The sequence below is a fragment of the Phocoena phocoena genome, chromosome 17, assembly GCF_963924675.1.
Source record: "Phocoena phocoena chromosome 17, mPhoPho1.1, whole genome shotgun sequence".
Taxonomy (NCBI): Eukaryota; Metazoa; Chordata; class Mammalia; order Artiodactyla; family Phocoenidae; genus Phocoena; species Phocoena phocoena.
In genome coordinates this window covers 52,145,086-52,217,174 of record NC_089235.1, presented here as the reverse complement: position 1 = coordinate 52,217,174, position 72,089 = coordinate 52,145,086, and the positions used below count along the sequence as shown (strand labels likewise).

At 36.5% G+C, this 72,089-nt stretch overlaps 1 protein-coding gene across 1 annotated transcript; it reads left to right on the top strand.

Moving 5' to 3' along the window:
• Positions 1-13,219: 13,219 nt before the first annotated feature.
• EIF3E (eukaryotic translation initiation factor 3 subunit E) lies at positions 13,220-63,851 on the top strand. Its single transcript, XM_065895075.1, has 13 exons — positions 13,220-13,399; positions 19,506-19,620; positions 21,228-21,345; positions 25,114-25,156; positions 26,215-26,319; positions 31,447-31,572; positions 32,248-32,372; positions 45,399-45,525; positions 46,354-46,455; positions 47,753-47,862; positions 62,065-62,167; positions 62,455-62,589; positions 63,670-63,851. Exons 1-13 carry the CDS (start codon positions 13,310-13,312, stop codon positions 63,706-63,708), a joined length of 1,338 nt encoding a protein of 445 aa, XP_065751147.1. The 5' UTR covers positions 13,220-13,309; the 3' UTR covers positions 63,709-63,851.
• The last annotated feature ends 8,238 nt before the right edge of the window (positions 63,852-72,089 follow it).

Sequence of the window (72,089 nt, the reverse complement as noted above, 5' to 3'; positions counted from 1 at the left end):
ACATCTTTTCCAGCATCTACAGACTGGGAGCTCTGCTTTTTACCTGTTGCTGCTTCACAGTCTTCCTGGGCATCTTTGTACGTGGGCCCCCTCAGCTCTTGTCACATGGCAAGTATAGAATACCTTTGTTAAATAAGTGGTTCTTAACTCCTGTGACAACTCCCTTATTCCCAATCTCCAGGACTCAGAGGAGTCTTCAAAGATAGGAATACCACTAACCCACTTCCCTTCCTCCACGGCACTGAGTTTATTTCCTATTGTCACTTAGGAGAATAAAAAAGGGGAGACCTCCCTTTCAGAGATCAAATACCAGGACTTAAGGCATTTTTCATGTTCTTTCCTTTTTCAATAGTTCTACTTCCCCCTGTGCCCACTGTATCCTGGTATGTAAGCAAGCTTTTCCTATCATGTAAGAAATTTTCAGAATACAAACATATTCATTTGGCCTAAATCAGACATATTAATTCATTCAAAACTTCATTCAGCAAATAGTTGTCAAGTAACAGATAGTTATTGGGCAGTAATGAACAAGACCAAAGATTAGGTTCCTGCCTTCATGGAATTACCATGAGCTGAGAAAGATGTAAACCAGTCAACATGTAAACAAGATCATTATAGGTTGTGATAAGCAATGGGAGGGAAATTAACAAAGTGAGGTAATGTTGGGGGAAGCTATTCTAAATAAGAAAGTCAGGGAAGATCGCTCTAACCACATCCTAGTCTTAAATCATCTGGTTAGTTGAATAATATTAAGATATTTAAGTGCTTTCATATGAATCCCAGTTGTTATTCCCCTTTGGGACGACCTACAGGCCTTCTTTCCCGTGACTTCATTTCCTCCAAAAGGTACATGGATATAGAGGTACATAAATATGCCTCATTCCTGACCTTGAGAACCTATAGTGTAGTAGAAGGAACAGACATGCAAACAGATAAGAAAATACAACATGGCAAAGGGGATGCCACAAGCACGAACAAGGTTACTGTTCTTCCTGGTTAACTCTTCTGTCTTGGGCCTCTGGCGTCCCTGGAAAACCCTGTTTACCTGTCTGGGTTTTAGGCTGAAAATTCTTCCTGGCTCCCTACATCATCTTAATATTTACTTTTAAGTTTTGGATTATATCAGAAGTAACTTGACTTGCATGCATTACTAGCTTAATTCCCTCATAGCCGGTAGATCCCAACATTGGCTTGAGATACATAACAAAGTACTGGGGAAAATATTTTTAAAAATTACTTTCTTAAAGAGCCCATATTGTTCATGTCAAATTTTTCAAATAAATGCTAAATAAGATGTCTGGCCAGATAATTGAAGCTGGCTGTTATCACACAAGAGAATGTATTCAAATGATAATTGTCATGATTAGAAGCCTGTACTGCATTTCAGCGTCACCGTTTTCCTGTCAGTAACCACGTTACTGGTAACCAGGCAGTGAACATTTATTTGGACTGCAGGAATTTTTAAAGACAGATAACACAGGCACAAAATATGCTATAAAAGACACACAGAATTAGAAGTATTTGAACAGATACATAGGTATTTTAATTATGTTCTGAAGTGGCTAGTGGTTTATTTAGCTTGTCAACTCTTAGATTCATCACAACTCTTTCAGATTCCTCTGAGATACTTCCAACCACTGGAAATTGCTATCTTCCCCCAAATAATGGGGTCGCCGCATTCCAGGTGCTAGCATCAGGGACAGATGAGAAAGAGCAGTGATGTTTCCCTTTGCCCGATATCCTTCACTTCACATATTACAACCTCTCCAAGTGAAGTAGATTTAGCTGTCAATCCTAGCCTTATATGAGGTGGTAAGTGAAGAAAGAAGGAGATTTAAGTCCTCCAAAGGCACCTTCTCTCTGTGTGATTCTTTAATGAGGATGACAGCAGGACTGAGGCTTCTGGAAATTCTCACACAGGAATTAGGTGGAATCAGTACATAAAGAGTTCCAATAAGGTCTCCCAGAGCAAGGGAATAAGGTCAGGAAAAAGTCAGCTTCTGAAGATACAGACTCCCAGAAGTAATAATTATTTTGGAAAAAAAGACAGAAAACACCTAGCTGTACGATGTGTCCATGCTTTCAATCTAATTAAAGCACTACATTAATATCCCATGCACACCTCTATCATTGCACTTACCACACTGAAATATGAATTGTTAGTTTAGGTATCTGTCCCTTCTGCCTAATCATGAGTTCCTTCGTGTAGGAAGAGCATTTTAGTTATTTTCTCACTCTCAGAATCTAGCACTGTGTCTGGCTAGAATAGGGACTGAATAAATGTGCGTTGAATAAATGAGTGGGAAATATAGTTAAAGAAGGCATACTGCAATAGGCATCTGCATGCGGTATGTAAAAAGGGTAATTGGATTAAATATAATATTATTTAGTGTTATTTAGAAATATCTAAGAGAGCTATTGAATCAGAAGGCATGAGCATTCTGAAAGTGTCCACTACAGTAGTGACAGGTATTCATTAGGCTATTCCAAGATATGGATGAGGGGCTTCCCTAGCAGTCCAGTAGTTAAGACTCCATGCTTCTACTGCAGGGGTCATGGGTTCGATCCCTGGTCAGGGAACTAATATCCCACATACTGCACGGTGCGGCCAAAAAGCAAAAACAAAATATGAAAGAATTTCTTTCAAGAACATGTAGGTCTGGATATTCCAGGCTCTATGCACATTTATTCATTTCCATAGCATTTGTTGAGTACTTGGTATATGTCAGGTACTGAGACAGGAACTAGGACTACAAAGACAGATATTCATAGTCCTTACATTCAAGATGTTTACAGCCTAATAGGGGGAAACAAACATTAAAAAATAATAAAAGGGGGCTTCCCTGGTGGCACAGTGGTTGAGAGTCCGCCTGCCGATGCAGGGCACGCGGGTTTGTGCCCCGGTCCGGGAAGGAAGATTCCACATGCCGTGGAGCGGCTGGGCCCGTGAGCCACGGCCGCTGGGCCTGCACATCCGGAACCTGTGCTCCGCAACGGGAGAGGCCACAACGGTGAGAGGCCTGCGTACCGCAAAAAAAAAAAAAAAAAAAAAAAAAAAAAAGGTGGGCTAAAATGTTATAGACTCTGTGATAAAAGTTTGTTACTGGTAGTGAGAGGCTGGAGGGATTACTTCACATATGCTCTGCTAATGGGAGACACAGAATAAAGAAGATGATGCTTAATCCAAGTCTTAAAAAGTGAAGAGGTTGGGACTTCCCTGGTGGCGCAGTGGTTACGAATTTGCCTGCCAATGCAGGAGACACGGGTTCTGAGCCCTGGCCTGGGAAAATCCCATATGCTGCGGAGCAGCTAAGCCCCTGCGCCACAACTGCTGAGCAACCCCCGCTAGCCATAACTAGAGAAAGCCCACACACAGCAACGAAGACCCAGTGCAGCCAAAAATAAATAAATAAAAATAAATTTATTTTAAAAAAAAAAGTGAAGAGGTGGTCAACAGGGTGGGAGAGGGCAGAAGGGCATTTTAGTCTGAAGGAGCTGCTAGAGAGCAAGCGAATAGACCATAAACTTGTGACTCCGTATAAATTTCAGAAGTGTTTTTTTCTACTTCTATAAAAAATAGAATTGGAATCTTCACAGGGATTGCACTGAATCTATAGATGCCTTTTGGTAGTATTATTGTCTTAACAATATTAATTCTTTCAATCCATAAACACAGGATGCTTTTACATTTATTTGTGTCTTCTTCAATTTCTTTCGTCAATGTCTTGTAGTTTCCAGAGTAGAGATCTTTCACATCTTCACTAAATTTATTCCTAAGTATTTTATTATCTTTGATGCTATTGTAAATGGGATCAATTTCTTTATTTCTTTTTCAGAAATTACATTATTGGTGTATAGAAACACTACTAATTTTTGTGTGTTAATTTTGTATCCTGCTACTTTACTGGACTCATTGATAAAATCTAACGGTCTTTTGATTGAGTCTTCAGGATTTTCTGTCTATAAAATCACTGTCATCTGCATATAGGGACAATTTTACTTCTTCCTTTCCAATTCTTATACCTTTTATTTCTTTTTCTTGCCCAATTGCTCTAGCTAGGACTTCCACTGCTATGTTGAATAGGCGTGGTAAAAGTGGGCACCCTTGTCTTATTCCTGATCTTAGAGGAAAAGCTTTCAACCTTTTGCCGTTGAGCTGTGGGCTTATCATACATGGCCTTTATTATGTTAAGATATGTTCTTTCTATGCCTAACTTGTTAAAAAGTGTTTATCATGGATGTTGAATTTGCCAAATGCTTTTCCTGCATCTATTTAGATGATCATATCATTCTTTCCTTTAATTCTATTAACATAATGTAACACGTTAATTGAGTTGCATATGCTGATCCATCCTTGCATCCCATGGATTAATCCCACTTGATCATGGTGAATGGCTCTTTTAATGTGTGGCTAAGTTTGGTTTGCTAGTATTTTATTGAGAATTTTTGCATCTACATTCATCAGGGATATTGGCCTGTGGTTTTCTTTTCTAGCAGTGTCCCTTGCAGTTTTGGTATCAGGATAATGCTGATCTCATAAAATGAGTTTGAGAGTGCCCTCCCCTTCATTTTTTGTTAGAGTTTGAGAAGGTTTGATGTTAATTCCTTATTAAATTTTTGTTAAAATTCACCAGTGAAGCCATCTGGTCCTGGGATTTTCTTCGTAGGAGATTTTTTAAAAAAATAAATTTATTTATTTATTTATTTTTGGCTGCGTTGGGTCTTTGTTGCTGTGCACGGGCTTTCTCTAGTTGTGGTGAGCGGGGGCTACTCTTCGTTGTGGTGTACAGGCTTCCCATTGCGGTGGCTTCTCTTGTTGTGGAGCACGGGCTTTAGGCACGTGGGCTTCAGTAGTTGTAGCTTGCGGGCTCTAGAGCGCAGGCTCAGTAGTTGTGGCGCACGGGCTTAGTTGCTCCACAGCATGTGGGATCTTCCTGCACCAGGACTCGAACCTGTGTCCCCTGCATTGGCAGGCGGATTCTTAACCCCTGTGCCACCAGGGAAGCCCCTGTGTGAGTTTTTTGATTATTGTTTTAATCTCTTTACTAGTAATTGGTCTATCAGATTTTCTATTTCTCCCTTGGTAAGTTGTATATTTATGAGAATTTTTCCATCTGTTCTAGGTTGTCCAATTTGTTGGCATATAGTCATTCATAGTAGCCTCTTATGATCCTTTGTATTTCTGTGGTATCAGCTGTAATGTCTCTTTCTTCAATTATAATTTTGTTGATATGGGGCTCCTCTTTTTCCCTTGGTTATTCTAGCTAAGTGTTTGTCAATTTTGTTTATCTTTTCAGAGAACCAACTCTCAGTTTGGTTAACCTTTTCTATTGTTTTTCTATTCTCTATTTATTTCTGCTCTAATCTTTATTATTTCCTTTCTTCTGCTAATTTTGAGCTCAGTTTCTAGTTCCTTAAGGTGTAGAATTAGGTTGCTTTTGGGGGCTATTTCTCACTTCTTAATGTAGAGAAGCAAAAAACTTGATGGCTTATTTGAGCAGAAGTTAGCATGGAAGGGGTGTACAGCTCTGGAGAGATAAAGTTCTAAAGAACATCCTACAGTGTGCTAAGGTGTTTTTATGTTATACTATATGAAATTAGAAGTGCAGAGTGTATTCGTTTGCTAGGGCTGCCAAAATAAAGTACCACAGATCAGGTGGCTTAAACAACAGAAATTTTTTGTCTCACAATTCTGGAGGCTAGAAGTTCAAGATCAATATGTTGGCAGGGTTGTTTCTTCTAAGGCTTCTCTCCTTGGCTTGTAGATGGCTATCTTTTCCCTGTGTCTTCACAAGGTCTTTCCTCTGTACATGTTTCTATCCTAATCTCTTCTTCTTATTAGGACACAGTCATATTGGATTAGGGCTCACCACAATGACCTCATTTTAACTTAATTACCTCTTTAAAGACCCTATTGACAAATACAGTTTCATTCTAAGGTACTGGAGGCTAGGACTTCAACATATGAATTTCAGGAGAGGGGGGCACGATTCAGTTCATAACAAGGTTAGATGTACATTTAGGTCACCAGGACAGCAGGGTGGAGGACAGGCTGGATGGGTGCAGGGCTAGGGACAGGGAGACCCTCTGGATGACTATTGCAATAGTCTGTCTGTGTGAGGGATGATCAGAGCCTGAACTAGAAAGACAGAGGAAGGTGTGTCAAAGACAGATGATAAAAGAGTTGTCAGGAGAAAGGGCCTGCAGGATAGAATCTAAACTCCTCAGCATAGTTACAGAGCCCTCGACAATTCAGCCCTGAGCCCTCAACTCAGACTCATGTCCTGCCACTTGCCATCACACACGCTACCCTCTAGGCATAAAGACCTTCTCAATGTCTCTGATCACACTATGCTTTTACTCAAGGTCAAGTCTGTGCCTGCTCTTCCCTCTGCCTAAACATTCTTCTCCTTTTTTTTTTTTTTTTTTTTTTTTTTGTGGTACGCGGACCTCTCACTGCTGTGGCCTCTCCCGTTGCGGAGCACAGGCTCCAGACACGCAGGCTCAGTGGCCATGGCTCACGGGCCCAGCCGCTCCGCGGCATGTGGGAACTTCCCAGACCGGGGCACAAACCCGTGTCCCCTGCATCGGCAGGCGGACTCTCAACCACTGCGCCACTAGGGAAGCCCCTTTTCCCTCTTCTTAGTCAGTTAAACATCTATTCAGGTAGAGGTAGTCCAGTGTTACCTTCCCCATGAAACTCCAGCTTCCTCTGGCAGCAAATCACTTCCTCCTCCCGACACTCTGTGCATAGACTCTCTCACATGGTGCTATGATTATTTTATATTTTACACGCTTGTCACCTCCACTAAACCGTAAGTTCCTTTTAGGCTGGGATTGGTTTCCTTTCTTTGTTTCCCCAGAGCCTGACATGGTGATCAGCAAACGAAAAGTGTTGCACCAATATCTGATGAATGTATGAGAAAGTCTTCACCTGATGCCACCTAGATCCTACCAGGTGAGGCCTTGCCTGTCTTTCTTCTGTAATATCTCTTTTTAACTAAAACACTAGGAAGAGACTAAAGCAAGAAAGTCAGATTTTCCATATTTGGGGCTAAATCTCTCTTATAAAAAGAAATAAGATATTTTCACAAAGCAGCAAGGAAAATTCCAGGGGAAAAGCCAGGCAAATCAGCAGAGTTTCCAATCTGTCACCACTTTAATCCTTCTTGTAAATCACTTCCAGTTTAATTGTAAAGGACAAAACACCACTGTCCTCATGTCTTTTTCTGTTTAAGAACTTAATGAGTGGCTCCCATTGCCTATCTGGTCAAATCCAAGTTTCCCAGTCTGGTTTTGAAGATCTTCCACAGCCTGTCTGCATTTCACCTAACCAATCCACCGTCCACACGACAGTCAGAACTACCTTCCTGAAACACTCAAGAATATTTTAAGGCTCCTTATGACTTCAGATGAATTTCAAATTCCTCACATAAGCTTTCGACTGTTTGGCCCTGGTCCTGTGTTTTCTGGCATATCCTCTTCTATAGTCTTCAATCTTCAGTCAACTTCCCAAGTTGTCTTTCCCAGATATTTCTTATATTCTTCTGTTTTTGTGTCTCTCTACTGTTCAAATCGTTCCTGAACCACCTGAAATGCTCTCTCCCACATCTGTTTTAAAAGTCAGCAGTTCCAATACAAAAGACATCCAATCCACCAAGCTTTCTCCATTTTCTCTCCCTCACGGAGAATCAGTCTCCATTTGGAGCCAGTTGCCTAGGACCACATGCTCTTCTCATCTTCCCTACAGCTTGTCATAATACTCTATCCTTCCATGATAGTTATTTACGTAAGTACTGTAGCATGTCTATCAGCATACACACATCTGTTAAAACACGCTCCCTAGACCCCACATCTATCGCTCCATTTTACTGCTTCCCTTTCTAGTAAAATTCCTCAAAAGATCTGTTTATATATGGTGTTTCACTTTCTCTCCTCCCATCTTTTGAGCTCACACCAAACAGACTTTCATCCGTCACTCAATGAAATTGCTTTTATCAAAGTCATCAATAACCTGCATATCTTAGAAAGTCAAAGAGCAACACAGTAAGTGCCCTACATATAAACCTTCAAGTTGCGAGCTTTCAAAGGTGTGAATGTGCATTCAAATGTCCAATCACATAAGTTAGTTCACATGTCTGGTGTACATCGTCACATGCATCCTCTACACGAGCTTGTGCTTTTGTGTACTTTACTGTACAGTACTATATAGGGTACAGTAGTACAGTATCTTTATTTCAAGCCCAGGATGTCTGGAAGCAAGCATAAAAGCGGCGGTGATGTAGCTGGTACTGCTAAGAAGCGCCAGGAATTGGAGGCCCAGAGAAAGGACAAAGAGAGACAAGAGGAAGAAGAAGTAACTGAAGAACTGAAGAAATTCATGACGCAGGAAGTGGCGAGGGGATTTTCTTTATTTGAGGAGGCACTATTAGTTTTTGAGGCACAGGACCGTGTAGAATGGTACACGAAGGAAGGTTGCAGCAGCTGTTCAGAGTGCCAGTGCTACCGTGTCCTCTATGATGAGCAAGAAAGAGCTATTACTCAGACGTCACTGGATCGCTTTTTTTAAGAGGGTAGATAGAATTGAATCCAGCAAGAAACCAGAACCTGTGCCGTCAACGTCAGGCATGAATGAAATTGCAGCTTGCCCTCCGTCTCCTATTGCTGAGGATCCTTCAGCTCTACCATCTCCCATCTCCTCTCCCTGCTCCAGTCGGTAACTCTTCTTGCCTGTTCACTCGGTGCCAGCCCCTGTATGCCAGCTGTTGTACTGCACTACTGTGCTTTTCAAGGTACTGTACTGTTAGATTAAAAATGGTTTCTTTATTGTTTGTGTCTGTTTGCTTTTTATGTATTATTTGTGTGAAAGCTATTAGAGTACAGTGCTATATAGCTGATTGTGTTAGGTGGGTACCTAGGCTAACTTTGTTGGACTTACAAACAAATTGGACTTATGAATGTGCTCTCGGAATGGAACTCATCCCTATGGAGGGGACTTACTGTATTCAGTTGTCATCTTGAACAAACCGTACCATTTGACACAGTTAATTGCTCCTTGGTGCTTGGACCAATCTCCTTCTTTGGTGCCTGGAACACCACTTTCTCTTGTTCCTCCACATTCCTCCTCCACTTCCTGGCCAGTCTTTCTCTGGTGTCTTTACTTGATCTGAATTATCCCAACCTCTACAAGTTGAAGTGCCTAAGATTTAGCCCTCCTCATCTCTTTTCCCAACATACTCACAGTCTGATCTCATCCAGTGCCATGGTTCTAAATTTCATCAGGAGGTTGACAAGATCTAGTCTTCTGTCTCCAGCTCTTACCTTTCTCCTGAATTCCAGATTCATATGTACCACTGCTTAATCAGTATTTCAACTTAGGTGTCTAATAGGCATCCCAAACATAATATGCCCAAAACTTAACTCTTGATTTCTCTCCTCTAAACGTGCATCTATCACACCCTTCCTCATCTAAGCAAAGGGCCTCTCATTTCTTCTAGACCTTAGAGTCATCTTGGACCCTTCTCCTTCTCATCGAATGCATCTTGGACCCTTCTCCTTCTCATCTAATGCATCTAATGCACAAATTTTGCTAGCTATGCATTCGGAATATATTCAGAATTTCACTACTGTCCATAACTCTTTCGATGCTACCTAAGCCACCAATGCTGATCTAAGCCACCATCATCTCTTGCTTGAGTTATTTCAGTAGTCCCTTAACTGGTCTCTCTGTGAATGAGCTTCTTCCCTCACCCCCTTCCAAACCCTCAAAGTGGCCTTTTTTAAAAGCATAAACACTGATTATATATGCCTTCTCTGCTCAAAACCCTCCAGTACCTGCCCACCTCCTTCAGAATGCAACCCAAAGTCTTTACTGTGGCCTACAAAGCATTATGTCATCTGTCCCACCACTCTCTCTCTGAACTCATCTTCTGCCACACTTCCCCTTGCTCAATCAGTTCCATACATTGATACTTAATGTTCCTTCACCTGGCTTTTTCTCCTCTAGGCAGCCACAGGCACCCTCACTTCCTTCATATCTCTTCTCAAATTCTACTTTATTAGAGACGCCTTCTCTGACCACTTTATATAAATTAGCAACTTTTTCCCATCGTTCTCACCCTGCCTATTGTTCTTCATAGCCCTTATCACCACTGGACAAATTATGTATTTGTTAGCATGTTTTCATCTGTCTCCCCCAACTTGAATATAAGCTTCTGTAGAGAAGGCAATTTGTTTTCTTTACTGCTGTATTCCCAGGACCTAGACCACTGCTTAGCATATTGCAGGTGTTCAATTTATATTGAATGAATGAGCAAATAATTGCTACCTATTAGATTGAAAGCTCCCGGGCCAGAGACTAGCTCTTACGGATTATATAGTCCCATTAACACCTAGCTTAGTACCTGGCATATTAAAAGTTCAAAATGTTGATCAAATTGAATTGCATCTTATTTCTCACTGCTTCTCAAAGATGCTCTCTGTCCCTTTTTGGCAAGTTTCCGTACTTCTACCTGCTTCCTTCCTTCCTCTGCTGCAGCTCACTTTTGCTGGAAGCCTCAGTTCCTGCTTTTTCTCTCTTTAACTTCCTCTTTTCCTGTCTATATTCTATTACAGCTTTGGTCTCTGGGCTTACAGGAAACTTCATATTACAGCTATCACCTCTTAGAGGCTACAAAGACTATCCCCTACAATACAGCAGCCTATACCACCACTTATTCTTTGCTTCATGGAAATTCAGCCTTGCTTTCCCAACAATACTGTAATGACACTATGGCAGAGATCATATCATACTCCCAAATCCTTGAAAATAGCTAGTACAAGGTTACACAGATGGTAAGTGATTAACAACTATATCAACTGATCCAGAATAGTATCTCCATTTTTTTTTTTTTTTTTTTTTTTTTTGCGGTACGCGGGCCTCTCACTGTTGTGGCCTCTCCCGTTGCGGAGCACAGGCTCCGGACGCGCAGGCTCAGTGGCCATGGCTCACGGACCTCGCCGCTCCATGGCATGTGGGATCTTCCCGGACCGGGGCACGAACCCGTGGCCCCTGCATCAGCAGGCGGACTCTCAACCACTGTGCCACCAGGGAAGCCCAGTATCTCCATTTGCATACTAGACAGCATCACTTGGGTAGCTAATAGGAATGTTATTCTGTCTGAAACAGAATTCCTGATTGTAGCACTCATACATATTCCTTTGCCATTCCCCCACCCACCTTGTACTGTCACCAGTAGGTATCTAGTTTTTTAAGCCCAAAGTCTAGGAGTCACTTTTTTTTTTAATTAGACTTTTATTCTGATTGTGGATTCACATGCAGTTGTAAGAAATAATACATGAAGATCCCGTGTACCCTTTACTCAGTTTCTTCCAGTGGTAACATCGTACAAACTTATAGTATACTCTGATGGTTCCTCAAAGAATTAAAAGTAGAGTTACCGTATAACACAGCAATTCCACCTCTGAAAATATATGTAATAGAACTGAAAACATATGTCCACATAAACATGTGTACACGAATGTTTATAGCAGCATTATTCATAGTAGCCAAAAAGTAGGAAAAAACCAAACGTCCATCAGTGGATGGATGGGTAAATAATATGTGGTATATCCATATAATGGAATATTAATCAGACCTAAAAAGGAATGAAGTACTGATACATGCTACAACTTGGGTGAACCTTGAAAACATTAAGTAAAGTGAAAAAAGTCAGACCCCAAAGGCCATATATCATGTTATTCCATTCATCTGAAAGTCCTGAATGGGAAAATCTACGGAGTGGTTCCTTAGGGCTGTGGTAGAATGAGCAAGAGGAGGAGATAGAGAAGATGAGGTAAGAGAGGTAATGGGTCCGGATGGTGCAGGGCTTTTTAGGCTACTTTGAGACATATGTTTTTCTCTGAGTGAGATTACAAGGCCTGGAGGGTTTTGAGCATAATCTGACTTTTAAAAGTCACTCTGGCTTATATATGGAGAATAAACCACAGGAGGAAAAGAGGGGAAGCAAGGTGATTCGTGAAGAGACTATTTCAAAAACCAAAGCAAGTGATAATGGTGTTTTGGAGTAGGGATTAACTTTGTAGGTGGTGTGAACTGATGGATCAGGACATGCTTTAAAGGTAGAACCAGAGGATTTGTTGGTGAAGTCAATGTAGAGTATGAGAGAAAGAGAAAAGTCAAGGACGACTCAAAGGTTTTGGGTCTGAACAACTGGACAGATGGAGTGGGCATTCACTGAGGTGGAGAAGAGTGTAAAAGGAGCAGGTTTTGACGAGCTACATGGGGAATTTGCTTTTGGACACGTTAATGTTGAGATGTTGGCTATAATAGTTTGTGCTGGGGCTCTAATTGGGGAGTTGTCAATGTGTGGATTGCATTTAAAGCCCTTAGGTTGAATGACATCACTTAGGGCATTGGCCTAGAGAGTGAAAAGGTCCAAGACACTCCAAAGGCACTCCAAAATGCAGAGGTCTGAAAGATGACAAGGAGACAAGAGTACTTAGAATAAAATACTCACATTCCCTACCTTAATGGAGACCTGGCCTTTCTCCATGTCTGTAACCTCACTCTCCAGTCTGGTAGGATACTCAGTTTTTGAAGGACACCAAGCCCTTTCCTGTCTCATGGACTTTGTCTTTGCTGTGCTTCCACCAGGCATGTTTCCACCCAGGCTCTAATTTTGGTCACCTGCTTCTCTTACCACAACCTCGACTAAATTGTAACCCTGAGTTTTATCTAAACACCCTAACTGAAAAGCCCCAAACTGGCACCGCGTCCCTCACCTCCCTGCCCCCCCGACACCAAGTTATGGCTTTTACTATAATCTGAAATTATTTCACTTGTTTTTTGTCTAGAAGACCATCCCATCTTAATTTAACAAATGCTTACAAAACGATTACTATACACCAAATAAAAGATCAGCTATTCCTCCTTGTACTTAATTTTCTGGAGAGCAGGGGCCTCATTATCTTGTCCTTTGCCGCATCTCCAATACAAATGACATTGCCTCAGCAATCAATTCTGAGTTTTCAGTATTTGTTAACGGAACGGATTGCGGGACACCAACAAACTTGCCAACAAAAGGAATTTTGCCCGCCCATACACCCCGTCCCGGAGTTGCCGGGAAGGAGGAAGGGAGGGAGGACCTCGCGCATGCGCCATTGTTCCCTGAGCGCTCGCGGCTGAACCCCGCCCCTTTCCTTTGGCTGGTTTAACCACTGCACATGCGCAATAAGGGTCGTGTCCGTTCGTTTGTCGACGCTATCAATAAAGTTTTAGCGAGTGCATACTTCTCTTTTCCTTGGCAAGATGGCGGAGTACGACTTGACTACTCGCATCGCGCACTTTTTGGATCGGCATCTAGTCTTTCCGTTGCTTGAGTTTCTCTCCGTAAAGGAGGTGAGTGGGTTTTTGAGCGCGAGGAAGGCGTGGGAGCGCGTGAGATGCGGGGCAAGGCCGAAAGGCGGTGGCGGTAGCCTTAGGCCTTACCCACGTGTGAGGCGGCCATGAGTTTGGTCCCGAGTCGGGCAATAAGGATCTGCTGGTAGTTAAGCGTCGTCCCTGTTGATTAGCACCGCGGAATTCGGCCGTGAGTAGGGGTGAGGTGACAATATGAAACTCAGGGGAGAAAGGGAGGGGTCTCTGCTTCACTTCTTGAGGTGCCAGTGCCGCTGGGACTTCCGCATCGTTCCTCTTGGAAGTTGACGATTGGCTGGCTTCCCTGTATTAATGCTTGAGCTTAACATAAAGCTGGCTTCGAGAAGCAAATTGGACTTTTAGAGATTAAAATTTTTCTTTTGGGCACAGTAGGAGGGGTGACCTTGGCTTTGTGTTTTTGCTTTCCGGATCGTTTGGAATGATTTTCTTACACTTAAATATCTAGCCCTTTGGTTTCCGTAAAGTTGTGAGTTCTTTGCGAGGAGTTTAACTGGTGTTTCGGTAAATAGCCACTTCCTAGAAGCGTAGCTTTTTTTTTTTTTGCGGTACGCGGGCCTCTCACTGCTGTGGCCTCTCCCGTTGCGGAGCACAGGCCCCGGACGCGCAGGCTCAGCAGCCATGGCTCACGGGCCCAGCCGCTCCGTGGCATGTGGGATTCTCCCGGACCGGAGCACGAACCCGTGTCCCCTGCATCGGCAGGCGGACTCTCAACCACTGCGCCACCGGGGAAGCCCAAGCGTAGCATATTTTGTCTAGTGGGGAGGGGAACCCAAAAAATAATCCGACAGTAATTTTATCTTAAGAGTTGTTTTTCAGTGTATAGATGTACAGACTTCTAGTGATTTGAATTGGTTGTTAATGTTCATTGAGCTATTCCGGATATCTTGAAAAAGTATTTGGTCCTAGTACCTCATTTAAAAATATCTCAGTCCTAAAAGTTTGGAGATATTAGGCTTAGTTATACCGTAGTTTATTGGGAAATTGATACATTTTAATAGTTACAATAAAGTAATATTACTGTGATGAAGGAATTAGAATATTGGTCAGAAAAATGCGTTCTATTTCTAGAAGCAGATTAAACCGCAAGTCTACTTAGGGCACTCTAGATTTGGGGAGTAGATTTTGTGTGTTCCAACAGCAATAAAACAAAAAAGCCCTACAAATAAACATCAAATTTTTCTGATAAGTTTTCAAATTTTCCCATGGTTCATTGGATAGGTATAACCCTCAAATTCATATGAACCTTTTCTAAACACCTACACACAACTCTAAAGTTAATGATATTAGGGAACAGCAAAGTTTATTTTCAATAAATATTCAAGAATGCCTCGCCATATAAAGCTTTATCTTGAAATGCTTTTGTCTTGATTTTTCTTTTATAGGTTGTACTTAACCTGTATTGTAGAACTTGCATAAAACAGCCCAGTCTGCCTTCTGTTTCTTTTTTGGATAATTTAGGATAATTTACCAAAGATCAAGGAATAGAAAAATATCCTCTATGCTTCTGAACTAGGCAAACTTCATATTTTTGTAATGTGTCTTTACACTTTTGTTTTTCAATGCAGACAGATGAAAGGGAGGAATACATAAGTGTAAATTAGTTTTTCATAGGGCAAGACCAAAACTGTGAACGGCAGCTGAGAATCAGTGGAAAATAACTGCTCAAAACCTGTTTCCTTGGAGAGAATGTTGGTAAGATGGCTGTGATACACCAAGGGGAAGACAGATGCTGGAGTATTTATTTATCAATTACTAAGTATAGGACTACCATGGAATTGTGAGAAATCCAAGATAAAATCCAGACATCTCATCACTAAAAAACTCATCCTTTCGTGGAGATAGAGGTCTGTAATTATAAGGCTAAGAGTAATAAATGTCAGAAGTAGTGGCAGAGTGCTATCAAAATTGAAGAGGTACAGAAAGGATTCTGAGGAAGAGAGGCTTGAAGTTGAGTTTTGAAGGCTAGATGGTTAGGATAGTCAATGATCATGACACATGAGGGTATCAATTGAATATATTTATAGTATCAATATATTGGAAAATATAAACTCCATTGGAGCAGGAGCTTTGTTTTATTTCCTTGCTGTGTTCTCAGCAGATAGAGTCTGGCATAAGGGCTTCTCATGATTATTTAATAAATGAGTGAATATATATTTGAGCCTTAGTGTTCTTTATTCTCAAGTGAAGTGGAAGGCCAAATAGTGTTTAGCAGCCTGGGTACTGAATTGGGACCTGAATAAGGATCCTGGCTCTGTCACTTAATACCTTTGTGCACTTGAGAACAGTTTCTTTCCCATCTTTTTTTTTTTTTTTGCGGTACGCGGGCCTCTCACTGCTGTGGCCTCTCCCGTTGCGGAGCACAGGCCCCGGACACGCAGGCTCAGCGGCCATGGCTCACGGGCCCAGCCGCTCCGTGGCATGTGGGATTCTCCCGGACCGGGGCACGAACCCGTGTCCCCTGCATCGGCAGGCGGACTCTCAACCACTGCGCCACCAGGGAAGCCCCTCTTTCCCATCTTAACTAAGCCTTTTCTCATGCATAAAATGTTGGTACTACCACCAGCCTCATAGGGTTGTTAGAAAAATTACATGAAATAGTACATATAAAGTATTTAGCCTTCTGGGACAGAGTAGGTACTCCTAAGTGTTTTCTATTAGGAGGCTAGGCCATCCTATATGAGAGGGAAGTGAGGCATTCAATTGGCTTTGTTTGTTTTTTTAAGTTTTGTTTGTTTTTGGCTGTATTGGGTCTTCGATGCTGTGTGCAGGCTTTTTCTCTAGTTGCGGTGAGCAAGGGCTACTTTTCTTTGCCATGCGTTGGCTTCTCATTGCGGTGATTTCTCTTGTTGCGGAGCACAGGCTCTAAGTGCGCGGGCTTCAGTAGTTTGCAGCACGCAGGCTCAGTAGTTGCGGCCCGTGGGCTCTGGAGCGCAGGCTCAGTAGTTGTGGTGCACAAGCCCAGTTGCTCCACGGCATGTGCGATCATCCCGGACCAGGGATCGAACCCATGTCCCCCGCATTGGCAGGCGGATTCTCAGCCACTGTGCCACCGGGGAAGTCCTCAATTGGGGTTTTGAGGAGGGAAATAAAGACTGGAAATGGTGACTGAGGAAACTGACCAAAGACAAATGCAAGGATTGGTAAGTTTGGAGGGCCCAACTGAGATTGGAAATCACACATTTATAAGTGGTCATTCTTGGAGTGAGAGAAACGGTAGTTTATTTGAGTAGTATAGAAATATGTGGAGGTAGGCTGGTGATAAATAAATGCCATCTAGAGATTGATGAAAAGGATTGCTGATTAGAGAAAAGCACAGATGTGATTGAATAACATTATTGCCTAGTTCTGAAACATTTTATAGGTGACCTTAGCCATAACATAGAAAAGAGGTAACTTTTTTCCAGTGCTAGAGATAGACATTGAGTGTATTTGGTTGGAGAAAATGAATGGAATAAATGTTAACCGCTAAAGAGAAGGGCTTTGAAATAGCCAAAAACAATATCCAAACTAATGTAGAAAGTGACAACCAAATAGGGTGATGTAAAAATTAGAAAGAACAGAGGGTATTTTGAGGGTGATGAACCATTTTAGAGGTAATAGTGGAAGAGGTGATGAATGTAAGTTAAAAGTCTTAGAGATGAGCTGATGAAAGTTGTTATGATTTGCGGGATAAAGGAATTTTAAGGCTTGAGGTTTTAAAGAATCATCAGTATGGATGTTGGATTTGTGGAGGATGATAGCAGGAGATGTCAAAAGAAGATTTTTAATCTATTAAAAAGTAGGAGTTGTTTTCAAGGGGTTGATAGACTGTGTTGGCAGACTATAACCTGTGAGCCAAATAGAACCCTCTCTGCCTGTTTTGTATAGTCTCAGCTAAAAAAAATTTTTAACAGGTGAAGATTTGCAACCTTTCTCAATTATAGAACAATAACTGTACACAGGTTAAGTGAAACGTTTCCTGCCCAAAAAGAATTCCATTCTTCTCATTAGTAGAACTGTATTACAGAAAATTTTATAACATATTATATTTTTTATTTCAAAAAGAAAATTGAAGCTTTTCTCTCTTATGGTACTTATATATAGTACCCTTGATTTTCGCTTTTTGGCTCACAAAATCTTACTGTCTCTTCTTTACAGAATAAATGTGCCTATGAGATAAAATTTAGAGAGGATGATATAAGCAGATATAGATTTAAGAAGAGCCCAGTGAGGTCTGATGGCAGAGGAGAAATGCTTTGGATCTGCAGTTGGGAGAAATATTACAAATTAAAAGCTATTGATGAAGTGGTGAGGAGAGGTGGCATGCCAGGAAGAGGATGTTTTCACCTAAGATTAGGATTTCTATGGGGCAAACTGAAAGAAAACTTCTTTTTTTTTTTTTAAGGTAAACTTTTTATCAAGTATAATATGTGAACAGAAAAGTGAGCTGGGCTTTCCTGGTGGCGCAGTGGTTGAGAGTCCGCCTGCCGATGCAGGGGACACGGGTTCGTGCCCCGGTCCGGAAGGATCCCACATGCTGCGGAGCGGCTGGGCCTGTGAGCCATGGCCGCTAAGCCTGCGCCTCCAGAGCCTGTGCTCCGCAACTGGAGAGGCCACGGCAGTGAGAGGCCCGCGTACCGCAAAAAAAAAAAAGAAAAGTGAGCAAATATAAATGCTTTTTTTCCCCAAAGGAAACACACTTATGTGTGACCACCATCCAGATCAATAAATAAAACGTTGCAAACATCCTAAATAACTGCAATTTATTTATCCAGTCTAACGTTGATAGGACTTGGCTGTTAGAAATAGTTCTGCTGGGAACATTCTTGGTAATGTCCTTTGAGTATACGTACCCATTTCTCTTGGGTACTTAGGAGTAGAATTGCTGGGTTAAAGAATATTTTAGCTTTAGAAGATAAAAACAGTTTTCCAAAGTGGTTGTAGTTCTACCAGCAGAGAAAGTGTTCAGTTACTCTGCAACTATACCAACACTGGTATTGTCCAGTTTTTTTAGTGTGATTTTAATTTACATTTCCTTTATGACTGATGCGGTTGAGGGCTTTTTCTGGTGTTTGTTGGCCATTTGGTTGTGCTCTTGTGGAGTGCCTATTAAAATCTTAGCCATGTTCAATTGGATTGTCTGTTTTTTCTTACTGTTTTGTAGGAGTTCGTTATGTAGTTTGGAAGGTTCAGGTTTGATCTCATGGCTATACCGTTTGACCACCTTTATCTTTTCTTTTCATGGGTAGTAAAATGTTGTATAATCTTCCTTCATTTTTCTTTGCTTGACAAAATTAGATTTAGTACAAAAATCTTTTCTTTTGCTGAAACCTTATCTTGACTATTTGATTAAAAATTGTTTTGAATTATGTTACTGTCTCTCTCCTTGAATGCTATTGTGTAGAATCCTTAACATATTGCTCAGTACACTTCATGTTTATGTGAGTTGGCTTATGTATCTATTTGGTTCCTGAACTGTGGGTTAAATTACGTTTCTTGAACTCTTTGCAGAAGCTAAAACCTGATATGACAAGGTTGACTGAAAGAATGGGTGCCAGTTTGTTTCAGGGGTGTGGATGGGAAGCATTATAAAGGATTTTAACTATTTAGTGGAAAAGTATGTGGGGGAAAAAGGAGAGGCCACCTCAACGAGAAATGGGTAGGCATCATGTGGATGTGAGAGAGACTAAGAAGGTAAAACATTTAAGGGTTGATTCTTAGTTACCTGAATGTGGAGAGGAGTCAACAATACTATGTGCTTATCAGTGGAGTTGGTGTGGTTTATTTACTCACAGCCTTGTTCTAGAAAGACTAAAAGATGACTTGTAGGGACACATTATAAAATGAAGTTGGTGGGAATGGCTTTGTGGTATGTAATTGCCTTTATTTTAAAGTTGCTAGGTAAACAAAATATTTTATGTCTCTGTAGGCTGATTGCTTGCCTTTCTTGTAGGAGGGTGAATTAACAGTATATATTTTATTAAAAAAATAGTTCAGGACATATGTTTCCAGGTACCCTATCTTAATATTAACCACTTTACTTGAGGGAACTTCAATTTATTCATTAGAAAGTAATTTTCTCTTGCAGATATATAATGAAAAAGAATTGTTACAAGGGAAATTGGATCTTCTTAGTGATACCAACATGGTAGACTTTGCTATGGATGTATACAAAAACCTTTATTCTGATGATATTCCTCACGGTAAGTTTTGTCATTACATCTGAAGCTTGACTTGTGAGCTGAGGCCATGTGTATTAAAAGTTTTGTGATTTATAAAAGTGCTTTAGCCAGAAGTCTTAATAATTATTTGAATGATTTAAAAGTTCTTTGGATGAAAGGTAATATGAAGGTTACAGGTCTTCTAAAGCAGTGGTCCCCACCCTTTTTGGCACCAGGGACCGGTTTTGTGGAGGACAGTTTTTCCCTTGCGGGTGGCAAGGGGATGGTTCAGGGGGCAGTGCAAGCGATGGGGAGCTGCAGATGAAGCTTTGCTCCCTTGCCCGCTGCTTCCCTCCTGCTGTGCGGCTGGATTCCTAACCAACTGGTCTGCAGCCCGGGGGTTGGGGACCCTGTAAAAGGTGTGAAACTACTTTAAAACATGGTCATCAAATGTCTGCAGTTCATAGTATGCAGCATCAAAGTTGTACTTATTAATCAGATTGCTTCTTTAGAATTATCTGGGAATTTTGCAGTTTTTTGACTTTTTCAGTTGGCATCTTGTGTGCCTTAGAGATTTCTTTTTTGTCTTGAAGCATCTGGGTTCTCAAAAGCATGGTCCCCAGAACCAGCATCCTCAGCTCACCTGGGAGAACTTGTTAGAAATGCAAGTTCGTGGGCCATACCCACAGATCTACTTAACCAGAAAATGTTGGCTGAAGACCAGCACTCAAATTAGGGAACTACTGTGGTATATTTCAAAATCCTTGTTTTCTGTAGTAATAGATGTTCTTAAAACAAGCAAACAGAAAAACCCACTATGCACATAGTATTTTAAAAGATTATAAGAACTCAGTAGAGAAATACAGTTTACTTTGTTTAAATTGACATTTCTCAAAATTTGATCACAGATCCCATCTGTGTTTGAGAAACACTCTCCTAGTATTAGTACTTTCTAGTATATAATGTAGAAATTATTACATAAAACATAATCACTATTTTGACTTCTATTATAGTTCCCTGCAAGAACAGTAGCTCTTTAAATTTTAGTTTGTGGTAAAAAAGTAAACTATTTCTTAGTGAAACTTTAAAACATGCTAACAGGGTAAATTATGTGCAAGTTTTCTCTGACTTCATGATGTGGTAAAAAGAAACTATAGAATTGGTTTTGAGAGATTACCGAACTAGATTTAAAGTGAAAAGAGAAATTATTGACTGGATTTAAATTCCATTCAACCTAGTTGAAAACCTGTAGTAATAATATGTAAACCCCTCTGAGCCTCTTCAGAAACTGTGGGATAATCTCCTGAAAGAATTCAATGAAAACAAATATAAAAACACTGAGGATGAAGTCTCTGAAATGTAGAGTTAGATAATTGTTTCCTCAACAGCTCCTTCTCCTAGGCTGTATCTGTATATTCCTTAGTTTCTTCTAAGAGTAAGAAGAGGATTCACTGTTCCTTTATGTGCCTTTGCAGTGCTAGAAAGAAGAAATTGGATCTGAGGAAGTTACTGAGTTGGTGGCACCTGGCATATGCATATATTGGGGATAAATAAATGCACAATTTAAATAGACTGAAAAACTTCCAGAGACATCCTCATAGTGAGCAATATAGTTTAACATTATAGTACTCCTTTGCATTTTTAATTAGCTTTGAGAGAAAAAAGAACCACCGTTGTTGCACAGCTGAAACAGCTTCAGGCAGAAACTGAACCTATTGTGAAGATGTTTGAAGATCCAGAAACTACAAGGCAAATGCAGTCAACCAGGTAACCTCTTTTTTTAAAATTATTTTATTGAAGTATAGTTGATTTAGAGTGTTGTATTAATTTCTGCTGTACAGCAAAGTGATTCAGTTATACATATATATACATATTATTTTTCGTATTCTTTTCCATATGGTTTATCACAGGATATTGAAAATAGTTCCTTGTGCTATACACTAGGTCCTTGTTGGTTATCCATTCTGTATATAATCGTTTGCATATGCTAATCCCAAACTCCCAATCCATCCCTCCACCACCCCCTCCCCCTTGGCAGCCTCAAGTCTGTTGTTCTCTGTGTCTGTGAGTCTGTTTCTGTTTTGTAGTTCATTTGTGTCATATTTTAGATTCCACATATAAGTGATATCATATGGTATTTGTCTTTCTCTTTCTGACTTACTTCACTTAGTATGATAATCTTTGGGTCTGTCTATGTTGCTGCAAATGGCATTATTTCTTTCTTTTTTATGGCTCAGCAGTATTCCATTGTTTATATGTACAACATCTTCTTTATTCATTCATCTGTCATTGGACATTTAGGTTGTTTCCATGTCTCGGCTATTGTGAATAGTGCTGCTATGAACATAGGGTTTCATGTGTCTTTTTGAATTATGGTTTTATCCAGGTATATGCCCAGGAGTGGGATTGCTGGATCATATGGTAACTCTATTTTTAGTTTTTTAAGGAACCTCCATACTGTTTTCTACAGTGGCTGTATCAATTTACATTCCCACCAACAGTGTAGGAGGGTTTCCTTTTCTCCACACCCTCTCCAGCATTTGTTTGTAGACATTAAATGATGGCCATTCTGACTGGTGTGAGGTGGTACCTCACTGTAGTTTTGATTTGCATTTCTCTAATGATTAGCAATGTTGAGCATCTTTTCATGTGCCTGTTGGCCATCTGTATGCCTTCTTTGGAGAAATGTTTATTTAGGTCTTCTGCCCATTTTTCGATTGGGTTGTTTTTTTGTTGTTGAGTTGTACGAGCTGTTTGTTGTGTTTTTGTTTGTTTGTTTTTGCCACAGCATGCGGGATTTTAGTTCCCTGATCAGGGATTGAGCCCTTGCCCTTGCAGTGGAAGCGCAGAGTCCTAACCACTGGATTGCCAGGGAATTCCCTGTATGAGCTGTTTGTGTATTTTGGAAATTAAGCCCTTGTTGGTTGCATCATTTGCAAATGCTTTCTCCCAGTCAGTAGGTTGTCTTTTCGTTTTGTTTATGGTTTCTTTTGCTGTACAAAAGCTTGTAATTTTGACTAGGTCCTATTTGTTTATTTTTGCTTTTATTTCTGTTGCCTTCAGGTAACCTCTCCTTAATTTGAATTCTAAAAATTCTGTTTTCTGGATTAATACAAATGTTAATTCATACTTTAGTAACCCAGTCTAAAAGTTCACAGTTTAAGAGATAGCTTTATCTGTTTTTTTCATTTATCTTTATTGTGTAGGGACGAGGAAGTCCTTAATTGTAAATGTTAATAGCTAAATTTTTTTTAGAACTTCTTTACCAGTTAATCCAAATCTGATTATGCTGAGCAGCTCCCCCCTCCTCCCCCCTTCCCAGGGGACATTTGGAATGCCTGGAGACATTTTTGGTTGTCACAGCTGGAGAGGTGCTACCAGCATCTAAAGAGGAGAGGGCAGGGATGCTGTTATACATCCCACAGTGCATCAGGCAGTACCCTCACTTCCCCCAAAAGAATTACCCAGCTCAAAATGTCATTAGTCCTGAGGTTGAGAAACTGTGCCTGGGCAATACCTAGAGTACATGGGTTGCTCAATGTATGGGAAAACTGAGCTCACTTTATCACTTTGCTACGTTGTCTCATGTCCTTCCATGCTCAGCCCAAGGAGGGTAGTATAGAGCTGATACGGTTATATTTTATTCCTGATTTCCTCTTAGCTAGAAATAGACTTATTGTTTAGTTTACAAAGAAAGCATGTTACCCTACTCTGGCTTCACTAATTGAAGCCCTTTGGGTCATTAAAAATGTTTAAAAATAGTCTTCTAAAATTGAATATTGCCATTGTGGTAAATCTTTTCTATCAATATAGTCACCTGAGGAATTGTTTAGGATTTTACCATGTTGCACCTTGAGTTCTTAGGATATGTCATCAAACCAAATTTTTAGAGCGATTGGCTCTTAAGTTTTCATTTGTGACTTGAGAAAGTGTTACCAGGTATGTTTTAGAAAAGCAGCAAATACTATACAATTACTATACCTTACTATAATGTGCCATGTTATATAGTATGTATATATATACAGAGATAACTATATCTTAACAAAGCTATTATATATATGTATTTTCATATATATGTATATAGCTATCTCCCTGTGTCTGTGTATACTAGTATACACTTAGAATATCATGAGTAATTGTAGCCCTTCAAGTCACATGTAAGTGCTCACAAAGGGACAGCTGAAATAATCCAGATGTTAGGGTACAACAAAATTTAGGATTTTAATTCTAAGTTTAGTGTAGTCACTTAAATACTGGGAAGTAATTGGATTAAGGTATGAATAAGATGAATATAGATTTGTTCACTAAATATTAGAAAAAGATAACTCCTTTTAGCTTAATAGGCAATAAATTGGAGATAAATGAAAGGATGGAAATGAGGTAAAAACTTGTAATCTAATTTATAACCTATTCATTTTCAAAGTAATAACCTCTCCCTGCCGATTCCCCATTTTAAAATTTCATTGAATATGTAGTTTTGTACTTCTCATACTTTCCCAGAAATATCGTATCAGCCAGAGGACAGTGATTATATACCTGAGGTGTAAGGCGTATAACACAAAGTTATTCACCATGACCTACAGCAAGTGTTAAGTGGTTTTTTTTGAGATCTCTTTATGTTAAAATTTCATGCATGTTTTTATTTAGTAGTATAATATGTTCATGTTAATTTTAGTGGTAACATATCCCCTCCCCATTAAACCTTCAAGTAAAATTATGCTCCCAAAAGACATGCCACGGTATTCATTCTTACAATGAGCGTAAGAAAATGGTTTCATTTTTGCAAATGCCCAGAAGGCGGGCAACTCTGCCACCTGTCACTTGTTCCTTGGTGTCTTTGTCATCAATTTGTCTTTTACAAGGCTGCCAACATCTCAAGTTATGCAAAGCTAATTTAAAAAATGTTACATTGGGTTATTTGACACTTTGGTATGAATAATGATCATATAGAGTATGTAGCATGGATAGCTTGTGAGTTAGGCATGATTTATGAGTCTTGTAAATTTGCCAAATCACTGTCCGTATGAGAAATACTAACATTGTGGAGGGGGACAAAATTTATGTACAGGATTAATTCCTGCTTGTTTGTATAGTGCATTATTTCCATCTCTATCCTATTTTAAGAATATATTACCTATTAGAAAAGTATCCTCAAGAGAACAGATTCCATTCTCAGTAGGTTAACACCTAAGTAGACCTCACTGACCTCACTATAAGAATAGTCAGAATGTTCTGGTTTTATTACCTAAAAAACTTAGATCATGTGGTGAATCAGAACACATGATTTTCAATTAGAGCTAAAGAAACCTGAAAGTGAAATGTTAAGTTTGCAGTCGTCCTTGAGTTCCTGTTCCTTATGTTCAAAACATGTAATGTTCTGTTTATTTTATTCTGGAAGTCTTATTTTATTTTTAATGTTTAAGTATTAATATAATTAAATTGGCTTTATGTGAGTAATAAGATAGAAGTTGAATAGGCTTGTTTTGTTTTCTGTGGTCTATAAATTACAATAATTTTTGTTTTTTTATTATTAAGGGATGGTCGGATGCTGTTTGACTACCTCGCAGACAAGCATGGTGTAAGTGGTCTTTTAAAAAATTGTTTAGTTGTCATGTTGTAATAAGGCTAATTAAAGAATAGTGCTGTATAGATAGATTAATGGCTTGACAAGAGTATAATTTCCAGATTAAGTTATTAGACATAATACCTGGTATGATTTTGAAACTTTAGTTTTTAAAAATTGGTCCTGATTGGAAAATAATATACTTACCTTTTTAGATAACAGAAATTCTCAAATTGTTTGTTCCAGAATGATCATGTAATAGTTAGCATTTTATATTTCTGATGGATAAACAAGTGGGTAAAAACAGAACTAAATTTGAATTAGAATACCTTGAGCAATAGCATTAAGCTGCCTTGTGGAATACAGTAGCCCTTGACATTACCAAGACCTTCATAAACCCCCATATAAAGGAATGTTGTTATAGGCTTTCCTAGTCATCTCCCAGTCTCCTTCCCCTTGCGTTAACTCAAAGTGTGAGGCTATGTATATAATCAGTTCTTTAGCTTGCATTCAAGTTTTATCATTCATTTAACAATTATTGTAACAAGAGACATGCTGACCACTGCAAAATTACTTTCTGGTTTCCATATAGAATGTTTGGTGTATTTGTTAATGTTCTGGTTCGGAGCCCTTCTCTTGATTTTTTTGTCTTTCACTTTGCTTGCATCATTAACTGTAAAAGTTGGTGTAATTTGGGGGCCAGTTTTTTCAGAGAACTAAAGTTTACTATACACATTATTTGTACAGAATCACAAAATCCTCACAGGGATGCATATGCTTGCTAGTTGTCTAAGCTCATTCACCAGCTAAGGGACTCACATCAGACCTTCAGCTGTAATTCAAGTTTGTATCACAACAAAGTAGGTATTGTTACAGTTCAGAACTATGAAAGTTAAATCCAACAATTCCTAATATGTATTTTAACGGTCATGTGCTTTTCTGATTTTTGGGGGCGGGGGGAGGGTAGTAACTTTTGAAAGAATTGATATCTGGGGATATTTGAAAGAGTAAATGGTTTGAATTTTAAAACTCAAAATTAAAAAATAGAATTTAAGCTTTTTTCCGTTTTTTAGTTTAGGCAGGAATATTTAGATACACTCTACAGGTATGCAAAATTCCAGTATGAATGTGGAAATTACTCTGGAGCAGCAGAATATCTTTACTTCTTTAGAGTGTTGGTAAGTAATTTTTTTTTTCTTTTTCTTCTCTTTTGTAGGTTGCCTTGGTTCCTTAAAATATGTCTGTAGATTTGATCTGCCCATTAAGTTTTCAGCAGTTATTGGCAAAAGGAGAAAAAAATAAACTTTCAACAAAACCAAATAGAAATAGGAAACCTTATTTCAGGGCCTCAAAATTTGGAGGGAGATTTAACTTGTCCTTGAAATCCAAAAGTAGGAACCACTAATTTTTCATTTTATGTGTAATTGTATGATTTTAGCATTAGAATTCTATCATGTAGTGAATTTGTTATAGTATTACTGTACAGCACAGTGAGTGGCACATTGTGGGTGCTTAATATTTACTGAATAAATCTGTTATTCCTAATTTTAATTCAATATTTTGTGCTGCATATATTCCTTAAATTTGTTCTAAGCAGCTGTGGAATTCTAATGGTATCTGAAAAGATTTTATGCTTTAATAGTAACTTTTTTCTAATTATTTCTGCCCTCAGGTATTAGACTACAAAGCTCAATTTCTTTTCATTATGTAGGGAGTAGATGAGTTTAAATAGTACTGCTAGAAAAAATCCCTAACCTTTTTTTCTTCATTTGTCTACTTGACAAGTTTCCTAGATTCATTGTGCTTGTTAGGGAAGGAGAGTTGCATGAAGCCAAAGGAAAAATCAGGATTTCACATTGACAGATTTCTTTCTTATTCTGCCTTCTGTTTAGGTAATTATATTAATAAATGCCTTCTAAAGTTACCAAAATTCTCTTGTTTTAACTAGCGTCTCATTTGAGAAATTATAATTTGTTACTTTGGATTAGTAAGCAAGTGCCTACATCTCTGATAATGTCTAGTTAACCCTAGAAGTTGGGAAATGACCTCTTTAAGACAGGGACTTTTTGTCTTCCAACCTTGGAAGAGTCCGTTCTTTCTGTCTCTATTTTCTGGTGCCTTTTTTCTTTTAGCCCCGCAAGTCACAAAGAAAAGACTCAATGGCTGCTATCTTTGGTTGTTCTCTAGGAAATTAAATTTTCCTTTTTTGCAAGTGAGGAAAGAGTTCAGTATTATTAAATCGAATAAATCCTACACTTAAAAAAAGTGCTTAGACAACTTCATTTTTTAAAGTACCATCCTTCCTTCAAAGAAATAAAGATTTCAGTTTATTTCCAAGTTTGATTTGAAAAAAAAATTATCCCATTTGTAAACGAATTCTTAATTTACAGTTTAGCTGTGGTTAGCTTGCAAGTGCATTGAAGGTAATGGGTGATGCTAAATTTGTAGCAGCTTATCAGAAAATTCCATCAGTTTTACTTTGAATATTATGAAGGATTTAGGAGAGCAAAAGTTGATTACTTTGGAAATGTAAACAGCTTAGACGAGGATTGTAAAATCAGAAGCCTGATATGATTACAGGTACATGAAAAGAGTTGGTTATTCATATCATTTGTTAATGCTGGGAGTGAATTTTGAGAATGAAGATTTAGTGTCATGTTAGAGTTCTAGCACAGTAAATTTATTGTTGCTGGTCAGTGAGTGAATGTGCCATTTTGCTAAGACATGGAAACTTAAGGTAACTGCTGGAAATCCAGATATTGAAACTCTTCTAGCATATCCACCCTTGAAAGCAGATTGGTATGAAGAGCCAACTGTAATGACATGGACTTGAGCCAGAGTAGTATGCATGAATCTTTTGGGGATTAAAAAACTTGCTACACTGCTGCAAAAAGCTTTTATCCTAACACATGTAACATATTTTAGTTTTAATAGTATTATTATGTTTATGTAGTATGGTTTCATAATTAGTCTGAAAATTTCTGCATGTGATAGGTATATACTTAAAAGTTTGCAGAGTTTTTATATTTACTTTTGTAAAATACAAAGATCTAATTAAGTTTCCTGTCTTAAAAAATTCTGGGTTGATCTTAAGCTTTTACATTGCCTAGCAGATCTTATGATGGAACTCAAATGATGTTTAAGTGATTGAATACCATGGTCTGGATACAAAACTAATGTTTTACGTTAAGAGCAGTCAAAATATAGTGATTGGATAGTGTTCAGAAATTAGGTGCCGTTCATTTTAGTTTTTGTCCCATCTTGTGCCACAGAACAATTGCGTTACGTGGGAGGTGGTTACTTCATGTTGGCATATTGATAAAGGCTAACTAAGCTAAGTTTAAAAATGGATTATTTACTTTTTCTTTTGATTAAGATAGGCACCACTAATGAAATCTTGTTAATAGCAAAGATAAAAATCCTGTTTTGGATTTGGGATAAATAATGTCAGTGTTTTTGCTTATTAGTTATTTAATTTTACTTTTTTGCAAATGGCCTGTTTTCATTTCTTTTCTGGTGGTTGATTATTCTTTTAAATCTATGGTTAGGGAAACATAAGCTATGAAAGAACCATTGTAACTATGATCTGAGATTAGAATTTGACTCTCTGAGTGACCTGTTGTAGGTTAGTGTTGTATAAATTAAAGCTGTATGACCCTAGAATCTACTTTTATTTTTAAAAGACTTCATGGCTTTTAGAATACACCAAGTGCTTAAATGCACCCTATTTGATTGTGAAGCTTCTTTGAATCATGCTCTAAGAAATGCATTAATTTGAATTGAAATGGTAGGGCAGATTTGTTAGGAATTTTTGAACATTTTTGTTCTAAAAGTTATTAATTTATAACTGTATTGTAATTAATCACTGTATTGTAATTATTTTGTTAAAATTTGCCCTCACTGTGGCCTTCGGTCTGGCTCCAAAGTATAACCCCTCTCCTCATCCAGCAGCTATTTGAAATAAAAGTGATTTTAAGATGCTAGGACTGTTGGTGATCATATTTGTGTGTGTGTGTTTCACTCAGAATTTAAAGTTTATCTACTGTAAGTACTTGCCATTCGATTTAAAGGTACTTTCCCTTGACTCAAGAAAGCTTGAGTAATGATGATTTGGTGAAGTTTTAGGCTCTTGACTGAAGATTTGGATCTGATGTACTCTGATAATGTCACTGTAAAAGACATCTATTTCATATCGATTCTCAGATGTATTTTTATCCCACTTTAACATCTAAAATTAGGATGTGTCCTGAATTGACCTAAAATAATATACCATAAAATTGATGACATCTTAGATTCAATGAAATATTAGTACTTAGATTTCTTTGTAAGGATAAAACGTTTTATCCTTTGTAATTTGAACAATAATTTTATGGATTTTTATATAAGGTTTTTTTGATTTCAGTGAGTTTTGACAAATGCACATACCTGTGCAACTACCACCAAATCAAGATAAAAAATATTTCTGTTACCCAGAAAGACCCCTTTTCCCCCTTTGCAGTCATACCTCATCTCTGGTTCATCCACTGGTCTGCTTTCCATCCCTGTAGATTAGTTTTGTCTGTTCTAGAATTTCATGTAAGTGGAATGATATATGTAAGCTTGTGCCTGGCTTATTTTGACTAGCAAGTTTTTTGAGATTCGTTTATATTATTGTATGTGTCAGAAGTTTGATTCTTTCCATTGCTGACTAGTATTCCATTCTATGAATATACTGCAGTTTATTCATCTATTGATAAACATTTGGATTACTTCTGGGTTTTGTCTATTTCAAATAAAGACATGAATATTCATATACAAGTTTCTTGTGGACATACATTGTAATAATAATAAGAACCAGTGATTTCATGATTATGTTACAAATTTTAATTTGCAAATTTAGTCTCTACTATCTGCCTGTTCTGAGAGTTTGCTAAAGTGTTTTCCTGTACATTTGAATTAATTACTGACATCAAAGGAAGAATTTCAGTATAGGCAGAGTCTGACTTAGGTATGATTTTGATCCTCATAGTTTAGGCAACCTATAATACTCTGATATAATCATTTCTATTCTCATTATCATTGGGGTAATGACTCACATTTCCCAAGTTTTTATCATGTGTCACATGATGTTGTAATCTTTTTACATGTATTACATAATTTAAGTCATACAACAACTGAGGTGGCTTCTGTTACTAGCCCCATTTTATAGATGAGGAAGCTAAAGCACAGATGGTTCAGCTGCTTATAGTAAGTGGTAGAGCCAGAATTATTGGTGGTTGGATTTCCAGTCCTGCCCATATGATTTTATTTAACTTGTAATTATAATATGTACCAATAGTACTTTACAATTAATAGTACCATGTAAGTGCTTCAGTGAAAAATTCAAAATTTCAGCTTGGGGTATAGAAATGTTTTCTCCCTCCAGTACTCTCACTTGCTTCTGCTGCTTTAGCACAGTTCAGAGTCATTATATCCACTTTGCCTTGTTTTGAGAGTCCTGCTTTACTTGGTTTTGTTATTAGCCTAGTCCTTATAGGTGTTTGGGTTTATGACCCACTTGCATCAATGGCAAGAAGAGATAGAGTGACCCTCATTCCTCCTTTTTTGTAGGGTTAAGACTGCAGTATGAAATTTTATAGCTTTTATGATTAGAAGTATAATTTTCAACAAATTATGCTCTCCGTGCATCAGTTCCCCTCTTTAAAATAGGGATAAAAATTATTATTTACCTTCCAGGGTTTTAGGGTTATATAAGAAAATGAACTTCTGTTTCTCAGTACATATTCCTTTGATAATTATTAATGTTATTAACCAGTAGACCTGCTTTTTTTTCTCTCTATGACCTCTTCCATTTATATCATAGTTTGTAAGTTTTTTTGTTCTGGAAATAATTTTTCTAAATTTTAGATGAGACACTCAATTCTTGATTTTCACATCTTCACTCCAGGAATTTTTAGCAGCAAATTGCCTCTGAATCTAACTTTGTTTGCAAAGTTTTGAGTCCCTAAAATTTGATTAATTGTGTATAAATGGTCTGAAATGGGTTACACTAAAACACTGGTGCTGTATCCTAGTTTTAAGTTATTTATCTTCTGATCTAGACTGACTATCAAAGACCTGAGTTTTTTTAGTAAATCAAGTTAAATGAAATCTATTTGAATCAGCTTAACCGGTGTGATCCAAATAAGGGCTTATATAACTGGAGTTTGGGGAAGAGTGCTATAGATCTTTTAGTAGGCCTGAGGGATATGTAGGGTATAAAATATACATTATCTTTTTTTCCTCCAGAGTATTCAGAATATAATTAATTATGATTGCTTAAACAGGTTCCAGCAACAGATAGAAATGCTTTGAGTTCACTCTGGGGAAAACTGGCCTCTGAAATCTTAATGCAGAATTGGGATGCAGCCATGGAAGACCTTACACGGCTAAAAGAGACCATAGATAATAATGTGAGTTACACTTTTTCAGGGTGGTTTTCTGAAATTTCTATGTATCCTTTATACTTTCTGATAAGGAGAACACTGTGTACTTTAAAAAGGAAGGAGGAAAGGGAGGGAGACTAAACTAAAATGTTGACCTGATATAAAAATCACAGTGGGTTAGTGGCTTGATTAGTTTTACTGAATCTCCTTGAAGGAAGCTGTCAAACTTCTTTTGGTTCTTAGAGAAAATAACTCAGTTTTCATTTTTGTTAGAGCTGTGGTGCCTCTTTGATCTGTTCCAGTGGAAATGACATAATACTCTTAGTGCCACCCATTATTGAAAGTCTAATGCAGAAGATGACAGTTTTCATCTACTATTAATGTCTAATAAAACTTATTATGAAGTGTTTAATTTAGTCCTTGCTTATGAAATGTTTTCTGAAATAAGTATAACTTGGAACCTCTGTAAAAATGGCTTAGTGGACATTGTTGAATCTGTCTCTGAGAACAGGGAAATTTTGAATGTCAGGGGTCATGCAGAGAGTAGAGTGGTCTGGGGGATTGGACTTTGATCATAATGATCACTGTGCATGCTTTAGAAGGTTCTCATTTAAAATAAAATTCTGAGATCAGGCATGTTTATTCCCTTTCATCTTTTTCATATATTAATATTTCCTATGTATACCTTTTTTAATCCTTTAGTCTGTGAGTTCTCCACTTCAGTCTCTTCAGCAGCGAACATGGCTCATTCATTGGTCTCTGTTTGTTTTCTTCAATCACCCTAAAGGGCGTGATAACATTATTGATCTCTTCCTTTACCAGCCACAGTAAGTTATTTCACTGTATAGTTTTGACTTTAATTATATGAAATCAAATAGGATTTTTAAAATTTAAAATGTACTTCTCTCTAACATTTGAATTTGTTGTCACATTTTTTCCCCTCTTCATGTGGTAGATTTGCTTGTTAATTGAAAAAGCTTACATGTAACTCTTAAGTAAATTATTTGGTAAAAGTATACTCTTAAGCCCTTTAAAGTGCTATTTAAGTTTGGTCCCTGGGCCAGCAGCATCAGTATCATGCAGAGTCTCAGGCCTTATTCTAGAAGAACTAAATCAGAATCTTCAACATAAGAAGAACCCAGGTAATTCATGTATACATTAAAGCTTTAGAATTAAGGCTCTGGGCCATATTATTTGGAAGGAAGATACACATTCCAAGAGAATTCCTTTTATATCCGCTTTGTTCCATCATCCAGCTTTTGGTGATAAGAAATTCACTGCTTTATGAACTAGACTATTCTACTGTTAGCTAGAAATCATTTTTAAAAATTTATTCTTCCATTTGAGGTCAATGACTCTGAATATTCTATTATTTCTTATTTGGTTGGAGCAACAGAAAACTAGACTGCTTTATGAAAATACTTCAGATACTTGAAGATAATTTTCCTTATTTTTCTTTCCTTCAGGCTAAATATCTCTAGTTTTATTAAGTAATGTAGTTTGTCACATTCTTTAGTATTTTGGCTGCTGTTCTTAGGTAACCATCAGTTTATCCACAGCTTTTAAAAAATCTGGATCTTTAAAATTGAAAGCTTATTCTAGGATTGTTATCTAAGCTTTATAGATTACAGTGGCAATATTAGCTCCTATGACCAGTACATATACTTATATTAATTTAGCCCAAGATTGCATTCTTGGTATGACTTATTGACTGCATTGTTGGTTAAGTCTCACATAACACTTTGAGCCGTATTTTTGTTATTTTTAACTCAATTTAAGATGGAGATCCTAATACATTTCAGTTGATATCTGCTTATTGTCTGTCAAATTAAGATTTTAACATTTTTTTCTAAAATGCATATTTAATTTACAGAAGTATAGTTTAGGAATAGATGGTGTAATACCCATCTAATAGAAAATCAATGAACATTGAACAGTGTATTTTTAAATTTTTTTGTAATTTTTTAAGTCTTGAAAATAAGGTAATAATACGTTAGCGATATTTTTATATAAGTTGATGAAATACAATCGTCTAAACTGAGTCACATGAATAAACATGTTCTTTAAATACTCCGTTTAGTAAGATTTTTGAGACTATAAAATATTTGACCTGTTCAGTTAAGTTGTTAACATAATCATCTGAACTTTAAATTTAAGAGAAATGAAGTTATTGGTGGCGATACAGATGAAAAATATTTGCCAACCAAGAATTGCCAGTGATTTTTAAATGTAGAAATGGAGGAGTTTTTTGTTTTTTTTTTTTTTGATGTGGACCATTTTTTAAAGTCTTTATTGAATTTGTTACAATACTGCTTTTGTGTTTTTGGCCACGAGGCATGTGGGATCTTAGCTCCCCAACCAGGGATTGAACCCACACCCCTGCATTGGAAGTCTTAGCCACTGGATCACCAGGGAAGTCCCAGGGAGCCATTTTTAAATGGTTTAAATTGCGTTTTCTGCATTAAATGCTAAATGTTTCCCCTGAATCTGTCAAATAGAAGCACTTTTATCAGAAATATGCTTGGCTTATTTTTTTGTATTAACATCACAACTTAAGTTCAGTATTAATGTATTTAGTTAGTATTTGCATGACACGCAGGTCCAATTTGTTAAAACTGAACACAGGCAAAGAAGTTTTCGTAATAGGAAATTATTTCGATCTTCCCTTGAAAAAACGAAACTACCTGGCATTAAGTGAAGTAGAAGATGGTGATTCCAGCATTAAATTTTAAATGTAAATTATAAGAGATAAGATTTTGTAATTTACATGGTTTTATAGTTATTTCTTCTTTTATTAGAGATGTTCAAGTATGCCTTCTAGATTCACATTCACTAATGTGAACATAAAAGCTTCATTCTGTCTGAGCTGTTGTTCCTCCTTTATTGAAGAAACCCTATTTTGTGGGAAATCTAAAAATTTTAAAGCTATATGTTTTACTGTTTGCTGGATGCTATGATAGATTGTAATCTGGGAAGTTATATATAAATTGTAGTCCATATGTTACATTAAGTAAAAAGCTCTTGGGAAAGGTTAAAAAAGAAAAGCCACTGTGTACTAAAATAAGATCCTACAAGGGTGGTATTATTTTGTTCTGGCTTTTGTATAGGAAGCATGCAACTTTATTTGTACAGTATCCTAGGGGTTGATTTGTGAAGAACAAAGCTGAACCAACCTCAGAAAGACTGAGTATAAAACCAGAATGCCATCATTATTTGCAATGAGAAGTGCTTAGAGGACTAAGTACATGAAACATGACCAGATTGTTCTGACCCTATAGGTTTAATACATAGGAAGCTGTAGAATACAGAAGATTCCTTTATGAATATTTGGAATCAGAATAGAAAATTAATTTATGTGACTGGAATGTTTCATGGCACCATCAGATTAAGCATCGGGTTAACATTTCCATTTCCACAATAGGAATATCCTTGTCATAAGGACCAGATCATGAACATTTTTTGACATGTTATGTCACCCTAAACGTTTGGATGGGCATTTCCAAGATTTGCTTTTTACTTCTCTTTTTATGATTCCATTTCATATCAGTATCTCCCACTTTGCTCCTATCTTCCTTCCCTGTCCCCCTATGTTGATTTAAATATGTTAATATTTTGTATCAAGTTCTTCTCAGGTCTTCCTGATCTGGTAGTTTTACTAAATTGATGAATCTCTCTCTGCTCTGGTGCATTGTTTATTTAATCCTGAGGGCCGTCTTATTTCTTTTATACTCTGATTCTTGAGAAGTACCTTTTCCATGCACCCTTTGGGCAACCATTATATTTTAGAAGAGGCTTTTTTATTTGTGATACTGACAGTTGCAATCTTATGCAGTAGTTGAGACATACCAATAATGGATGAATCTGGAGTACCCAGAAAAATGATTGGTAAAACATTGCAAGAAATTTGGGGATGTTGGTGAATATAAAATAGTTACATACCTATCTTTAATGTTAAACTATCCGTGCATCTTATAAAAAGAGATGTTTGATGAGAATTTCAAACTCAAGAATTAAGGGTATATTTCTCAGTATTTACGGAGATTAATCGAACATGCATTCAAGAGATTAAAAGTAACATTATTATGTAGTATTTTGCCTCCCTCCTGAATAATACAGCCTGTACGATTGTCTTATGAGTTGATTGATATCCCTAGAATCATGGCTGGGAGTAAGAGCCTTCCCTGAATGAGCAGATTTGACTCAAACATTGGATACTGTAATAGTTGGCTCTAATCTTGATACCTAGTAGGTGGGTTAAGGATCGATAAGGACAGCTCTTCTTGAACTCAGTCATAGGAATCCCTAGGCATTGGCTTTCCATGCTACTGCTTACAGGTAGACTCACTCTGCTGAATTTTTTTTTTTTGATGAATTTATTTATTTATTTATGGCTGCATTGGGTCTTTGTTGCTGCGCGCAGGCTTTCTCTAGTCGCGACGAGCGGGGGCTATTCTTCATTGTGGTGCATGGGCTTCTCATTGCGGTGACTTCTCTTGTTGCGGAGCATGGGCTATAGGCGCGCCGGCTCAGTAGTTGTGGTTCGCGGACTCTAGAGCACAGGCTCAGCAGTTGTGGCTCACAGGCTTAGTTGCTCCACGGCATGTGGGATCTTCCCGTACGAGGGCTCTAATCCGTGTCCCCTGCATTGGCAGGCAGATTCTTAACCACTGCGCCACCAGGGAAGCCTTCTGCTGTAGTTTTTGCAGTTACATATGTATCCAGAAAGGAACATTAAATTCAACTGATTTTTTAAAAATATTTTTAAGTAATGAAAGGAAGTATACAAACAAGGAAAGTGAAAATATTCAAGCCCACTGTAAAAATTCTATAATACAAATAAGGGGGAAACAGTATGGATTAATCCCTGACAACCTTATGGCTTATATGAAATCAAAACAATATATTTAATTCGTTAGTAGAATCATTTATTATAGATATTAGAAATAGAAAGGTAGTTCAGTTGAGATTGCAGAAAATTTTGTTAAAGATAAAAAATCAAACTTTTAATAAAGGAAAACAATGCAAAAAAGTAGATTTGTTTTTTAAATTTTAAAGTAAGGTAAAGGTTCATGGTCATAGAAATATAATTAAAATAACAACTTAGAATTAAGGCAGTTAATTATCAAGCTGTATTCTACAAGTAGGCTTAATGCCTTCATTTGCATTTCCATGGTTCATATACAAAAAAGACAATACCTTATGCCATTAAAAATCTCTGAATAAATTTTTAAAACTAGAAATTTTATAGCATGTACTTTCCGGACACAAAACAGTAAAACTAGGAGTTATTAAAAGTTTTATAAATAACTGAATCAAAGAAGAGATTAAATGTTGATAATTATGAAATACCTGCCAAAGCAGCACTCAGAAATTAATTCATAGCTTTGAGTACTTGTTCAACTTTTAAAAACTTGAGTAAAAAGTACAGAAAAATGGAACAAAGGCACTGAAAATAAAATTAGTAATATATTAGTAAATGTTGAAATTACTAATTTTGGAGCATTAAAAGAACTAGGTGTACATGGGAAGATACTCTGCATCCAATTTTGTGAGGCAAATAGGACTAGCCCTATTAGAACATTCAGTAAGATCCTCTTACCCCCTCCAAGACCCAAATCAGATATACACACTGAGGAGAAAAAACATTGGATGTTGAGAAGAAAATAATACTGACATCAGAATTATCTTTGACAATATTATTGTTGCTGGTGAATGGTTCTTAAACTTTTTAGTCTTCAAACTCTTACGCTATTAAGAGTTTTTGAGTGTAGTTTCGTATGTGTTGGCTAAATTTATTGATATATACTGTATTAGAAATTAAGAAATTCTAAAATATATTTATTAATTGACAAATAGTAAATTGGTTATAGTTATATATATTCTTATGAAAAATAACTTTAAAAAACCAAATTTAGTGAGGAGTGGCATTGTTTTACATTTTTGCAGACCTTTACATTTCTGGCTTAATTGACAGCTAGATTTTCATGTTTTTTTTCATATCTGATTTTCATTCAGTCTGTTGTGATATGTCATTTTGTTTGAAGGATAAGAAGAAAACCAAGCCTCACACATACATGTAGTTGGGAAAGAGAGGTGTTTTAATAGCCTTTTCAGATAATTGTGAATATCCTTTTTTGATCATAATACATACAGAACTCAACATGTAGTAATTTCTTAAAAGGTACTGAAATGTGGGATTTGAAACCATATCATTCAGTTTTTTGGATTCTAAACTATACTAGAATTCTAAACTATATTGGTTGATTTTGCAATTTAATTGGATCTTTTACCCATGCATGGTTTTATGACCGTATGCATTGATTGTTTGGGAAATACTGGTTCAGGGAGTTATGCAGGTATTCCAACATATACAGCACCATTATACAACACCAAAAAAATCACATTCATTAATTTCACTACTAAACCCATTAGAAAAGGCTTTTCAAAAAGTATTGGATAGTAGTCAAACTCTTGATGACAGATACAGATTTTCCAAAATTTTACCCTTTTTTTGAAAGCTCTGATTTTTATAATTTGTTTTTATTGAAGGATAGGCTCAACTTTATTGTCTGGAAAATGTCTGCCAAATACTCAAGTCTGAATGGCTTTGGTTTGACTGTCATTCCTTCAAGTAAAAATAGTGTTCTATGAGAAAAGCAGCTGGTTCACCTTGCAACTCAATCATTGAACATGTACTTTTCCTTAAGACAACCATGACACTAATGTACAGCAGAAGATCTTTTACACACTTCCCATTTTAGTCATACAGAATATTAAAAAGATAAGTATGCACGGGTTGAAATTTTTGAAAATTAATAATTTGTACTGCCTAATCAAAGATATAGTTGAAATTGGCTTTTTTTTTAACTGTAAGAGTGGTTATTAATAACAGTGACTAGTATAGTATGATGTCACTACCATGGTTTGTGCTAAGGTACCAGATGATTTCATTTTTTTGTTTACAATTCAGTGATTTTTAGTTTACCAAGTGGTGCAGCCATCACCATAAGTCAATTTTTGAACATTTTCATCCTCACAATAAGAACCCTGATGCCATTTGGACTATTTTTTTTTTAAACAGAAGTAGCCTGTTCGCAAAATGTGAAAAAGAAAACTCAGTAGTATTACAGTTTTAAAATTTCACCAAAATATGGTGCTTACCATTTTCACTTGCCATAGGGTCAGGTTGCCATCGTATTTTCTTCCTCATTAGTAATGTCTTGATGACTTATTCTGGTTTTTGCTTGATTCTAACTTTTTTCGCGTGAGAATACACTCAGTTGGCTTGACAGATCATTGTTTCAGCCATTTTCCTAGGTTGCATATTCTTTAAGTAGAATAGCTTCTAGTAAGTGTGTAATTTGCATTTGTATGTCTACAGTCAGTATGCATTTTTCAGTTGTCTCTGATAGGTAGTAGGTATTAATGGAGAAAGTATCATATTTTTCTGTTTTTAATTTCCAGCAGCACAGGAATACAATTTAATGTGGTTCATTGAGTGTATGTTAAATTGATAGTTTATATAGATTGTGATTTCAGGCTTTTTTAAAAATACGAAAGTACTGTTGAGATAATTTATACTTTTGTCCTTGAAGTGAAAGTTTAGATGCCAGTGCAGATTAAGTCTCTTACATCATATATATTATCATTTCTGCCATAATTTATTCTGAATCCAAAATAGAGATGATTTACACATTTGAAAAATGTTGAACTTTTAAATGTAATATAATATGTAAGATAAAGTATCAAGTGTAAGCTAGAACAGTGTTCGTAGGCTATTAGAGATGAGGCTTTGCCACCAAATGTAGATGCTATTAGGGAGAAGAATGCATTTGTAATACAATGCCCTAGTTACTCTCCGGTTGTAAAAAGAAAGATTCAAAGTTCAGTTAGCAAAAGAATGTTTAATTTGTTTTCTAAATAAAGATATCATAAATATCCTAAGAAATTTCAAGTTTTACTGTTAACAGTCAACTAGATCGTGTCTAGAATTTGTCCTGATTTACCCTCTGCCTTTATTTTTCCTAAATTTTCTAATTGTTCCTGATAAGAAAACTTTTTCATGCAGGTGTTTTACCTGCTTTAGCTCAGGATGATCTCTAAAAATCCATCCTCTGCAGTTCTACTAAGTCTTGCCTTTTTGATTTTTTAAGCCTTTCTGGAAGTACCTTTCCCTTTTTTGTACCAATTCAAAGCCTGCCTGTATTTCAAGCTCCAGCTCAGGTTTACTTCTACATGAGGTCCTGTATATTGTGCCTACCTTATATTGATAATTTGGAATTTAATTATTTACTGTCTTTTTATAATTGCCTTATCTCCCCAACTAGATTATAAGCATATTTGAGAGCAGAATTTTTATTCTTTATGTCCTTATAGTATCCCCCATATAATACTTAAATATTTTTTATTTGGTGGCATATTTTGTCTTATCCTTTGATTTCTAAATGTTCTGACTTACAATTAGAAAATACTGTAGAAAAATCTTACATAAAATTGTACAATTAGAGCAGGGCTGTGCTAGAGGAAAAATAAACATTTTTACTTAACCATCATGAAATTACACTTCCAAACACAGTAAATACTGAAGCTCTTGTTTAAAGGAAAAATTAATTTTAAGTTAGATTTCAAAAATAGGGGAGGCATAGCCTCCTTTCTTGCCTAATTTATAATCCAAACAAATAACATAACAAGTAGTTTAAGAACCTACTTAGCTAAATACAGATGTATTATGCATGCTAAACACACTGTAAATATATAACACTTATCACTGAGACCTGGAGAAGTTAGAGTCCAGTGAAGATGAAAATTGATTTGACTTTAAAATTTTGATTGATAGAGATGAAAGGAGATGGATGATAAGAAAGAGAAGTAGAACAAAAGAGCACAATGGTTATGTACAGGCTGTTAAATAACTATATCTATGGTTTTGCTTTTGTTCGAACTAAATATATAATTACGGATCCTACAAGAGTGTGAAGTAAGGTAACGTCCCCAGAATCACCCTTAATCCCCACTCCCTTCCTTTATATGTTGATCTATATACATAACATACATACATAGGAAGGATCACTTCTGCCCTAGCATGTTTCGAAGTCAGCCATGGTAATGCTGTATACCAGGAGTCTGCAAACTATGGACCATAGGCTCTTGTGACCCACTAGTGGCCTTTTTTCTTATGGCCTGCAATCTAAGAATGGCTTTTACATTTTAAATGGTTGGGGAAAATAATGAAAAGAATAATATTTTGCAATGTGATAATTATATGCTATTACAGTTTTAGTGTCCATAAATTTTTATTGGAACACACATTTATATATGGATATATCTACACACACGCACACACACACATCTTTGGCTGCTTTTGGATTGTAATGGCAGAGTTGAATTGTTGTGACAGAGATCATATACTATTGCACTCTCCCTGCCTCACTCTGCTACTCAGTGCTCTTTGAATCCCAGTGACGCTGCCCTTGTACCTGGACAAAGTTTCAAGTGCCATGTGTATCACTGTACTGCAACATTTTACTTCTTTTAGAAAAGTGGACTCAAGTGTGCTTAAATGTTTTTTTTAATAAATGTATTAATTAATTTATTTTTGGCTGCGTTGGGTCTTTGTTGCTGTGCCCAAGCTTTCTCTAGTTGCAGCAAGTGGAGGCTACCCTTGCAGTGCACGGGCTTCTCATTGTGGTGACTTCTCTTGTTGCATGGTATGGGCTCTAGGTGCGTGGGCTTCAGTAGTTGTAGCTCATGGCCTCTAGAGCACAGGCTCAGTAGTTGTAGTCACTGGCTTAGTTGCTCCGTGGCGTGTGGGATCTTCCCTGACCAGGGCTCAAACTTGTGTCCCCTGCATTGGCAGGAGGATTCTTAACCATTGTGCTACCAGGGAAGTACCAAATGTGCATAAATTTTAAGGCACAGTGCAGTGGGAATTATTTTGTTTCAAATTAGAAAGCAAAGCATTGAATTGACAATGTAGATATGCTAAGAGAATACAGTATACATCTACATAACCAGACTGTAAGCACTCATTACAATATTCCCAACTGATTACAAAGCAACTGTCAGAAAAATTAGGAAATTTAAAACAGAATATCTCATCACAGCAGAATTTCCTCACAAAAATTAATGAAAATGAGGCTTCAACCAAAGTAAGTTTCTGAGCGGCTCTTTTGTTAACCAGGTAAGGAAAGCCATTTACCAGTGGTGATTTTGTTAAATTCTGTTCAGTTGCAGTGGCCAAAGAAATATGTCCAGAAAAAATGAACTTGTTTAAAACTTTTAGCCTTTTGGTGAGAACAGCTCCTCAGAATTGAAAATATTGGGAGCAGCATCAGTAGTCAATTAAAATATAAAGTATATGATTTTTAGTGGTTTTCCTGGGCTCTTGATGAGTTGAGAGATGTTTACCAGTATGGCTAGTTGTTGGCTTGAGGAGTCAGTGATGGATTTGAAGTGACTGAAGAACATGCCTCTATGAATAGTATGGAACAACTACAGGTGAAAATGTTTTCAAAGTTGAGGAAACACTAATTTAGTACAGCCTGAAGTGGAATCTGCTAAGATGTGTTAAAACTTTTGGTGGCAAATATGTGTGGAGGAGAAAAATACTTATTAGTTGAACAGATTTACAAAGCTTGTGAAAATGTGAGGTGTTCAAAGCCTATAGTTATCCATTGCATTGTTCATTTCCAGGTACTTTGTGGGGAAAATTCTTGAATCCATGGTGTATTACTGAACCATTAGTGTCAACAGTGAACTTCATTTGCTATCGTGGACTTCACTGTTCTCAGTCCATGAATTTTTGTCAGATCAATAGAATATCTTGATTTTTCCTGCTACCACAGTGATAGGATGGCTTTGCAGTGGCAAAGTTTTGTTGTGACTTTTTTGAGGTTGGGGCAAGATTGAAATTTTCCTGAACAAAAAATTGCCCTCAGCCACTATTATCAAGCCATGAATGGCTCTGGACGTTAAGCTATAGACTTGATAATGTTTCTGAATTCAACCTAAAATTACAAATCAGAACAGTACTTATATGCAAAACTTATACTCTGGTAGTCACTTTGATAATGCCTAACATAGCATAAATCCTATGTCCAGCTGCTTTATACATTTTCCATTCTTTCAAAAGTTAAAAGAAGAAATGAGACTCTCATTCCCACACGTTTGTAGTGGACACGTTTTTTGGGCTCAAGTTACAATTCCAGAAAGTTTTAGACCTCATTGTAAGTATTGGGTTGGCCAAGAAGTTCATTCGAGTTTTTTTGTAAGATCTTACAGAAAAACTGAACCTTTTTGCCAACCCAATACAAAGGAAATTTCTGTATTTGAAAATTCATTTAACTGTGCAATTGAAACAGAAGCAATTTATCCTGTAGTGTAATGATATGCTAAAAGGCAGTATCAAAAGAAGAACTTAACAGAATTCTGTAAAAGCCTTCCAAGTGATAAATATGCTCAATTAAAATCTTATCAATTGATATCAGAGGTCAAATATGTAAAATCTCATTACAGATCAGCATTAACAGATAAACATTTGCAATAAATTTTAGTGATAGGGATCTCTAACTTTGAACACAGTTAAGCAAAGTTACCCTATTAAAGGAATTTTATTCTTCTCATTAGTAGACCTGAATTATAAAAAATTATAGTCAACTATTATATTTTGTGTTTTGTCAGTAAAATATTTTGGAAATTTGTTTTCTTGTTACTTAGGTTATTTAGGTACCTGATTAATATTCTCAGTCTTGCCTCTCGACCTGCAAACCTAAAATATTCATTATCTGCTCTTTACAAAAATTTTGCTAACCCCTACCATATACTCACATAAGAGAGAGGATTTTTTAAGGAAGTCATTCTCCAATAAAAACAGTGAAGTTACACATGGTGCAATGATACAGAGAAAGGATAAGTAAAAATAAATGTTTAACATCATATAAAATAAACTTACAATTTTTTATTTTGTATGGAAAAATCTATGAATGAGTTTCATAAATGCCTACTAAAATTACCTACTTCAAAACTGATTAAGAACACCAGTCGTGCTCTGCTGTACATGATGTCTCTGATAAGAATATTGAGGCAATCACTTGTACTGAGTGAACATTGCATTTAAAATTTTCTGCCTAAAACTCAGGCTTAATTTTTCAGGTAATGAAACTTTTAGCTGATTTGTGTAGTTATATTTTCTTAGAAATTGTTTTATTCTTAAGTAAGTGTTGATTATTTTTATACCTTACCTTTTTTAGAGGAAATTTAGGGGGGGCTAAGTGGGACTAGATTTTATTTAAGTGTTAGGTTACTATCAGATTCTAGGGTCCTCTAAAAAAGTTCAGACAGCATTTTTTGGGGAATCTGCGATATGACAAAGTATAAAGATTTATTAACATTACAGTCTGGGAGAACTTGGAAGATAAGGTATCTGAGCTGGACCTTGAAGGATGGCTAGAATTTAGGCCTTTAGAGGGATGTGTTTGGAAGAGCAGTCCATATGGAGTGAGTTTTAAGAAGTGAGGGAAGCAAGAGGCAGTCAGTGGTGGTGTGGTGGGAGATGGATCTGGATGGGTACTTTGGGACTTGAAGTTTTAACTAAGAGAAATGGACTTTATTGACAGATGTTTCCAAGCTTGGCATAGTACCTGGTGCTCAGAGGTTCTTACTGGATAAAAATTGGGGAGCTATATAAGGAAATTGAGCAGGAGAAATACAGGATAAACACTGAATGACAGAGGGTAGCCAGCTGGGGATCATCAAAATAGTTTCCAGTCTTTCATCCCCTGAAATTATTTTTTTAATTCTTTAATTTGTGTTGAGTGCCTGATTCTCTAATTGAGTAGTGTTTTTTTGCACATAGGTTTTCACACATTTGTTCTTCTAGGGAAATGAAATCTTTTGAAACAAACTGACAGCATGTATAAGGGCCTTGCAAAATCCTCTTATTCAACAATGGTAATAGGATTATTTACCTCTTAAGTGAGTCTGTCATCTCACTCCAAATTGGGAAATACCAGCTGGCATTCTCATCATTTAGACTTTTTCTTGGAGGAGATGGCCCTTACAGCAGGGGCCTCCAACTCCCAGTCTGCAGACTGGTACTTGTCCTCGGCCCGTTAGGAACCGGGCTGCACAGCAGGCGGTGAGCGGTGGGCAAGCAAGCAAAGCTTCATCTGCCACTCCCCATCACTCCCGATCGCTTGCACGCTCGCATTACCACCTGAACCCTCCCCACCATCGAGCACATTACTACCTGAACCACACCAACTCCCCCCTGCCGCCCTCCCATGGAAAAATTGTCTTCCACAGAACTGGTCCCTGGTGCCAAAAAGGTTGTGAACCGCTGCTTTATAGTATTCATTCTTAAGTTTTTGCAATCCTAGTTTTCTGAAACAGTGCAATCTAATGGGCTGCTCAAGTGTTTTATTTTTATTCTTTTATAACTTAATTTTTTAAATATTTGGCTGCATTGAGTCTTCTTTGTTGCGCATGGGCTTTCTCTAGTTGCGGCGAGTGGGGGCTACTCTTCGTTGCAGTGCGCGGGCTTCTCATTGTGGTGGCTTCTCTAGTTGTGGAGCACGGGCTCTGGGCGCGCAGGCTTCAGTAGTTGTGGCACATGGGCTCACTAGTTGTGGCTTGCAGGCTCAGTAGTTGTGGCACATGGGCTTAGTTGCTCCACAGCATGTGGGATCTTCCCCAGCCAGGGCTCGAACCTGTGTCCCCTGCATTGGCAGGTGGATTCTTAACCACTGCAGCACCAGGGAAGCCCTAAGTGTTTTTTTTTAAATCACAGGTGATTACAGATCTAAAAAAACTGGGTAAGTGATTAATATTAAGTAACTTTTATATTTTTACCTTAGGTATCTTAATGCAATTCAGACAATGTGTCCACATATTCTCCGCTATTTGACCACAGCAGTCATAACAAACAAAGATGTCCGAAAACGCCGGCAAGTGCTAAAAGATCTGGTCAAAGTCATTCAACAGGTAAAAACTAAAATCTATTGATTTTTAAAACGTGCCTAAACTTTGAGTCTAACCTCTTTTTCTGAAAAAGTAGGACTCTTAGTTCTTAAGGTAAAAATGTTTAAAAATAGGAGGGAAGTACACATGAAGAGAAAAGAGCCCAAGAACCCCAAATGGGCATATACTACTTTTAAGTTCATGATATACTTATGGTAGATGTGGTATGAATGAATGCTGCTCTCTGCTAGTTAGATACTTAATATGCATTGTGTATTAGTGTTGCTCTTATTGCAAAGGGTGAAGGAGATCTGGAGCTTGGAACTTTTTGTTGGAAGGTCATTACCTACATAGTTCCAGAGTAGTGATCTTTACATAGAATATAATTTTAATAGTCCCCAAGTTGTACAAAAGCTATAGCCCTACTGATTGATTTTTAGTGAATTTCTTAGCAATAACTGTGGGTTAAAAAAGAACTTAAACATTTATTTGATCTAAGAATAACTTAAGTACAAAAAGACAGTTTTATCCTGAAAGATATGAATACCCTTTTACTTGGAGAAGTTCATCACTGTTTATTAACTAAGGGAGACTTTTGGCAGTAGAGGAATTTGAAAGCTTTTGGAATGGTTCTAGTATGAGAATTTAGAGAACTTGGTCTGGAAGGCATTATAAGGTTAAGGTGTGGCCTGCAATCAGGATATGAGCAATTGCTTTGAGAAGATAATACTAGGTAATTTGTTAGAAATTAATGGTAAGGGAGGAGAAAATAGGAAGATTGGGCTATTCTGGGGACGGTCTACTAAACAGTGTTGAATCAGATCCAACTTAACCTTTGACTTAATTTTACAGGAGTCTTACACATATAAAGACCCAATTACAGAGTTTGTTGAATGCTTATATGTTAACTTTGACTTTGATGGGGCTCAGAAAAAGCTAAGGGAATGTGAATCAGTAAGTACAAATTTTTACTTACAAATTAATAATATTCTTAAAATTCTGAATATTATAAAAGTTAACCTTGCAGGGTTTTATTAAAGTGATTATATCAGAAATGTTTATTAATCTTAATATGCAGTTTATTTAGAAATGTGCTGGGTTGAAGACATTTTCAATCTTATTGCCTGAGTCTATCCCTTTTGTTAGGACAGTTTGTTAAAACATGGGGGCTTTATAAATTCACACATGTCTTATCCTGAATGAGTAAATATGTGAAATATTTTATATGTATGGGCAAGATTATGTGGAATTTTCCATCACAGCTGTAATTCCAGTGTGTTACGTAAGCAGGCCTATCTTCAGAATTTTTCTTATGATTGTATTTATCATTTGCTATAAATCAGTCAAGCTAAGAGTGTGAATTTTTTAACTACAATGTCTTCTGTTAGTTGGTAGAAACCAAAGTTCTGTGAGAGCAACTGAAAGAGTTAGATTTACGGGTTTTTTTGAATAACTTAGTTTGCAAGTTTTGAGAAACTAAGAATTTACCTGTTTAAGGCATTTACCAAATCTACAAGTTACTAGCTGTCAGTTTCATTTTTGAACCCAGATATTAGCACAAAAATTGGAAGAGTTTGTTGAAGGACTTAAGATCTTATTTGTCTAAGGAAAAGGAAATTATGTAAGTATACCTTTAGAGGTGATTTTCAAACATTGGACAAAATTAGAATCCAGTTTAATAACTTGTGTACTTGCAGTGAAATGTGACATTGTTATTTAAATATTGGTGTATATTGTAATACTAAGTATCTAGGCCTTGCCAAGGCAGTGGGGCACTTGGTTGCTGTTCTTGAAGTTAGAATATTCCCTTCTAAGTATAATACCATCTGTGGAATAGGTGCCACCCTTTGAATTTTTTTCTTTTGTAGATTTTCAAGTCTACTTACTATCACAAAAATATGCATATCTTTAGTCCATTTGTAACTATCTTAAATAGCTGGAAATATATTATCTACAGAACATTTATGTAGGATAGAGACAGGACAAAGCTGCTTTGTCACAAGATTGCTCAAGTCATCAATGGAACAAGGAAACAGTACAGTTCTTAGCTCTTTTTCCTGTAGCATTCGTTTACTTCTTGGTTAAATTGTTAGAGACTTGAATATAGTGTTCTAGAAAGTGCTGTGGTGTACAACTTGGATAGATGAGAGAATTATAGTGAATGGAATAATGAGTAAAGCACAAAGTATTTGTGACAAATTTTTCAAAATTGCTTGTCAGCACCGTTTTTTTCTTTTTTTTATATGCATAGGTGCTAGTGAATGATTTCTTCTTGGTGGCTTGTCTTGAGGATTTCATTGAAAATGCCCGTCTCTTCATATTTGAGACTTTTTGTCGCATCCATCAATGTATCAGCATTAAGTAAGAGCACTCTGATTTGATTTGTATTTTCTACTTCTAAATTCCTGTAAATTTTCATTTATTGTAAAGTTATACTTAATAGGATTCCAGTTAATTGGATTTTTATTTTATTTCTCTTTGCTTTAGAAGAAAAAGGAAACATTGTCCTAGTAATTTATTAAAAATCCTAGCTTTTGTTTGAATTCCGGGGTGCTACAGTCCTTCTTTATCTTCTTTAGTTTCCATGTGTGTGGGAAAGCATGAATTTTGAAAGTGATAACTTCAAGGCAGTATTATGATTGTCAGTTACCTTTTTAAAGAGTTACCTTTTAAAATAATACTATTATACCATTACGTAGGGAGAAAAGAGCAGTGACCAGTTTTAGAATGGTTTTTAACAGGGGTTCAAATAAGGAGTTAGTCCTTAGTAAATTGGAAATGCTGTTGAAAAGACCACATTTGGTAATCATTTCAGTTAATTGAATTTGTTTTATTTAATTATATATTTGAATTCTCATATAGTAAACTCTTGTGACATCCTAAAATGTTGAAACATGGAAAAATTATGGTGAATTTCAGTTGGGATTTTCTCTTGTGTGAGGAAATTATTAGGAAAAAATTGTGAAACTTACATAACCTATTAGAAACTAATTTTACATATTAGAATTTGAAAAATAACAGTGCCCTTTGGCCACAGATGAAGTCGAACGGTAAATGCTCCTTAATGTTTAAAAACTAAGCTACTTTAATGTTTACCTCTTAGGAATTGTATGTAGACCAAAGTTTTTCTTTAGTGCCATTTGTTTTTGCTAAGGCATCCATACTTGTTTGCCTAATTTTAGTGGATTGTCATTGAAGTGGTTACTCAGAGTTAGAATTACAGTGTGTGAGGCTTTTTCTATGGTAGTTGAAGCCTTGACCTGTTTTAGTAGTACTTTAGCTAGCAGACATATAATTTTACAAATCTGATTCTCTTAAAGAATACATGGCAATTCCTAAAATGTCGTTTGTTGTGAAATGCAATATTATGTATATGAGTATACATATTTATGTATACATATATGCAGATAAAATAAGAGCCCCTTCACCTTGTTTAGCCTGTACCTCTATTCAGCTTTCCTCCTGACTCTATGGAACCATACGACTCTGACTCTGGAAACCCAATTTTACAAAACACTGATTCAGTACAACTCCTTTGTTTTGTAACTCCCTGTTTATAGCCGAGAAACTGAAGGCTCAGAGACATTAAGCAGCTTAGGGCTTATTTAATGAAAGAGGCTGAGCTAATAGCTCTCTGACATTCATTGTCTTCACCCTCATTATAAATTCTTTCTTTTTCATTGTGAGCAATTGATATTTTTAGAAACAGCAGATTTAGACTAATTTGTCATTAGTTTATCACTTGAGCCAGAGGATAAAGATGGAAACCATATGACAGTGTTTAATGTTTTTGTGCAAAATCTGTAGAATTTTGATTTTTATTTTACAAAGAGATTCCCTGAAGCAACTGCGAACTTTCTGAGTCAGATTTTCTGTGTATGCTATGCTATGCTGTGTAATAAATAGGGCTACTATGCTATTCCATTTAGGGTGATAATTCCAAAGCACATCAGGATTGAGAACCCTTGCATCAGGTCACCAGTTTTTTTTAGGCACATAATTATAGCCTGCTAGGATAATGAAGTGAAAAACCAGTGATTTAATATTTTTAGTATATAATGAATTAAGAAGGTAGAGGCAGAGCATAAAGTATAGCTTCATGTGAACAAAGAAATAATTCTTTTTAGAGTAACAGTGAGATCTCAGGTTGTAAGGTTTACGGGGTGATAGTGGAGAGTATGCGGCCAATAGGCTCAGTCCAGGGGGCTACGCTTCTTCACGTTTTTTTAAAATTATTTATTTATGGCTGTGTTGGGTCTTCGTTTCTGTGTGAGGGCTTTCTCTAGTTGCGGCGAGCGGGGGCCACTCTTCATCGCGGTGCGCGGGCCTCTCACTGTAGTGGCCTCTCTTGTTGCGGAGCACAAGCTCCAGACGCGCAGGCTCAGTAGTTGTGGCTCACGGGCCTAGTTGATCCGCGGCATGTGGGATCTTCCCAGACCAGGGCTCGAACCCGTGTCCCCTGCATTGGCAGGCAGGTTCTCAACCACTGCCCCTCCAGGGAAGCCCCCTTCGTGTTTTTAGAGCTGCTTTAATGGGTTAGGAATATGGCTGAAAGTTATGTTAAGCATCTAAGTTGGGCTTTTATAAGTACAACAAATGTCTTAATTCAGACCCCAAGGACTTGGAATCCATAATAATGACCAAAATAGCTAATATTTACCTTCAAACAATCCATAGAAAAATTTATTGTTCTCTAGTCCAGAGGTTTTTAAACCTAGCTGTACATCAGAATCATCTGGAGAACTTAAAAAACCACCAACAACTTAAACTTAAGAATAGATTTTCTGGCTTTACCCCAGACCTTCTGAATCAGAATCTCTGGGATCAAGGCTTGAGAATTTGGTTTAAAACTTCCCAGGTCCAACCCCCCAAAAATGAAGCATTTTCAGAGTGGGGAGGGGGAGATCTCAGCATCTGTATTTTTCAAAGCTCCTCTAAGTAACTCTGATGCAAAACTTCTTTTTTTAAATTACGCCTCTTATTTTGAGATGATAATAGATTCACCTTGAGTTGTAAGAAATAATGAAGAGATCCCCTATGCCCTTTACAGTTTCCTTCAATGGTAACATTTTGTAAGCCATAGTAAAATATCACAGCCATCATTATTGTTGTTGATATATTCAGATACAGAACATTTCTGTCACCACAAGGATTCCTCAAATTGCTCTTTTATAGCCATACCCACTTCCCTCCCACCTCTCTTTAACCCCTGGCAACCACTCCTCTGTTCTCCATTTCTGTAATTTTGTCATTTCAAGAATGTGCAAAATTTTTAAAAGATAGTGTTCAGTTTTCTTTTTTTTAATATGATTTGCTTTTATTTATTTATTTATTTATTTTTTGGCTGCTTTGGGTCTTTATTTATTTATTTAAATTTAAATATTTATTTAAATATAAATTTTTATTTAAATTTAAATAAATTTATTTATTTAAATAATAAATATTATTTATTTAGTTTTGGTTGCGTTGCTGTATGCGGGGGCTTTCTCTAATTGTGGTGAGCGAGGGCTACTCTTCGTTGCAGTGTGCAGGCTTCTCATTGTGGTGGGGCTTCTCTTGTTGCAGAGCACGGGCTCTAGGTGCACGGGCTTCAGTAGTTGTGGCACGTGGGCTCAGTAGTTGTGGCCCGCGGGGCTCTAGAGCGCAGGCTCAGTAGTTGTGGCGCATGGGCTTTGTTGCTCCGCGGCATGTGGGATCTTCCCAGACCAGGGCTCGAACCCATGTCCCCAGCATTGGCAGGCAGATTCTTAACCACTGTGCCACCAGGGAGGCCCAGTGTTCAGCTTTCTAAAGAGGATAAATACATATGATATACATTAAGATATAATTAGTTAAGAGCAGTGTAGCTAGTACAGTTGTTGAAGAAGAAAATATTACAGATGTGAATGAGTGCCTCTTGGAGCATAGCCTTAGAGCTTAAAATCCAGAGGAAGAAACAGATATTAAATAAAGGTAAGATTACAAATTATGATAGGCATTTTGAAGAAAAATACAGAGTAATTAGAATGACATGGACATTATTTGTATATTGAAAAATCAGAGAATAATTTGGATTGAAGGTTCAGTGAACTCTGATAATTCTCTAAATGGGATATATTTAAGTAGACTCTTCCACCATATATTAATTATGACAAATTACTCCATTCACTAGTTTATGCTGGCCTATCTCTGCCGCTAATTTTTAAAGTTATTTGATGTTCGAGCTTTTCTAGGGTTGGGCGGGGAAGATTTGTCTCTGTCTTCCTTTCTGTCCCCCAGCAGACGCATATCAAATGCTATTCAGTATTATAAAACGCATGGTTGTTTATTAAATAACTCTTTCCATTTGTGATTTGGAACATTCTCTGTTGATAGGATTCTTCACTAAGTGGCTGTAAGCACATGTGATAGTCTTATCTTTGTAAAAATGCATATTAAGAATGTTTTTATCGGTTTATATACAACCCTATAGATTTGTAGGATAAGTTTCGAATCTATTTACCATAAAGTATACAACATCTGTCAAAAAAGATTACTGTGGTGGGATTTAATTTAGTATAGCTGAATAGTTTATCAGATATGGTGTGTGTCTGAAATTTAAAAGCTGTTCTAGAATAATTCTTGGACCAGTTTTCAATTGTAGATAAAAGCAAAGTATGGAAGTAATATTTTGAATGTGTATGATAAACATTTTGGAGCATACATTAATATAATTTCCCTATGGGGGTTAGTTTTGGCTTTTCACAAAAGTATGTATTTGCCAACTGCTCTTGCATTTAAGTTATGAAGTCATTCTACTTTGCTTATTTTATTAAGTAACACTTTAGATCTTAATATTTTTCTTAAAGTTTTTATTACCATGTAGCAATTTGTATTCTTAATTATACTTCCTGATGTTAGAAATAAAAAGGTGTGTTTTCAGATGGAGATTAAATCATTTTAACAGCCATTATCACTGCATTTCTGTATTAACTATAAAGTAATATACTGTCTTTTTTTCAAGTTTCTTTTTTAAAAAATTTATTTATTTTTATTTTGGGCTGCGTTGGGTCCTCATTGCTGAACATGGGCTTTTTTCTGGTTGCGGTGAGCAGGGGCTACTCTTCGTTGTGGTGCGCAGGCTTCTCATTGTGGTGGCTTCTCTTGTTGGGAGCACGGGCTCTAGACTCGTGGGCTTCAGTAGTTGTGGTGCGCGGTCTTAGTTGCTCCGCGGCATGTGGGATCTTCCCGGACCAGGGCTCAAACCCGTGTCTCCTGCGTTGGCAGGCGTATTCTTAACCACTGCACCACCAGGGAAGCTCTATACTCTCATTTTTGACTAATGCGATGTTGGAAAATTCAGTGAGAATTTTCATTTGTCACACACAGAATTTAGCATTTTCTCAGTTTTCTCCTGGTTTCTTTCTATTTCCTCCTAATCTAACAGTTAAACACAGTTTACACTTAACACTTATTCTTTAATTAGTTGTCATAGCATACAGTTATAAAAGACTGCTGCTCTTTGGATATGCTAAATAGCCACAGTCTTCAGTGAAAAGCAGGCCAGAGTTTCCATAGTTTAATGCTAAAGTCAATACTATTTGAAATAAATTGTGCTTATCAAATAAAATTTGGAAAGCCAGGTTATTTAAACAGGTAATTCATATGCCTGTGAAATGCTGGACCCCAAATCCTTATTTGTTAAGATACTAATATTAGGGCAGGGGCTATGGGAGGGTTCAGAAAAGGGAGACTGTCTAAAAGATTAGTCATTGAAAACCTGATAGACAGTCAGCCTAGAGTTGATGAAAGCCTAATTGGTTCTCTAGATTTAGATTTATATATTTTATGTGCTTAAGTGGGACCACCGGTCTTAATTACTTCCCAGAAAGAAGAAAAGTATCTGGTTTTGTGCTAAGAGTCTTGAATATGTTTTATTAATGAAATTGAATAGAGAATGAAATACTTATTTTTTCTATGCCTTGAAATAGCACTTAGGATTCTATTTTTTTCCCCCCAAAGGAATGATTTATATTTTTATTTAGTCAAAGTTACTAAGCTTTTCCTTTATGGTACTGGATTTTGTATTTTATTAAAAAGTTCTTTCTCATAATAGGTTTATATGCTATTTATATGTTTTTTTCTAGGACCTTAATGGCTTTATTTCTTCTATTTGAATCCATCAATGATTATTTGGGAATAGAGAATAGCTTCCCCCCACCCCCAATAGCTAGGATTTATTGAAATACTATCCTTCCCCCGACCTATTTGAAATGCCACCCATATCACATTTTAAATTCTCATTTATATATGGGACTTTTTCTGAACTTTTTAATCTTTTATAAATTGTGTGTTGATTTCTGAACTTAGCACCAAATACGTGCTAAGTTAACTTAGTACCTTTTTTCAAATAAGGTAGATCTGTAGTATGTTTTAGTATTCAGTATTTATTTTCCATGTAATTGATAATTGCCACTTTTCCCTCATTTGCTTCATTGTTCTTCCTAATGTCTTTTTCATTCATTCTACTTCAGATTCTTTGCCAGTTTATAAATCTCTTCTGCAAATTGATTATTTTATTTGTTTTATCTTCCTCAAAAAAATGTGGACTCGTTGCTCTTTCTGCCAGGTGCATATTTATCTCTCTTTGTCATTTGTTCTGGGGATTTCCTTAGCTTGTCTACTATGATAGTGCTCCAGTTTCGTGGACATTATGCCGTCCTTTTTCTTGGTTTATTATCATATTTGGTAATTATCATATTCTTCAGCGGCTTTATAAGGAACGGTACTTTGGAGGTAATTTTTTCACATCTAAAATTGTGTATTTGACTCTCATACTTGAGTAGTGGTATTGCTCAAGGCCTGGTATTCTCATTTGAAAACTACTACAGAATTTTGAAGATGTGATTCTCTTGCTTTCTAGCTTTTGTTGTAGAAGTCAGAAGCCATTTTTATTCCTCATCTTTTATACAGGTGTTTTGTTCTCCTGTCTAGAAACGTGGGGGGAAGACGCTTTTTTTTTTTGTCCCCATTGCTCTGAAATTTTACAATGATATGCCTTAGTTTAGGTCTGTTTTAATTCTTTATGTAGGACCTTTTTAATTTGGAAGCTCATGCTCTCCAGTTCTGGGAAATTTTCTTGAATTATTTCTTTCTTCTTTATGTTCACTGTTTATTCTTTCTGGAACTTCTATTGTTCAGGTATTAGACCTGCTGGACCAGGCTTCCAATTTTCTTACTTCTCTATTTTCCATCACTTTGTCTTTGTGTTCTACACTCTGGGATATTTTCTCAACATCTTTCAAATCTTCTGTAGATTAAAAACAACAAATCTCTAATGTTATTCTTTAATTTCCAAGAGCCCTCTGTCACTCTTTTCTCTGAATATTTTTCCTTTATAGCATTCTGTTCTTATTTTATGAATGCAATACTACAGTGGTTTTTAATTTTGCTAAGGATATTAATGATAGTTTTTGTTGTAGTTTTCTTTTTATAAATTGAGATATAATTAACATATAACAAAACATTACATTAGTTTCAGGTGTACAACATAATGATTTGATATTGTATATATTGTGAAATGATCACCATAATAACTGTAGTCAGCATTCATCGCCACACGTAGTTGCAAATTTTTTTTTCTTGTGATGAGATTTACTCTAAACTATAGTCACCGTGCTGTACATTATATCCCATGACTTATTTTGTAACTGTAAGTTTGTACCTTTTGACCCTTCACCCAGTCCCCGCCGCCCTCCCCAATCTCTTCTCTGTATCTACGAGCATTTTTTGTTTGTTTTAGATTCCACGTATAAATGAGATCATATGGTATTTGTCTTTTTCTGTCTGACTTAATTCACTTGGCATAATGCCCTCAAGTTCTTTCCATGTTGTCACAAATGGCAAGGTTTCATTCTTTTAATGGTTGAATAATATTCCTCTGTGTGTGTGTGTGTGTGTGTGTGTGTGTGTGTGTATCACATTTTCTTCATTCATCCATTGATGGTCACTTAGGTTGCTTTTGTGTCTTGGCTGTTGTAAATAATACTGCAGTGAACATGAGTTTAGGTATATCTTCTCAAGTTAGTGTTTTCATTTCCTTCGGATAAATATTCATAAGTGGAATTGCTGGATCATATGATAGTTCTATTTTTAATTGTTTGAGGAACTAACATACTGTCTTCCATAGTGGCTATACCAATATACTTTACCACCAGCAGTGCACAAGTGTTCCCCTTTCTCCACATTCATGCTAACACTTATTTCTTATCTTTTTGGTAATAGCCATTCTAACAGGTGTGAGAGATCTCATTATAGTTTTGATTTGCATTTCTCTGATGATTAGTGATGCTGAGCACCTTTTCACGTTCCTTGGAAAGATATTCAGATCCTCTGCCCATTTTTAAATCAAATCACTTGTTGTTTTGATACTGAGTTATATGTGTTCCTTCTGTATTTTGGGTATTAACCCCTTAAATACATGGTTTGCAATATTTTGCAATATTTCTCCCATTTGGTAGGTTGCCTTTTCTTCTCATTGATGGTTTCCTTTACTGTGCAGGGGTTTTTTAGTTTGATGTTAATTTTTGCTTTTGTTGCCTTTGTTTTGGGGTTTGTTTTTGGTATCAGGTCCAAAAAATCATCACCAAGACTTATGTCAAGGAACTTACTACCTGTGTTATTTTGTTTTTTATGGTTTCTGGTCTTTTCTTTTTTTTTTTTTTTGGTATGCGGGCCTCTCACTGTTGTGGCCTGTCCCGTTGCGGAGCGCAGGCTCAGCGGCCATGGCTTACGGGCCCAGCCGCTTCGCAGCATGTGGGATCTTCCCAGACCGGAGCACGAACCCGTGTCCCCTGCATCGGCAGGCGAACTCTCAACCACTGTGCCACCAGGGAAGCCCTGGTTTCAGGTCTTAATGTTCAACTCTTTAATTCATTTTGAGTTAATTTTTGTACATGGTGTGAGATAGTGGTCCAGTTTCATTTGTTTGCATGTAGCTGTCCAGTTTTCCCAACACCGTTTGTTGAAGAGACTGTTCTTTTCCCATCGTGTATTCTTGCCTCCTTTGTCAAAAATAAATTAATGCTTGGGTTTGAGCTCTCTATTGTGTTCCATGGATCTTTGTATCTGTTTTTATGCCAGTAGCATACTGTTTTGATTACTGTATCTTTGTGATATAGTTTGAAGTCAAGGTGTGTGATGCCTCCAGCTTTGTTCTTCTTTCTCAAGATTGCTTGGGCTACTTGGAGTCTTATGTATTACTGACTTAATATATTCAATATCATGTTGTTGTGTCACTTGAGGAGGAGAGCTCTTCAACTAAAAGATGGGAATAAGGGATTTACACAAAATATTTTAAATGTCTTTTTAATTTATCTTATTGAAGTATAGTTGATTTACAGTGTTGTGTTAATTTCTGCTTGTATAGCAAAGTGATTCAGTTATATGTGTATATATTCTTTTTTTATTTCTTTCCATTATGGTTTATTACAGGATATTGGATATAGTTCCCTGTGCTATACAGTAGGACCTTGTTTATCCGTTCTATATATAGTAGTTTGCATCTGCTAATCCCAAACTCCCAGTCCATCCCTCCCCCAGCCCTCCTCTACCTCAGCAACCACAAGTCTGTTCCCTGTCCTTGAGTCTGTTTCTGTTTTGTAGATAAGTTCATTTGTGTCATATTTTAGATTTCACATATAGGTGGTATTTGTCTTTCTCTGTCTGACTTCACTTAGTATGATATCTCCAGGTCCATCCATGTTGCTGCACATGGCATTATTTCATTCTTTTTTATGGCTGAGCAGTATTCCTTTGTGTATATGTACCACATCTTCTTTATTCATTCATCTGTCAGTGGACATTTGGGTTGTTTCCATGTTTTGGCTATTGTGAATAGTATTGCTGCTGTGAACATAGGGGTGCATGTATCTTTTTGAATTATGGTTTTGTCTGGATATATACCCAGGAGTGGGATTGCTGGCTCATATGGCAACTCTTTTTCATTTTTTGAGGAACCTCCATACTGTTTTCTCTAGTGGCTGCACCAATTTACATTCCCACCAACAGTGTAGGAGGGTTCCCTTTTCTCCACACCCTCTCCAGCATTTGTTATTTGTAGACTTTTTAGTGATGGCCATTCTGACTGATGTGAGGTGGTACCTCATTGCAGTTTTGATTTGCATTTCTCTAATAATTAGCAATGTTGAGCATCTTTTCATAGGCCTATTGGCCATCTCTGTATGTCTTCTTTGGAGAAATGTCTGTTTACGTCTTCTGCCCATTCTTTCGACTAGGTTGTTTTGTTGTTGTTGAGTTGTATGAGCTGTTTGTATATTTTGGAAATTAATCCCTTGTTGGTCGCATCATTTGCAAATACTTTCTCCCAGTCAGTAGGTTGTCTTTTTGTTTTGTTTATGGTTTCCTTTGCTGTGCAAAAGCTTATGTTTGATTAGGTTCCATTTGGTTATTTTTTGTTTGTTTGTTTTTTGCTTTTATTTCTATTGCCTTGGGAGACTGACCTAAGAAAACAGTGGTATGATTTATGTCAGAGAATGTTTTGCCTATGTTATCTTCTGGGAGTTTTATGGTGTCATGTCGTAAATATAAGTCTTTAAGCCTAAAATATCTTCTTTAAGCTGCCTACTGACAGGGTTGAGATTTTTAGTGTAATCTGAATAATCTGGAAGTTATTTTTGAGTTTGAAACCTAGATTGAATTAGGTATTTTTCTCAGAAATTCTGCCTTTTGATATATTTTGTCTTTTAATTTATTGATAAACTAAATTATTTTAAAAACACAAAATTAACATGGTGTAGGATAGCTTAAGGCAAGTTTGTTTTTTTAAGCTTTAATAGGATATTAAATTTTTATTTTTAAACCTTTACTAATATTTTCATAAAATCAGTAGAATGTAAGAGAATTGTGGACTTTGAGGATTTCTATTATTTAATTACTTTTACTGTGTATATTTTCCTGTTACTTGAAAGAAACTGGATTATTGCCACGTTCTCTTACTTATTCTCAGAGTGATTGGTAGCCTAGATAACCTGAGATACCATCAATAATTTACTGATACTTCTCGGACCTTATTTCAAGTTTTTCTTTGACTTGATTTAAAAGTAAAGGATCAACAAGCACATTGCAAAACAGTAAATCCCCAAAGTGGGATTATGGGTCAGAGTATGCAGACATTTGTGGGTCTTGCTGCATGTTGCCAGATTGCTCTAACCATGATGGAATATGAGACTTAGAATATGTATGTAAAGAAAAAAGAGGGATGGAAAATTCTAGGTAGAGTTATACAGCGTAGAATTTTCTTTATCTTAAAATTTGACCTTAAATATTTCTTTACTTAAACCGTCCTCAAACTTCCAGACTGGAACTGGTTAAACCCTTTTGTACTCACATAGCTCCTTTCACTTTTTTATCCTTACACTTAAAATAGTTTATATATTTGGGGTATTAGATGATTGTCCCCTATTTCCCAGTCTCCAGCTTTAAACTTTATGAAAGTGGGGAGCAGACTGTATGTTGTCACAAACATCTAACATAGTTCATATTTTGTTGAATGAATGATTTGGTTGGTGTGTGGTATTCATGAGGAAGAATAAGAGAAGGCTGGAAAGGTAGATTGTAGCTAAATTGTAGAGAACCATGAAAGAGAAACTTGGAAGTTTGAATTTTATTGTTTTGGTAGAAGGGCTCTATTAAAGATTTGAAAGGAATTTAGGAATAAACTGGTAGTTGGGTTTTAGGACTAAGCTGACAACTATGTAAAATAGATTAAGGAGAGACTCGAGGTAGATTAATTAGAAAATTAGGAAATAGTAATGGAGCCCTAGGGTAGTGACTAGGGTAGGAATCAGACAATAAGTATTTATTTAATTGCCTCCTGTAGACTGTGCTCATTGCTGGATATATAGCAGTGAACGAAGAAGCTATGATGCACGCTCTTGGGGTACATATACAGTCTATCATGAAAGCAGATACTCAGTAAAACAACTACAGCTCTATGAATGCTCTGAAAAAAATAGGGGGCCATGAAAAAATCAAACAGATCTGTCATGATTGGCAGAGGTGTCTTGGAAGGCTGATGAGGGTGCTGTTTTAGCTGATAGCCATGTAACACATAGCTTAGTGAAGAAAAAGGTGGATTAGCCTTTTAAGCAGAAGGCACAGCATGTGCAAAAGTCCTGAAGTGGTTAAAAACATGGTATGTTTAATGAACAGAGGTTTAGTCTGGTTGGTGAAGAGGAGAGTCTTTCAAGATGAGAGTAGTTTGGTAGGGAACTTAGATTAGAGGCAGTGGTTAAAGAGATAATTGACAGGACTTCTCAGTTTGTTATAGGCAGCAAGAAGAGGAATCTGATCAGTAACTTAGGCTTGAGACTGAATGTTTCATTATAATTTTAATTATGTAAACAGCCTGCATAAACAGGTTCTATATTATAATTTTTAAAAATCTGTATAAAACCAGCTATATACAATTAGTAGCTACTAGGAATAACGTCTATTTTGAAAAGCAGTATATAGAGATCTTGAAGATTGGAGTTTTAATATATTCAGTATAAATTGTTTTCATTTGTGCGTTTCAGAGTAAAATGGTCTTGACCTCACTTTAAAGAGTTGTATTTTGGGGGAATGCAGGAGACATACAAAAGAGAAATTGTTACAGGAGTCGATAAAGTAATATCTTTTGGAAAATATGTTCTTTACCTTTAGAATAGCAGCTTCAGATAAAAGTATTAGGCAGTTGCTTACTTTAGCAGCACAGAAGAGAATGAAATTTATTTATTTTTGGCTGCGTTGGGTCTTCCTTGCTGCGTGCGTGCTTTCTCTGGTTGCGGAGAGCGGGGGCTACTCTTCCTTGTGGTGCATGGGCTTCTCATTGCGTTGGCTTCTCTTGTTGCGGAGCACGGGCTCTAGGCACGCGGGCGTCCGTAGTTGTGGCTCGCAGGCTCAGTAGTTGTGGCGCACGGGCTTCATTGCTCCACGGCATGTGGGAACTTACCGGACCAGGGCTTGAACCCTTGTCCCCTGCATTGGCAGGCAGATTCTTAACCACTGCGCCACCAGGGAAGCCCAGGAGAATGAAATTTACACATCTCTAAGTCAAATACCTGCAGGAAACACGAGGAGTTTATTGGGAAGCCACAGGAAACACCAGCTGCAGGAATTTTTCCTAGTCAAAAAAAAAGCCTGGTTCTTTCAGTAAAATGACACACTTCCCTACTTCTAGTAGCTTCAATAAAATAAGGTTTGGTTAGAGAGCAGTAACAAAGAGACTAAGATGAAACCTGATCATGAAATTGAAGTAGTAGTCATGGACTAATTGTTCTTTGTGTTTGCTGAGAATGTGTACTTACAGCAAAATCGACCATAAAAAGACAGACAACAGAATTTGACATGTAAATCCAGGGAGTTTTATGGTTGAGTTGGCTCATACTCATCATGATGTTTTTAACATCAAGGATATTTTAGGGATAAATTTTAAATGATTGTCTTCATAGCTTTAGTTTGTAATTTAGTGTGTAATGATTTTATTGATAGCCTAACTTAATTTTTACATTTTGAATGAAATTCTTCTCTTTGACAATAAACATAAAATAGGGATAGCAGAGATTATATGATTCCCATAAAGGTATTTTTATTAACCTGATTGGTTACTTTTAGGTTGGGAGCTCCGGAATTACATAATTATATGATTGGCAATGTCTTGAATATTTATGTTATAAAATTGGGAATGCAATCAGCTCAGGAATTTTAGTTTATAATATTCTAAGGAATTATTTTGTTACTGATATTCTAGGTGTTTTTTTTTTTTTTCATTAAACCAGTGATAACATTAGAAGGCCTAGCAGGTGTGCAGTATCTTCAGTGAAGACAAGTAAAAGGGGACAGTTAATGTTTGTGTCTAACACCTGTGTATATGCATATATGTATACCATCCTTCTAAATACTATACATGCATATGTAGATACTCTTTCATCAGGTGACTGACTGGCTTACCTACTAGCAAGGCTTGTGTTTGTGTTAGTCCTGATAAATTAAGCTCTGCAGTGGCCTCTTTTTCAACCTGACCATAAATTAGAAAATGCAGATTGGTTGATGACATCAAAGGCTTTAGATCAGGGTCTTGGTGTCTGTCATCTTTTTTCCTCCCCCTCTCCTTTCGGGTTTTCTGTGTATGTGTGTCTGTCTCTTTTCCCTTAAATTCAGTGGTCATTTAGGTTATATAGTGTTCTAGTTCTAGGGAGTGTCCTTAGAATTTATAACAAACATATGTAGCGGCCCTGAGTTTTAGTTACGTGTTACATTTTATTATTCTTACTACTGATGTTCCTTGTAATAGGATTTCTGTAATACAGAATATGGGGCCCTACCTTCAAGGATCTTACAGTCTGGTTGGTGAAATGAGATAGATTGTGAATGGTACAAGATAATAGCACAAACGTCAATAGTGCACTTTTAAGACTCATAATATTTAAGAGAAGGTGACCCATAAGTACCTAAAAGTTTCTATTCAGAGCATAGGTCAAAGACTATGTATGTGAAACTAAGTTTTTAGACCCAGTTAATGTCATTTTTTTCTTTTTTCATTAGCATGTTGGCAGATAAACTGAACATGACTCCAGAAGAAGCTGAAAGGTGGATTGTAAATTTGATAAGAAATGCAAGACTGGATGCCAAGATTGATTCTAAATTAGTGAGTATTATGTTATCTGTGCAAAATACTAGATATCAGTTGCTGATTATTTGATACTTTGGGGAGAAGTTTTTATTAGGACGTTTATTAAGAATTTTTGTTTTAATGTATAATAATTTTCTGAAGGCAACAGCAACCTCCTATTTTGTGTTGTTGGATGAATATTGTCATCTCTGTGCATAAAAATATTTGCAATACACATGTAGGTTGTGATGTCATCCTCATGACTTACCTGAGAAACTTGGTTGTTAACATTACAGGATCAGTTTCCCTCTGTCTCATTGTAGGGTCATGTGGTTATGGGTAACAATGCAGTCTCACCCTATCAGCAAGTGATTGAAAAGACCAAAAGCCTTTCATTTAGAAGCCAGATGTTGGCCATGAATATTGAGAAGAAACTTAATCAGAACAGTAGATCAGAGGTAAGAACCACACATCTTCTCTTCTGTCTGGGATTTAGCAATAATGTAATATAATTGTTATATGGACTTCATTTGAGAACAAATTAATTTTGGTTGTAGCTGATTCTGTATTTGTTGGGGCTATAAACATTTTATTTAAGAAATTACTAAATGGAAAAGGTTTCTCTTAGATGTATTATGCGTTAGTTAAGGCAGCAAAAAAAATTAAGTGTTCCTAGTTTTAACCATAATTGGGTTATTTTTCTTTTACCCTTCCTGTGTGCCTTCATTATCTCATTTCCTCAGTGTTTTTAACACATCATTTTGATACTGGCAGATGATAACTTACATGTGTTATCTCTCAAGTGTTTGAAATTCATTTTCCTTTTATTCAGTAAATCTAAAGAACTACTTCTGTAAAAATGTTGATCTTATATATATTGATTTTATAAAATTTTATTTTATCTGAAAGTCATATTTAATTGTCAGAAAAATATATCCCCCTTTTTGGTAGAAATCCTGCATATTAGATACTAAAGGAATTTGTATGGCCTTGTAATTTTGGGATTCCAAACTACCTCTAATGCTCTTTAGTCATTATGATTATGTATAACTGGAGGGTAGGACATTTTTAGGAAACTGTTGAGGCACATTCAAAGATCTCATTTGATTGAAGTTTTAGCATCAGATTTTGTCCTTAGCATAGTCCTTCAGTTGTAAAAGAGAAGGAAGAATTAGGAAATTATTGTCCTTGCCTTTTCCATCCAAGTCCAGAATAACTGAGCCTGAAAAATAACTTTTATGTAATGGTTGTTTCTGTATGCTTAAGGATCAATTTGTATTGATTTTGGTTATAATATTGGTGATATTGTCCTTGTCATACTTTATAACTGGTGAGAAACTGTATCAGATGGTATTTTGGTGTGTTTTGTTGTTGTTTTGAGACACCTCGCATTTAGTAATTGAAGAGGTTGTTAAAATCTTAGAGAATGGTTTGGGAGGAGTATTGCTAAAAAACTTTGCTAGTATCACTTTTTTTTGAAACTGGCTTTTCAGAAAGTATTTCTTTTCACCCTGTTGATTTCTCTTTGTGTATTTTAGGCTCCTAACTGGGCAACTCAGGACTCTGGCTTCTACTGAAGAACTGTACAGAAAAAAATGAAAAAACTATAAAAGAAAGGTGAAATAATAAAACCATTATACAAAGGTGAAACATTTTATAAACAATTAACATATTTAGCATAAATTTTGGAGAATTTGAATAAAATTGGCTATGTTCATTTATGTCATTATATTTCCTTGTGTATGTAAGTGTGTGATTTTTTTTAAACTTTTTATTTTGGAATAATTATAGATTCACAGGAAGTTGCAGAAATAGTACAGAGAGGTCCTATGCAGCCTTAATCTAGTTTCTCCCAATTTTTTCCTCATGTGTTACTATAATACAGTATCAAAACCAGGGTATTGACATTGGTACAATGGTGTGAATAGCTCTGTACCATTTTATCACTTTTTTGGTAACCATCGCTGCAGTCAAGATACAGAGCTATCATCATCATGAAGATCTCCCTCATGCTACCCCCTTTGGAGTCACACCTACTCCAACCAGCCCTAACCCCTGGCAACCACTCGTCTGTTCGCTGTCTCTATAATTTTGTCATGAGAATGTTACAGCAATGGAATTGTACAATATGTGACTTGTTTGAGATTAGCTTTTTCTACTCATAATGCCCTTGAGATCTCTTTATCCAAGTTACCATATATATCAGTAGTTTGTTTTTTTTTATTGCTAAGTTGTATTCCATGGCATTGATGTACCAGATTGTTTAACCATGTACCTATTTTAGGATATTTTGGTGGTTTCCAGTTTGGGGCTATTAACAAATAAGGCTGCTATTTCTTAATTCCTTAGAGTGGCTCTTTAGTCACTCACTAGGCAGCTGCAGAGACTTAAATAGGAATATAAGTTGAATTTTATAAATACCTCCTTGAATATTTTGTGCGTGTGCGCACATGCACACACACAAACACAGAGTTAAATAGACACCTAAGATACTCAAGAAGTATATAAAGCCCTGCTTGGGTCTCCTTTACCTAGAAGTGGTTTGATGTTTCATTTTGATTGTTGAACTAAAACCCAGTCACAAGAGAAGTTTCTGTTTCTGCTCTCAACAAATGGTACAAAGATAAAAGATACATGCATTACTGTTCTTTTATTTGACACCTGGTCAGGCCACCCTCAACATACAGTTAAATTTGGAGAATACGGGCCAGATTTGGCCCTTGTGCTGTGGTTTGTGGTATTGGTTCTTCTAAACTGTAATCCAAAGGTGTTGAAGCTAGGAGGATTCCTGGTCAAGGTAAACCAAATGCTAATTTTTGATTCATCTATAACCAGTGTTGTGAAAATGCCAAGTTTAGAGGATCACTTGTAATACAAAATGATCAAGGTTCATAGAGAAAGTACCATAAGGTGGCATATCAGTAACTAGATAGAAGCAGACCCTCATTACCTCATGTGTAGGAGCTAATTCCATGGCTCAAAAGTACAGAGCTATAAGAAATGGAGCAGTAGTTTTATAAAGTTGCATGTATTACTCAGGCTATGTTGAAATGGGAAGAATGTTTAAGATACTTATGTTTCCATCCTCACCAGTGACCCAAGGGCAAAACATTCTTAAAGGCATCATTAATATTCACTTTTTATCTTAAGATAGCTCAACCAAGCCATGTTAATAGCAAAGATTTCTAGGTGGTTATATCACTAGCAATTAAAAGCAAGTCTGACAGTTATTTAATACGTCTTAGTGGACCTGTAAAAACTGCAGGGAGGAAAGATAGTATGTGACTATTAAGCATTTACTATGTGTCAGGCATTTTTACACCTATATATCTAAATAACCCTAAGGAAAAGAAAAAGAATCTAACATTTGAGTGCCTCACTTATGCCTGGAAACACTGAAATTTTTGTGCAAATATTTATATATTGTTGATGAGGAAATATACACAGATGGTTACTCAAGGTCATACCTAGTAAATGTTAAAGCAAGGAATTGAAAACAGGCTTTTTCGGTTATGTCACACTGTCTCTCCTTACATCATTATTGCTTTATAAATCCTTCCAGACTAAGTTTACATAGGGTTATGAGATGTATGTTTAGTAGGTTGTAAATGAGAATCTTGATCCACAAAACCATTTAAGTCTCTTGGCACTATTATCTTCAAATGAGAGCAATAGGGTGTTTAGTTTAGTTTTGTTTTTTAAGCCAGTGTAATCATCTGATGCTATTGGCCTCACAAAAGAACCTATTGGAACATACAAAACTTTAATGAATATCTCTGATTTTTTTTTTCTATTTATGTACCACTCCTTCAAGATTATACATTATATGAATAGTTAATGTTCACATTTTCTACCACTTATTGCTTTTCAAATATTGCTGCCCTTTGAAGAAAGATGATGCCACTATGGATTACCAGTATCAATCAGAAAAATAAACTGTATATAACTAATGGCCATTTTTACACATTACCAAACTTTGTTCATTGTTGAAGTGCACATTTGAGGTTTGCATAAAAACAAATTACTTGGTTCTGGATTTAACCTTAAGTTTTGATAACAGGTAAACTGTCCCAGTAAGATGTTGAGCACAAATTACATACTGATTAATTTTTTTGTGCTCTTTATTTTTTTCCATTCAATAATAGACCCTTCTATGTGTCAGCAGTTTTTACAGGCACTGGGAACACATCAGAGAACAAGAGTTCATGAAGCTTAAATAGTTGCTTGTGTATCTTTTTATAAAGTTACTATATATTCACAAGCAGTGTGTTTATGCTTTTTAACATATGAAATATACAAAAGAATATATATAAATAATATCTCCAGTTTAAAGAAAAATAAAATACCCATTTACCAGTATCTCCTACCTACTACTCAGCTTAAGAAATTGAATGGTTCTAGTAACTTTGAAGAGCTTGTGAGCCCCTCACTAATTGTATTTTCCTCTTTGCCCCTGAGAAGTAACCATTACCATGACCTTTGTGTTAATTTCTTTATATGTACATCCCTAGCAAAAATGCCTGGTTTTGCATGTTTTTGACATGTATTTAATTGAAATCATGCTTTGTATTCTGTGGCTTGCTTTGTAAACACTGAAACTTATCCATATTGATTTATTCATGTTGCTGTATTCAGCTGTAGTCTATTCTTTTTCACTGCTTTGTAATATTCCATTGTGTGAATATACCATAATTAATTCATTCAAGGATTGATGAACACAGGGTGTTTCCAGCTTCTTATCTGGAGTTTTTGGAACCAGCCTGACAGTCATGTGTCTGTTAACTGGAATGTTAAATCCATTCCTTTTATTATGATTACTAACATATATGGGTTTATTTCTACCATCTTATTATAAGCTTTCTATATGTTCCACTTTGTCTTTTTTCCACTCTATTTCTTGCCTTCTTATGGTTCCATTTTTCTTTGATCTTCTACTAGTTGGGTAGCTAAACATTCTCTTTTTATAGTGGTCACCCTAGAAATTTTAACTTGTATTTTTTAACTTAATGTCTTAAAATTAATATCTTTGCCCCCTGCCAACAATATGAAGAAAGCTTCGACTGCAGTCATCTTTCTCTCAGCTTGTTATTTGTGTCCATAGTCTGTCCTTTTCATTGTAACCTCATAAATAAGACATTATTTTGTACAATAGTACCCTTTTTCTTGTTCGTTCTTTTTGTAATTACATTTTTTTCCCCTCAGGTTGCTTTTAGCATTTCCTTTTCATTGGTGTTCTACAGTTTTACAATGAGCTGTCTAAGTGAATTTTCTTCTATTTATACTGAAAAGTTTTCACTGGGCCTCCTGATGCTGAAAATGGCTTTTGTGTTGCATTAGTTCTGGAAAATTATCTCTTTGGGTATTTCCTTTTCTTGGGTCCTCAAGTTTTTGAGTTCTCACTCCAGAAGAACCTCCCTCCCTTTCATATTTTTTTACCTCTGTCATCTGTGCTGCATTGCTTTTTGGGTAATTTCTTCAGATCTGTTTTCTAATTCATTAACAACCTCTTCAACTGTGTCTAATTTGCTGTTAAACATCCATTCAGTTTCTTATTTCAGTTATTTTCTACATCTTCGGTAGTCTCTTATCGTACTTTCAATGCCCACTTGTATTCTTTACATTTATTTTATATTTTATGTTTTGAATCTTTCTCTGCCACTACTCTTGCCCAAGCTAGCATCTATCACTTAATGAACACAATAACTTCTGAGTTACTCTCCCTGTAACTATTCTTGACACCCCCCTAATCCCACCCGTTTTCCATATTATAGAGTTCGAGTAATTTTTTCAAATTTAAATCTGATTGTTTTTCTTCACTGAAATTCTTCAGTGGCTCCCCATTGTTAGCCTGAAGACTGAATCCTTTACCTGGCTCTCATTATCTGGCATCTGCTCGCTGCATCAGCCTCATTCATTATATGCCAGCCTCAAGCCCTACTGACCTCAGTCCTTAAAGCAGTAGCTTCAAGCTATTTTGACTGCTGCAGAGTAAGGAAAACATTTTACATCATGACCCAATACTATAAAAATAAACATATTTGATGCAAAAGTTTTATAAAACAATACCCACCTTTTTGATATGTGGTGATCTCTTTTTATTCTGTTCTGTTCTATTGGTTTCATAATCTACTGTTTGATATTAATTCACATTTGAAAAATACTTCTCTAAAGAACAACAGTCCTTCCCTATGCTTTAATGTTTGTAATGCTGTTCCCTCTACTTGGGAATAAATTTTCTCTGCTTCCACTTCCCACTTCCCAGAAGCACACATGTACTTTTTTTGTTATTTTTTTAATATTCATTCATTTATTGATTTGGCTGCATCAGGTCTTAGTTGCAGCGTGCAGGCTCTTCGTTATGGTGCGCGGGCTTCTCTCTAGTTGTGGCACGCAGGCTCAGTTGCCCCGCGGCATGTGGGATCTTAGTTCCCTGACCAGGGATTGAACCTGAGTCCCCTGCATTGGAAGGCGGATTCTTAACCATTGGACCACCAGGGAAGTCCCCGCACACGTGTACTTTCAGTTTATATTTTATTTTTCCTTCAGGACTCAACTCACATCAAAGAAAACTTGACATTTCCTTTCTCAAGATTTTCCTTACCCGCAGACTAGGCTAGATTCTTTTGTCACAGTCTCGGTCTCATTTGTATTATTTACCCCACTATGACTATATTTAATATTTTATAATTAATTGGTTCATTTCTGTCTTAGGCTGTCATTTTCATTTGTTTATAGATAATACGTGTCTTTTTCATTGCTGAATCCCTAATGCCTGGTTTATAGCAGGCCCTTGATAAATTATTGAATGAATGAATGAGTCTTGTTCAGAATTGTACAGTGGAAAAAATGTGGACTTAGAGGGGGAAAGGTTGATAAATGTACCTGTTCAAAAACTTTTAAAGACTTCCACAGCCCTTCTTTCCATGAGTTTAGAGTTGATGTCTGAGACACACAAACATAATACAATTTGGTAAGTACTATTGTATGTGGAAACACTTAGACTGATGAATTGTTGTTATAGGATACGTTTTTATTTTATGGTTAAGGTTAGTTGAAAAGTTGTTAAAATCAAATGATGACTCCAATTTAAGAAAAGTTTCCAAACTTGTCTTTCTGTGGGTCTTGGCTCTTTCTTGGTAATGGTAGAAGGAAAATAGAGGCAGATATTCTAATGATCTCAGATGTTTTCCTTCCTCTCTACTTCCCAGTAGTCAGGAAAACAGCTGAACAACATATAAAACTATTGACTTCTAAAATCACAATATTCTGAACTCAGAATTCTGTTTGTCAGCCTACTGTTGATCCCCACATCTAACCACTGTTTTGTTTTCCATCTGGTAGATGTGTGAACAAAGGAAGAGGTACAGGTATCCTCAAAAATCCTGAAGCATCTTGAAGAGGTCACTTGGGAAGAGACCTTTTAGTTCTAGTATCACTGCTAACACTGGAGCAGTTGAAGCCCTAAATCAGATTTACCTCAGCAGTAGACGTCAGTAGTAAAATACTGAGTAGTAACAACCATCAGTAAGAGAAGTAACCAAGGTCAGGTCCAAGCCATCTGCTAGAGTGAAATGTTTAAAACTTCCGATGAGTCTTTAATTAGACTCTTAGAAAATGGCCTGCTGTTAAACTGTTTTATGTGTTTTCCATGCATAATTTACTCCCATGCATTTTAATTCTCTCAGAGAACAAGCCATCCTCTGGAAAAGTGTTAACTTGCTGGAGAGGTAGCACAAACACTGTTAAGTTTTGTTAATTTTTCATCTCATATATTTAATAAACTGTTGAATTGTTAGAATCTGCAAGAAATAACATTAATCTAAGGCATCTCCTATTTTGGTTCTAAAACTGATTCTTGTGCTGACTTCCATTTAGTCTACTGAGATTGGGAGAACAATGCCAGACTGATTCATTTAGTTTTTAAGTATTGTGAGGACAATTGAGGAGAAGTTGACATTTTGAACTGGGAAACGGCATGGGTACTTAGGCACAATTCCAGGTAAATAAACGAAGTATTGCTTATGTGCATGTGTAAGTCTGATGGCTTAAACGTATACATCGAAGATTCCATGTGGATCTAGACAGCAGCTGTTTTGAGGACCCAGAGGTATGGCTTATGTGCACAATGGCATGGAAAAAGCAATTGGATCGCAGAAACACTTTTATTTAATCAGGACTTGAAATCTGGTGCTCTTCTGAGGGAATAAAATATAGTATTGTATTGCTTTTATTTGTGGACCTTTTTTTTTCCTTGCCTTCTACATTGCCCTTTAAGCATAATAACCATAATTTCTTCATCTTTGTACTGCCTAAACAGTAGGCATAATAGTAGATGCTTAGATATTTACTCCACTACCTATCTGTTTATTCAGGTACACAGGTGATGTTTGGTAAATATTAAAGCAGCAGTCTAGCAGAGAGGGCATTGCTGTGATTCCCTCTGGTTTCCTCAACTTAGGGCGTATGTAGCTTTTCATTTTATTTTAAAGACAAATGGTTTGCATAGAGAGGAAGCACTGATTAGTTGTGTCTTTGTTCAGTTGGCTAATTAGGACAGAGCTGTTGGACCTTCTGTGCATAAGCCAGTTAGTGTTTCTCCACTCCTAGCCACAGATTTGCACCTTGAAACTTTGCCAGCTGTTTCCTAAGTGCATGTTATGAGATGCCAGGAGACTAGAAAACAGTGCACGTAGATCTGCTTAAAATCATCACAACTTTTAAAAACAAAGCAAACAAAGCATAAAGCATGAATCCCATAATGGCAAATCAGAAGCTTTATCTTTGTATATTGAAAGGTCAATAAATCGGTGTTATATGTGCTGCTGTCATTGTAAACACTACGTTGAGAGGGACAAAACTTAAGAAGCTATGACAGGTATTGGAACTTTTGTTATCATTCTTACTTAAAATTTTAAATTTCTGCTGGTGAGTTAGAATAACCAGGCCTAGAAAATACTGGGCAGACTGTGGATGGTTTCCTTGATTCAGAAATCATCCAGAGTTCTACATGATCAGTATGTTTTAATAGATGACATAATTAGAGAACATTCTTGGTTGTCTAGGCATAACTAGACACAGTTATGGGACTTTGGGCCTTGTTCTTTGAAGATTTGTAGGACTCAAGTGCGGTTTCACTGAACAGTCAGTAATAATGCCTCATATTTGCTTCATTTTCACTTTTTGTTAACATTCACCTGTAATGATTTACATCATCTCAAATGAGTCTCAAAACAGTCTTGTAACTTGGACATTATTGTTCAGGTTTATCATTTGATCACCTGGCAGCCTTTTCTTATCTGACCATTAGTGACTTAAGGAACTCTGGGAAGAACAGTTGACTATATAGTTTAAAAAAAAAAAAGTCCCATACTGACAACATTATTTCTCTTATAAGATGCTATTACATTCTCTTATTAGAAAATAGAATGAAATTTAAGTTCATCATTCATCAAAGTTAAAAACAATACTAAAACAGTTTGCTCCCTTCTAGAGCATCTAAAGAAAAAATGAGAGAATTCCCTTTGGCATCTCTGGGTATTTGAATAGACAACAAGGAAGAACTGTAGCTTTTTTTTTCCTTTTTCTTTTTTTCAGCTAAATTATCCTAAGAACACTCTGCTCCGACATAGGAATGCCAGTGGAATAGGAGATGGTAACACAAGATGCACCAGGAGACTCGAGGTTTTGTGTGTTTGAAACTTATATTCTACTATAATGACTAAATTGTAGAGAAGCAAAACTAATGTGTGTGTGTTTTTTTTTAATTTACCCAATGTTTTTTGGGTTTTGTCTTCTAGGAGCAGACAAACTTCTTTTGTTTTTTGTTTGCTTGTTTGTTTTTAAAAGTTCACTCTTAAATTTTATAAAACAATGTAAGACAAGGAAAATTAAAAAGTTGTCCTACATTAGAACAATATATTTGCTCAAAATAGAAATGCCAAAGACATATAAAGGTATA

What these genes read in the sequence shown, in the direction of transcription:
- EIF3E (XM_065895075.1), top strand. Translation starts at nt 13,310, where the DNA reads ATGGCGGAGTACGACTTGACTACTCGCATCGCGCACTTTTTGGATCGG. An exon ending in AAGAGACCATAGATAATAAT is followed by an intron (nt 31,573 to 32,247) that starts GTGAGTTACACT and finishes TTAATCCTTTAG; the next exon opens with TCTGTGAGTTCTCCACTTCA. An exon ending in TGGTCAAAGTCATTCAACAG is followed by an intron (nt 45,526 to 46,353) that starts GTAAAAACTAAA and finishes TTAATTTTACAG; the next exon opens with GAGTCTTACACATATAAAGA.